Source organism: Sorex fumeus, unplaced genomic scaffold, assembly GCF_029834395.1.
Source record: "Sorex fumeus unplaced genomic scaffold, SorFum_2.1 ptg000042l, whole genome shotgun sequence".
NCBI classification, from domain to species: Eukaryota; Metazoa; Chordata; class Mammalia; order Eulipotyphla; family Soricidae; genus Sorex; species Sorex fumeus.
Window position 1 is genome coordinate 4,252,900 of NW_026606099.1, and position 70,540 is coordinate 4,323,439.

General features: G+C 49.5%; 2 protein-coding genes across 3 annotated transcripts; one reads left to right on the forward strand and one right to left on the reverse strand.

Annotated features, from left to right (window-relative positions):
* The first annotated feature begins 4,605 nt into the window (after positions 1–4,605).
* On the forward strand, positions 4,606–33,589 carry SPMIP11 (sperm microtubule inner protein 11). The gene is made up of 4 exons (XM_056120144.1): positions 4,606–4,684; positions 30,166–30,288; positions 33,002–33,146; positions 33,465–33,589. The coding sequence occupies exons 1-4, from the start codon at positions 4,606–4,608 to the stop codon at positions 33,511–33,513; spliced, it is 396 nt and encodes a 131-aa protein (XP_055976119.1). The 3' UTR covers positions 33,514–33,589.
* Positions 33,590–33,979: 390 nt separating this feature from the next.
* ADCY6 (adenylate cyclase 6) lies at positions 33,980–53,009 on the reverse strand. Of its 2 annotated transcripts, none has more exons than XM_056120123.1 (22): positions 52,915–53,009; positions 47,878–48,721; positions 44,365–44,514; positions 43,931–44,052; positions 43,736–43,847; positions 43,527–43,654; positions 42,972–43,130; positions 42,752–42,893; positions 42,542–42,670; positions 42,306–42,331; positions 41,968–42,115; positions 41,733–41,830; positions 41,499–41,586; positions 41,289–41,405; positions 41,026–41,184; positions 40,637–40,815; positions 39,367–39,402; positions 39,150–39,279; positions 38,653–38,841; positions 37,796–38,000; positions 36,444–36,568; positions 33,980–36,274 (listed from the first exon to the last, which is right to left on the reverse strand). In XM_056120123.1, the coding sequence occupies exons 2-22, from the start codon at positions 48,718–48,720 to the stop codon at positions 36,146–36,148; spliced, it is 3,414 nt and encodes a 1,137-aa protein (XP_055976098.1). In that variant the 5' UTR covers position 48,721; positions 52,915–53,009; the 3' UTR covers positions 33,980–36,145. The 2 variants fall into 2 exon arrangements, with proteins under 2 accessions (XP_055976098.1, XP_055976097.1); XM_056120122.1 differs by having other exon boundaries at positions 38,653–38,916.
* Positions 53,010–70,540: the final 17,531 nt, after the last annotated feature.

Here is a 70,540-nt window from a genome sequence, read left to right on the forward strand (position 1 = left end):
CTTTGACCTAAGGATGGAAGGGGGCGGGGGGGAAGCCAAGCAGCATTTGTGAAAGTGGTAGTCCAAGGATATGGCCTCACTAAAAAATTCAGACGTTAACAAAAAATTGAGACCCTAACAGGGCTTCCCTAACAGTTCCCCCATCATCTGACCTATATTATCAGTAGGACTTCTATATAGCACAGGGTTACAACTGAAAACAAGCTCAGATACTATTTTAGAACTCTCTATAGAAACCTATAAGGTGAGAAAAGAAACCTACTAACACTCACTAAACTTAGCTTTACTCCTACCCAAATAAACAAAACCTCTGTTCAATCTATCAAGTACATTATGTCTGACTTTCAATAACCATAAAACAAATTATAAAATATACTAGGGGCTGGAGCAATAGCACAGCGGGTAGGGCATTTGCTTTGCATGTGGCTGACCCGGGTTCAATTCCCAGCATCCCATATGGTCCCCTGAGCACCACCAGGAGTAATTCCTGAGTGCATGAGCCAGGAGTAACCCCTGTGCATCGCTGGGTGTGACCCAAAAAGCAAAAAAACATACTAAAAGGTGAAAAACATAATCTGAAGAGACAAACCAAGCACCAAAAATAGACTCATGAGAGAAATTCTGAATTATCAAATGGATTTTTAAATACTAGTTGCTTTATTAAAAAAGGTGGACAGCGTGCAAGAAAGGATGACTAATGTAAGCAGAGACAAAAAGGAAATTCCATAAATGAAAAGACTAAATGAATGGCTTTGATGGACTTAGCATTACCCTGAACATAAGAAAAGAATTAATGAACTTGAACTGAAAGTGGAAAAGAACAACATAACCTTATAAGCGTAGATAATAGTAAAAATTGAATTTAAAAATTAAATTTTAATACTTGCTGTCTTCTTTTTTTTGTAGGAGTACTGCTATTTATTCAGCCACTGATTAGCTGATTGAATTGGGCATGAACGCCACCTTAATTTTTTAAAAATTTTATTTATTTTTTTCCTTTTTATATTTATTTATTGAATCACTGTGGGAAAAGTTACTAAGCTTTCAGGTTTAAGTCTCGGTCATACTATGATCAAACACCTTTCCCTTCACCAGTACTCATTTTTCACCACCAAGAGCCCCAATATACCCCCCCTCCCACCCCTCTAAATGTCTGTGAGGCAGATGATTTCTATTTAACTCTTCTCTACATTGATTACATTCATTATTTCAACAAAAGATACACTATTATTGTTTAGAATTTCCCCCCAAACAATCAGAATTGCTGGAAAGGCATTGTGAAATATTTTGTTTTCTATAGCTGGTTATGAGAATCATATAATGTCACGCGGCCACGATTTTGGATTTTTGCAAAGAGCCAGATAATTATGAGATTGGTTTCTGTGTGTCTGGTGTTATGGCCGTGCCAGAGAGCCGCTCGTGGGGGGTAACTATAAGCTCTGAGGCAGCGGCCACCTTGCTGCGGGGGCGGGGGGGGGGGGGAGGCGGAAGGGAGCAACACCCTTTCTCTCCTGGGGAGGCATGGCGCTGTAGTTTAACGCATGGTCCATTCACTTTTCTTCTGCAAGCTGCTGGGCTCTAGACTAAGTACTTTTGCCTCTGGAGCCATGGCCGTGTCAGAGAGCCGCTTGTGGGGTGCAACTCATGACCTCGGTAGGGCGTGAAGGATGAGCCGGTACTGCCCCCCTTCCCATGAGACTGCAGTTACCCCGTCGCCGCTGGCTCATACCTGGCTTTCCAATAAGCTCTGAGGTGGCGGCTACCTTGCTGCCAGGGGGGAAAAAGGTGGAAGGGAGCAACACCCTTTCCCTCCCAGGGAGGCATGGCGCCGTAGTTTAACACATGGTCCATTCACTTTTCTGCTGCAAGTTTCCAGGCTCTGGTTTAAGTCCTTTTGCCTCTGGAGCCATGTCCATGCCAGAGGCCGCTTGTGGGGGGCAACTCGTGACCTCGGTAGGGCATGAAGGATGAGCCGGTACCACCCCCCTTCCCATGAGACTGCAGTTACCCCGTCACCGCCGGCTCATGCCTGGCTTTCCAATAAGCTCTGAGCCGGCGGCCACCTTGTATGCAGTCCAGATGCATTTTTGCCAAAAGCCGCTGGGTTTCAAGATGTGTTTCTGAGTCTCTGGTATCATGGCTATTAATCATCTTGATCAGGAGCCAGAGAGGCCATTTGTAGGCGGCGACTCAGGGTCTCGTTGGGATGGGAAGAAAGAGTTGGCTCCACCCCCATGTGGTGAGGTCTCATCACTGCAGGCCCAAACCTGACTGTCCAGTGGCCTCTGGAGGATGGTGGTCACCAGGCCGCCAGGGGGAACAGACCAAGGCACAAAACCTATTCCCACCTGGAGTGGCTCAGCGCCAGTAACTTACTGCAGGAACAGGACGCATTTCTGCCAAAAGCCTTTGGGTTCCAAGATTCGTTTCTGAGTCTCTGGGATCATGGCCATTAAGCAGTTCCATCAGGAACCAGAGAGGCCATGCCTCCAATTATATAGCTGAGCCGGAGGTGGTTTGTGGGTGTGTCTCCCACATACCTAACTTTTGGCCATTTACTTTCTTGGTAAACTTTGCCCCAAGTTTTGGGGGTCTGGCCAAAGGCACAGCAGCAATTTTAGGGTATCTGAAAGTCTGACGTTGCCATCAGGCTGCTGATGCACTCACCTCACAGGTACAGATTGGCCTGCTGGCGGCACCATACCCCCAATACTTGCTACCTTTAAGTACAACAGCCAATTGTAAGTTTAAATAACTTTTTGTTTTTTGTGTCATACCCAGTGGTGGGGCTGGAGCGATAGCACAGCGGGTAGGGCGTTCGCCTTACAAGCGGCCAACATGGCCGACCGGAGTTCGATTCCTCCGCCCCTCTCAGAGAGCCCGGCAAGCTACCGAGAGTATTCGATATGCCAGACACAGTAACAACAAAGTCTCCAATGGAGACGTTACTGGGCCCGCTCGAGCAAATCGACGATCAACGGGAGGGCCTTTACCTTTTACCTTTACCTTACCCAGTGGTGCTCAGGCTACTCTAGGCTCTGTGCTCAGGGAACCATGTGCCAAGGATCAAACCTGAGCCTTCTGCATGCAAAACAGCCCATTGAACTATCTCTCCATTGCCATAGATAATTTACTATTTATGGGGGAAGAAGGCAACCTGGGGCTACACCTGGCAATGTTCAATTCCCAGCTTTGGTTCCGGGATTGGCCCTGGCAATGCTCAGGAGACCATGGGATGCTGGGAATGGAACCAACATCAGCCACATGCAAAGGAAGCACCTTAGCCCCTGCACTATCTCTCTGGCCTGGTAATTTAATTTTTAATGGTGTTCTAACAACCAGCTCACAAAATTCCTGAAAAATGTAAATAAGCAGCTCTTGAAAATATATACTGACTCAACAAACTACCTCTTGAAGACTCATTTGTTTCTGAAATACCATCTTCTAAAGTATCATTCAAATTAAAATACTGCTTGTTAAATTTGTTACAGGCTGGAGTGATAGCACAGCGGGTTGGGCATTTGCCTTGCATGCAGCCAACACGGCTGACCCGAGTTCGATTCCTCTACCCCTCCCGGAGAGCCTGGCAAGCTACCAAGAGTATCTCGCCCGCGCGGCAAAGCCTGGCAAGCTACCCATGATGTATTTGATATGCCAAACATAGTAACAACAAAGTCTCACAATGGAGATGTTACTGGGCCCACTCGAGAAAATTGATGAACAACGGGAGGACAGTGACAGTGAAATTTGTTACTGATCACCATGCCAAAGAAATTTTCATACATCTTAATTATTATAACTCATGAAATATATCTCACCATTTTTTAAAGTGCTTGGGCCGAAGAGACAGTACAGGTGTTGGCCTTGCTTACAATTGACCCAGGTTCCATCCCTGGCTCTCCACATGGCCCTCTCATACCACCAGACGTGATCCCTGAGCACAGAGCCAGGAGTAAGCCCTGAGCACATCGGATGTGGCGCAAAACCCCCAAAATTAAAATTTGACAAAGAGATAAATTGGTTCAGAGTCAAATAACTATCATATGGCAAAACTAAGATTGAGCTTAGTCCCATGCTTTTTTCTAGTCACTGCCATCTGAAGCATATTGTATAACTACAATAGAGGTAAAAAAAAAGTGTACTTAGTTCCTCCATCTTCCTGAGGTTATTTGGCATTCCCCTCCCACTCCAGGTTCTCCATGAACCATACATTCCATTGTAGACAAAACAAACAAACAAACACTGTCCTCCCCGTTGTTCATCGATTTTGCTCGAGCGGGCCCAGTAACATCTCCATTTTTTTTTTGAGACTTGTTGTTACTGTGTTTGGCATATTGAATACTTCACGAGTAGCTTGCCAGGCTTTGCCGTGCGGGCGAGATACTCTCGGTAGCTTGCCGGGCTCTCCGAGAGGGGCGGAGGAATCGAACTTGGGTCAGCGCTGCCAGCTGCACGCAAGGCAAACGTCCTACCTGCTGTGCTATCGCTCCAGCCCCTTTGTAGACAAAGGAAGTGTCATTATGGTCATCCTTTAGGAATTACCATGGTTACCAGAGTCCACTGCTCCAGCATGAACATTCCAGAAGAGGACACGGAGAAGTTTAGATGGACTTTTTCCACATCTATCTGTTGGGATACCAAAATTCCTTTCGAAACAAAAAAAGGGTCACAATCGAAGAAACAAGTAAGGAGAATGTAGGATAGAGGGTTAGAAAGTCACTTTCTATCCATTTATTTTTCTACTTTGGATTAGGGATTCCTTTCACACACACACACACACACACACACACACACCAGATTAACAATTAAATACTAATTGAATTATCAAGTAGGGAAAGGAGTTGTTCAGTTTTTTTTTGTTCTATAATTTAAATTCTTACTAATTGATATCCAAGGCTTGGGAGGGAGGTTAATTTCTTTATCCACTAATCTATTTTTGGACATTTGAGTTGTTTTCAGATCTTGGCTATTCTAAATAGTTCTGCAATGAACACAGGTATATATATCTAGATGGATGTAGAGATAAATAGATATCTTTTCTAATTTACATTGTGCTCGCCGGTAAATGCCAAAGAATGGAATATATGGGTCATTTGATTGTTTTATTGTTGGGCCACACCTGTGGCGTGCAAAGGCTAGAATCAGCTCTGTTACTCCCAACAGTGCTTGGAGGACCATGCAATGGCAAGTAGTTAAACCCACACCTCTTGAATGCAAAGCATGTGCTCCAGCCCATTGAGATCTCTGACATATTCTTTTTGTAATTTTCAGTCTTCATATTGTTTTTCCATAGAGACTGAACCAGATGCTAGCCTCACCAACAGGGAACAAGGATTCTCTTTGACCATCTCTCTATAGCATTGGTTGTGTTTGTTTTTTTTGATATAGGTCATTTTTGTTAGTGTGATATCCCATGGTGGTTTTGTTCTGAATATCCCTTTACCCCTTTGTAAATGATGTGAGAAAGGGATCCAGGTTTTTTTTTTTAATGTGGCTAATCAGATTTCCTAGCAGCGTTTGAAGAGTCTTGTCTTGTTCTGCCCTCTGCACTTGTCTGCTGCTTTTTGGTTTTTGGGTCACATTTGGCGATGCTCAGGGATTACTCCTGGCTCTGCACTCAGGAATTACTCCTGGCAGTGTTCAGGGGACCATATGAGATGCTGGGGATTGAACCCAGGTTGGCTGCATGCAAGGCAAGTGCCCTGCCTGCTGTATTATCACTCCGACTCCCTTTTGTTGATATGATATATTATATTAATTGATTTGCATATATTTAACCATCATTCTTTAGCCCCTGTAACAAATACCACTTGATGTTATTGCATACTTTCGATGTATTGTTGAGTTATTTGCTAAAATATTATTGATGATTTATGAATCTGTGTATTACAGATACTGGTCTGTAATTTCACTTTTTAGTATTATCTCAGTCTGTTTGGGGGATAGTGTAATGCTGGCCAAATAAAGTTGTAAGGAAGGATTTATATTTTCTCCTTCTGATTCAATCTTAGCAGGTTGTATAATTCCAAAACTTCATCAACACCTTCTTTCTTCACTTTCTTCCTTTTTAAAATTTAAACGCTATGATTTACAAAGTTGTTTGTAATAGTTATTTCAAATATTCGGTGTTCAAATACCAAACCCACCATTAGTGTGGCCTTCCTTCTACCAATGTCCCTGGTTTCCCACCCAATACCCCAAGCCTATCCCCTTAGCAGATACAAATTAAATTCATATAACTTAGTTAAACAGAATGGCAAATGAAACTACCAATAAATAGATCAATTTAAGTGAATTTGTGATAATGGTCATATCTCATAATGGTATTACTAAAGTCATTGATTTACTAAGCTAGTTGGTGCTAGTTAAAGGTAAAAAGGCCCTCCCGTTGATCGTCGATTTGCTCGAGCGGGCCCAGTAACGTCTCCATTGGAGACTTTGTTGTTACTGTGTCTGGCATATCGAATACTCTCGGCAGCTTGCCGGGCTCTCCGAGAGGGGCGGAGGAATCGAACTCGGGTCGGCCACGTTGGCCGCTTGGAAGGCGAACACCCTACCCGCTGTGCTATCGCTCCATCTCTATATTATTGTATTGACCCATTGAGCTTGGTGGACTTTTACACAGCTTTCCAATCGAATTTGCTTGCTCCTACTGGGTTGTCAGTACTGTGACATTTGGAGGTGCTGCGCAGCCAATATGCAGCCATACACTGCAGGAGCTGTGGATCTGGGACAGTGCGGTGGCTTGATAAGGTTCGTGTGGAGCTGAGGATGTTGGATGAGAGTGGAGGCTGTGGGGCCTTCCAGCAGGGAGAAGAATCTGCCATTCTGGAAAGGCCACAGTGTTCTAGGCCCAGATTGTCTGGGACATTTCAACGTTTCCTCCTTCTTTTTTTTCTTTTGTTGGGAGAGGGTCACACCTGGCAGTGCTCAGGGCATAATTTTGCCTCTGCACTCAGGGATCACTCCTGGTGGGGTTCAGGAACATATGGAGTGCCAGAGACGGAACCTGGGTCAGCCGCATGCTAGGCAAGCATCCTACCCATTGTACGATCACTCCAGCCTCCTTCCTTCCTTCCTTCCTTCCTTCCTTCCTTCCTTCCTTCCTTCTTTCCTTCTTCCTTCCTTCCCTCTCCCTTCCTTTCTCCCTTCCTTCCTTCCTCCTCCCTCCCTCCCTCTTTCCCTTTTGTCCCTCCCTCCCACCTTTCTTTCTTTCTTTCTTTCTTTCTTTCTTTCTTTCTTTCTAAACTTTTCCATTTTCATTTTTATCTGTTTCATTCATTTGAAACTAAATCAAAATAAATTTTTTAATTATTATTATTATTTCTATTTATTTATTTTTTGTTTCTTTCTTTTTTTTTTTACAGTTGTAGATTTACAATTTTTTGTGCTTGGGTTTCGATTATACAATGATCAGATACCCATCCCTCCACCAGTGCCCATTTTCCACCACCATGGATAATATCCCCCCACCCCCATCCCCCCACCCCCCCCCTGTCTCTGTGGCAGGGCAATCCCCTGTGTTCTCTCTCTCCTTTTGGGTGTTGTGGTCTGCAAAAGAGGCATTGAGTGGCAAACATGTTCAGTCCATAGTCTACTTTCGACATGCATCTCCCCTCCTGGGAGGATCCTCCAAACACCCTTTATTTGGTGCTCCCTTCTCTATCTGAACTGCCCTTTACTCTAGGATACCCGGCTGGCCTCTAAGTTATGGAGTAATCCTCCTGGTGCTGATCTCAGCTATTCTTGATTATTAATCTCATACTTTGTTACTTTATATCCCCCAGATGAATGCAATCTTTCTATGTCTATCCCTCTCTTTCTGACTCATTTCGCTTAGCATGATACTTTCCATATTGTACCACTTGTATGTAAATTTCATGACTTCATCTTTTCTAACAGCTACATAGTACTCCATTGTGTAGATGTACCAAAGTTTCTTTAACCAGTCATCTGTTCGTGGGCATTCAGGTTTCTTCCAGTTTCTGGCTATTGTAAAGAGTGCTGCAATGAACAAACAAGTGCAGATGTCACTTCGACTATACATTTTTGCCTCTCTGGGATATATTCCCAGGAGTGGTATTGCTGGGTCAAATGGGAGCTCAATTTCTAATTTTTTGAGAATCGTCCATACTGTTTTCCAGAAGGGCTGAACCAGTCGACATTCCCACCAACAGTGAAGGAGTGTCCCTTTCTCGCCACATCCGCGCCAGCATCGGTTGCTTTTGTTCTTTTGAATGTGGGCCAGTCTCTGAGGTGTGAGATGGTATCTCATTGTGGTTTTGATCTGCATCTCCCTGATGATTAATGATGTAGAGCAATTTCTCATGTGCTTTTTTGCCATTCGGATTTCTTCTTTGAGAAAGTTTCTGTTCATTTCATTGCCCCATTTTTGGATGGGGTTGGATGTTTTCTTCTTGTGGAGTTTAACCAGTATTTTGTATATCCTGGATATCAACCCCTTGTCAGATGTGTATTCGGTGAATATCCTTTCCCATTCTGTAGACTGTCTTTGTATTTTGGTCACTGTTTCTTTGGAGGTGCAGAAGCTTCTTAGTTTAAGAAAGTCCCATTTATCTATCTCTGTTTTCACTTGCTCGGCCAGTGGCGTGGCATCCAAAATAAATTTTTTTAAATTATCAAGATTTTAAAAACCTTTAGCAAGTCTCATGAAGAAAAAAAGATAAAACTAATGAAATAGATAAAAATTAAAATGGAGGGGCTGGAGCAATAGCACAGTGGGTAGGGCATTTGCCTTGCATGCGGCCAACCCGGGTTCGATTCCCAGCATCCCTGAGCACTACCAGGGGTAATTCCTGAGTGCAGAGCCAGGAGTAACCCCTGTGTATCACCGGGTGTGACCCAAAAAGCAAAAAAAAAAAAAAACTAAAATGGAAAAGCAGATAGATAGTACAATAGGTGGGGTACTTGCCTTGCATTTGGTCAAACCTAATTCCTTCGGCCATACTGCACATAAGCTCCTAAACCCTAAATATCAAAGAAAGAACAAGTTCTTGGTTTTATTGACACTTAGAACTTGATTTCTGTAACTTTTTTTGTTTTTGTGCCATATTTTGTGGTGATAATGGGCTACTCTCGCTCAGTGCTCAGGGGGTTACTATGCGGAATCAAGGATGGAACCCAGAGCATGCACCCCAGCCCTTTGAGTTATCTTCAACCTTTCTATATCATTTATTTATACTTGAAGTTTATTATTTCCTTTTACTTCCTTTTAGTTTCATTTGTTCTTTTTTTAGTTTCTTGAGATGTGAGGTTATTAATTGGATCCTTTTCTATTTCTTCATGTAAGCTTCTATTGTTATAAACTTCCCTCTTAAAACATTTTGTTTTATTTTGTTTTTTTGGGGGGGTCACACCTGGCAATGCTTAGGGGTTACTCCTGCTCTGCACTCAGAAATTACTCATGGTGGAGCTCAGGGGATCATATGGGATGCCAGGGATCAAACCTGAGTTGATCCAAACCAGGGTAACGTCCTACCCGCTGTATTACTGCACCCACCCCCTGCACTTTCCTCTTAACACTGCTTTCGATGTGTTCATACATTCTGATAGTTTGTGTCTTTATTCTCCTCAATTTACAAAAAATATTTTTAATTTCTTCTTTTATTTTCCTCTTTGACCCAATGTTTGTTCAATAGTATGTTTTTATCCTCCCAATGTTTGTATTTTTCCAACTTTGTTTGTAGAGTTAATTTACATATTCATTGTTTAATAATAGACTTGACATGATTTCTATTTTTCTGACTTTATGGACACTCAGTTTATGTTCCAGCACGCGATCTATCCTGGAGAATCTTCAATGTGCGTTGGAGAAGGTGTATTCATCTTTTGAGAGGTGGAAATCCTGTACATGTCTATTACTCCAAGTACTTAAAATTTCTTATTTAGGATTGTTGTTTCCTTATTGATTTTCTGTCTGGTTGATTTGTTCAGTGACGATAGTAGGGTTCTAAACTTTCCTACTGTGATCATGATGTGTGTAATATCTCCTCAGTTCTATCAGCAGTTGCTTTATAAGTTTTGCTGCCTCTTTATTTGGTGTTCATCTGTTAAGAAGAATTAAGATCTCCGGGTGTATTATTCCTTTAATCAATACATAATCTCCATCTCTATCTCTTACTATCTTCATTTGTTTGAACTCTATTTTTCTCTGAAACAAGTTTGTCAGTCCTTGCATTTTTTTTAGGGAACCACTTTCCAATATGACTCTGTCAGCCCTTTTATCAGGGCCTGTATCATGAAAGTTCAAGTATGTCTGGTGAGCCGCAGATTTTTGGTCTTGATCCATCTAGTCACATTGTATCTTTTGGCTGAAATCTATTGTTAGAGAAATTAATGGCAAAGAAGGAATTTGTTGGGATTTTTTTGAGGACTTCAGGTTTTTGTATTTTTGCAGTTTGACGGTTTCTTTCTTTGGCCTTTCCTTATTATCTTTGCTTGCACATGATAGGGACCCTATTTTTTTGTGGGAGGGCCTCCCAAGTGGTGGTATACTTGGGAGGTAATTCCCAGTTATTCTAAGTCATTTAGACCAGATGGTTGAATGCTTGGGACCAGGATGTGGTACCTCTTGGTACAATGACAGGACCACAAGGGCCACGGTGCTCAGGGGCCACCAGGACTGTACTTGGTGGTAATGAGGGGGCCATGTAGTGCTGAGGCTCAAATAAGGGTCCCACTCAAGCAATGCATGTGTCACCTAGCCCGTGTATCTCCCAAGACTTTTAATATAGTGATCCATTTCTTTTTGCCTCTTCGTACTTCTTGTAAACATTTTTGCTTTGAGCGTACCATGTATATCTGAAGTTTCCCTTTTGACATTTAAAGCAGATAAATTTCAGTTCATTTCCAGAGCCTCTCCTTTCCCTTGGTTTACGTGTTTTATGTATCTTTCTTATTCTGAATGGGGTTTGCCTTTTAAATTTGATTTTTATAAAGTTGTTCACAATAGTTCATTACAGATAACATTCAAACGCCAATCCCACCACCGTGCACTTCCCACCACGATAAGAGGAAAGTGTGTAAAGATTGTTATATTTCATCCTGGAACCACTGAAGCCCTTATATAAGAGATTACAAGCATGTGTGTTAAAACCAGACAAGTGTGTGCTACTTATGGTACATATATGGGCTAGAGTATAAGAGGTCGCGCACTCCAGCACGTTTTGTGTCGCTCTCTTCCGGGAGCTTTATTTCATAGTCTCTGGATCTTGGCTGTTGTTCTTTGCCTTTTATAGACTGTTATTTAGTATTTATTGAAGAGATGGTTTAGAAACCATGCATGCATTTAGCAGTTTGTCTGGAATGATTTTACCACTCTTTCAGATCTCTGTGACAACTGGAAAAACTGTCAGTTCTTGGTTGAAGATTGCTTTCATTCACAACTCTGGGTATATCATACCATTCCCTTCTTCCTTGTAGAGTTCCATGTGAGAAATTAAATGTGAGTTATGGGGGCTTCTTTATATATGGGTCTTTGCTTTTCTCCTGATGCTTATACAAATCTCTCTTTGATTCTTGCCATTTTGATTACAATATGTCTTGGTGTTCTTCTCTTTAGGTTTATATATATTTTTGAAACTATTAGGACTTCCTGGATAAGGGTACATGTCTTCTTCAGATTGGGACAGTTTTTGGCTATTATTTTATTATATATTTATTATTTTATTATATATATTATTTGAAAAATGCTAGTGGTAGCATTTTTTCCTTTCTTTTTTCCTCTTTTCTGGAATTCCTGTGATATTCCTCTCTAAGGCTATCCCACATATGACTTGTTTTATTCACTTAAAAATGTTTGTTCTTCTTCTTTGGGGGGCACACTAGCGATGCTCAGGGCTTATTCCTGACTCTACACTCAAGGATCTCTCCTCAAGGGGTTCAGGGGGAACATATGGGATGCTTGGGATCAAACCTGGGTTGATTCCATGCAAAACAAATACCGAACCCACTGTACTATTGCTCTGCCCACACCACCCCCAACCCCACTTAATTTTTTCTTGTTTATTGACCTCTTCCTCAGAGTTCATGATTTGTGTTCTGGCTTCTCCCATTCTGCTCCTGAGTCCTGCTAGTGTATTTTTCAAATGGACTATTCTGATGGGAAAGAAGACCACTAAAATCAATGAGAATAAGACAAAAGACTCAACTAGAACTAATCAAATCAGTAAACCCTCAGACAATGACTTTAGTAAGCACCATTTTGAGACATAACAATGATCACAACCAGGATTGTAACCCCTGGTAATCAAAATAACAATTTAGGGAAGGCAAGATGAGGGGAAAATATCTTGCTTGTACTATTAAAAAATCTTGGGGCTGGGGCTGGAGAGATAGCACAGCGGGTAGGGCGTTTGCCTTGCACGTGGCCGACCCGGGTTCAATTCCCAGCATCCCATATGGTCCCCTGAGCACCGCCAGGAGTAATTCCTGAGTGCAGAGCCAGGAGTAACCCCTGTGCATCGCCAGGTGTGACCCAAAAAGCCAAAAATAATCTTGGGGCTGGAGCAATAACAGCTGGTTGGCGCTTGCTTTGCAACCGACCCAGATTCAATATGATTCTCCAAGCCTACCAGAGTGATCCGTGAGGGTATAGCCAGGAGTAAGCCTTCAGCACCACTGGATGTGGCCCCAAAATAATGTTGTCATGTGAATGAAAGCAGAAAAATTGTTCTGCATTAAAGGAGACTAAAGAAGCATTCTCTCTAATGGCAATGCTTGATTCTTATTTGAATCAGAAGATAAAATGTTGCAAGGACCAAGAAAACCACAAAGAGAATAAGTTGAGCTTCATGCCAGGATACTCCTCTTGGGCCACAAATGTCTTACTCTTGATTTCAAACAAATTCTCTCTTTTTTTGAATTTTTATTAGTGAAACACCATGAGGTACAGTTGTAGACTTACAAATTTTTGTGCCTGGGTTTTGCTGAGACAACTCCCATACTTCTTTTTTTGCTTTTTTGGGTCACACCCAGTGATGCACAGGGGTTCCTCCTGGCTCTGCGCTCAGGAATCATCCCTGGCAGTGCTCAGGGGACCATATGGGATGCTGGAAATCAAACCTGGGTTGGCCGTCTGCAAGGCAAACGCCCTACCCGCTGTGCTATTGCTCCAGCCCCTCCCACACTTTTTTATATGAAAAGTCTTTCGAGCTAGACCTTCCCTTGACACAAAGCCACACTCAAGACATTGTCCATTGACAGGAGTCTCAAAAAAAATAGAAAGGGAGAGATTATGTTTATTCTGTCTTGAGCCTTTGAGACAAATGACCCCTTCACAAAATCATGACTCTCAAGCTCTATTCATTTCTTCAAAGAGCTAAAGTTCAAATCTTTGGTAAAAGCAAAGCAAACATCACATGTGTTCTCATTTTCTGGATCCTAATAGAGGATACATTGTTGGTTTTCCCTGCCCTGACCAGAACGTCCTCTCCATCTCCTAGGTCTCCAGGCATTTCTGGGTCTGTGTGTTTGGTGGTCCACTTGTTAGAAGCCAGCCAAGGATTGACATCTTCGACTCCAGCAGAGGGCACTACAACTCTTTTTTTTTTTTCACAGAGTAGTATGCATGGGACAAGTGAGCTAAAAGTGAACTGACCCAAAGCTCTAAGTCCCTGATTTTCCAAATGGATAGAACTGCTGACGTTATAACTGTATCGGGAAACAACCTACACAATATGGTAGCAGATAATTTTCTCCTGTGCGTTGAAAGTAAAGGGGGCATGTGTTCAAGCTACTCCGTTAAGATCTGCCAAAACCTCCCGAAGTGGGGCCAACTTCCATGACGGGTGACTGTACTGGTGCGGAGTAGCCACTTCTCTGCAGGGTCCAGGCTTTCCCCACTGTTCTTCCCAGCAGGACCAGTGGCAGAGCAAACCTCACCTCCACCACAGGTCCTAGATCTGACCGCTGACCATCGGGCATGACGCAACATTTTAGTGAAGCTTATGGACGCAGGGTACTACCTCTGGATCCAGATAATTATATCGTGTTCCCCGCCCGTGTCTCCAGTTCAAGGACTCCAGAGTGACAGACTCCCTTGATAAGAACCCATGAACTGTATGCATGGGGGCCTCTTTGGTTTTTCCTGGAAGCCCAGTTTAGATGATTTCAAGAACCATTTTAGTGTAATGTGAAGAGCATGGACTCTGGAGCCAAATTGCTTGGACTAAACTCCTGTCTCAGCCATAGTTAAGTGAACTTGAGCAAATTACTAAAGTCTGAGCTGTTTTTTCACTTGCAGAGTAATAGTGACTACCTTTTATAGGTGTGCCATGTGCATTCCACGAATCTGTTCTTTTTATTGTTGTTATCACGAAAAGATCAATGAGCTCCATTTTACATGAGAAATCTACAACCAGCACTAAACCTATTATCTCACTCCTGTCTTACTTCCTCTTTGTTCAGAATCTTGAGCATTGCATGCACCATTCTGAGGAAAATATTTTTGTTTCTGTTTTTGTTTTGTTTTGGGGGGGTCACATTTGGCGATGCACAGGGGTTACTCCTGGCTCTGCACTCAGGAATTATCCCTGGCGGTGCTCAGCGGACCATATGGGATGCTGGGAATTGAACCCGGGTTGGCTGCGTGCAAGGCAAACACCCTACCTGCTGTGCTATTGCTCCAGCCTCATCTGAGAAAAATATATTTGGATATAGAAATAAAGGAGGATCAGGGGCTGGAGAACAGCACAGCGGGTAGGGCGTTTGCCTTGCATGCAGCCGACCCGGGTTCGATTCTCAGCATTCCATATGGTCCCCTGAGCACCGCCAGGGGTAATTCCTGAGTGCAGAGCCAGGAGTAACCCCTGTGCATCGCCGGGTGTGACCCAAAAAAGCAATAAATCAATCAATAAATAATTAAAATAAAGGAGGACCAAAACAACAGTACAACAGGTAGGGCATTTGCCTTGCACATGGCTGACCTGGATTGATCCCTGGCACCACATATGGTCCTCTGAATCCTGACAGGAGTGATCCCTGAGCACAGAGCCAAGAGTAAATCTTAACCCCTAACCCCCCAAAAAATTAAAAAGAGAAATGAGGGAATTGCTACTATCTGCAAAATGTGTCCTCAGCAGTAGCTTAGTTCCCTGGGTTCATGCTCCTGTCTATTTTTTTTTCTTCAGAATAGTTTGCCTGTACCTGCAAAGACAAGTACAAGTTAGATTTCCAAACATATTTCAGCCAATTTCAGTTCATCTTAGTGCTCCAGTCAACTTCAAAGCATTAATGCCCAGCAACAGATGTGACCGCAAGCAATGATGTGTGTTAGACATTATCATCACTAAGCATCTGACAAATACCTTAATTTGAAAGCCAGAATTTTAGAAACTACTCTGGTAAATCTATTCTAAAAAGTCTTCATCCTTACTTGCTCGTCATGCCCGTGTTCTCCCTTGAACATGTATCTCACTTGCATGTCTCCATGTTTCTTTGCTTACTTCCACTCTGGAGAAGCCCATGTTCTTCCTCAAATGTGTACCTCTCCCTTTCTCTCCCCTTACATCTTTCTAAATAAGTTTCAATTAAAATTCTTGCTTCACACACACACAAAACCAACCTTCATCCTGAAGACAGTGTAGCCAATCAATTCCAACAAACAGGGATAATGAGCAAAATAGTAGATAATTAAGATTTTTTTTTTATCACACAGTGGCTCTTGGAAGTCTATAATTCTGAGAAATCTGCATCATTAAATTGGATAAGTGGAAGATCCACCCAACTACTTTTGGACCACACTAGTGGTTATTTCAAAGCATATAATGTGTTCTTGTGACAACTCCCAGTTTATGACCTAGTTTAAAATAAAGCTTTAAAACAGGGTATTTCTTATTTGTTTATCACTAAAACATATCTATCTGTTTATATATATGGATGTATATATAAAGCATGTATATATAAAGTATGGTTTCAATGGATTTAATTATAAACCTCTTTTCTGCTACCAACCAATAAAATTATGGATTTACCTAACTTGTCACAGTGTCACAGTAGTTTTCTTATAAAAAGTTCATTGTCATCTTTGAAGATACCATTAGCTTCAATGTCGTGGAGGGTTTTGCCAACCTTATCTTCAATGTACCTTATGGATTCCGGTCTGATGTTGAGGTCTTTAATCCATTTTGATCTTACTTTTGTACATGGTGTTAGGTAGAGATCTGAGCCCATTTTTTTTGCATGTAGCTGTTCAGTTTTGCCAGCACAATTTGTTAAAGAGGCTTTCCTTGCTCCACTTCATATTTCTTGCTCCCTTATCAAAGATTAGATGATCATATGTTTGGGGGGAGATGTCAGTATATGGACCCTGTTCCACTGGTCCGCGGCTCTGCCTGTGTTCCAGTACCATGCTGTTTTAATTATTACTGCTTTGTAGTAGAGTTTGAGGTTGAGGAGGTTGATTTCTCCCGTTTTCTTTTTCCGAAGAATTGCTTTAGCTATTCGTGGTTGCTTATTGTTCCATATAAATTTCAGGAGTGTTTTTTCCATTTCTTTGAAGAATGTCATGGGTATCGTTATAGGGATTGCAATGAATTTGTACAATGCTTTGGGGAGTATTGCCACTTTGACAATGTTAATTCTCCCAATTCATGAGCAGGGAATATATTTCCATTTCCTCATGTCCTCTTTTATTTCCTGAAGTAGTGTTTTGTAGTTTCCTTTGTACAGGTCTTTTACGTCCTTAGTTAAGCTGATTCCTAGGTACTCGATTTTCTGGGGCACAATTATGAACAGGATTGTTTTTTTTATGTCACTTTCTTCTCTCTCATTTTTTGCATATAGGAAAGCCATGGACTTTGGGGTATTGATTTTATAGCCTGCTTCTTTACTATATAAGTCTATTGTTCCTAGAAGTTTCTTGGTAGAGGTTTTAGGGTTTTCTAAGTATAGTATCATATCATAGTATCAGCAAACAGTGAGAACTTGATTTCTTCCTTTCCTACAAAAGCAACTGGTGTCCACAGCGGGTAGGGCGTTTGCCTTGCACGCATCCGACCCGGGGTTCGATTCCCAGCATCCCCAAGCATCGCCCAAGCACCGCCAGGAGTAATTCCTGAGTGCAGAGCCAGGAGTAACCCCTGAACGTTGCTGGGTGTGACCCAAAAAGAAAAAAAAAGCAACCAGTGTTGGCGTGGATGTGGTGAGAAAGGGACTTCCCTTCACTGCTGGTGGGAATGCCAACTGGTTTAGCCCTTTTGGAAAATCAGTTTAGACGACTCTCAAAAAATTAGAAATCGAGCTCCCATTTGACCTAGCAATCCCACTCCTGGGGATATATCCTGGAGAGGCAAAAAAGTACTGTCAAAATGACACCTGCGGGGCTGGAGTGATAGCACAGCGGGTAGGGCGTTTGCCTTGCACGCAGCCAACATGACCAACACAGGTTCGATTCCCAGCACCCCATATGGTCCCCTGAGCACCGCCAGGAGCAATTCCTGAGTGCATGAGCCAGGAGTAACCCCTGAGCATCGCCGGGTGTGACCCAAAAAGCAAAAAAAAAAAAAATGACACCTGCACTTCTGTCGCACTTCATTGCTACACTGTTCACAATAGCCAAAATTTGGGGGGAAAAACCCGAATGCTCAAGAACAGATGACTGGTTAAAGAAACTCTGGTACATCTACACAATGGAATACTATGCAGCTGTTAGAAAGGATGAAGTCATGAAATTTACACACAAGTGGTTCTACATGGAAAGTATCATACTAAATGAAATGAGCCAGAAAAAGAGGGACAGACATAGAAAGACTGCACTCATCTGGGGAATATAAAGTAACAGAATGGGAGTCAAACACCCAAGAATAGTTGAGATAAGTACCAGGAGGTCTGCTCCAGGTCTTGGAAGCCAGCAGTACATCCTGGGGGAAAAGGTAGCTCAGATAGAGAAGGGACCACCAAGTAAAGGGAGCTAGAAGGGCCCCGTGGGATGGGAGATGCATGCTGAAAGTAGACTATAGACTGAACATGATGGCCACTCAATACGTCTATTGCAAACTACAAGACCCTGAAGGAAAGAGAGAGCAAAAGGGAATGCCCTGCCACAGAGGCGGGGAGGGGGGATAGGGCATGGGGGTGGGAGGGCTACTGTGATCGTTGGTGGTGGAGAATGGGTACTGGTGGAGGGATGGGTACTTGATCATTGTATAACTGAAACCCAAGCACGAAAGTTTGTAAGTCTACAACTGTACCTCATGGTGTTTCATTAATTAAAAAAAAAGATGTAAACAAGCTTGTGCAAACTCATCTGTTATTTGCAATTATAACAACATTTCTGTAACTTGTCTCTGAATAAAATTACCTTTCTGAAGTAAAAAAAAAAGTTCATTGTCTCCCTCTCCCCAGAACATTCCCTTTCACAGTAATAACTGTGGCATGAATCCCACCTACTCCTCACCAACTTTCACTCTATGTGACTTCGAAAACTTAGCAGCTTGAGGAAGCCATGGAATACCAAGAAGATCTTCTAGTTTGCCAAAAACTGAAGTGAAGAATATGCCAAGTGGTTCTTGATTCAGGAGGAGGCAACCTAAAGGATGATAAAGTTCAGCATAGGTCCAAGCATGTGGTAAGCACTCTTACGGGAAGCCAGGGCCTACTACTGGGAAACTGAGATAATATTAAAAAAATGATCCTGAAGAGCAGCCTAAGGCGAACAAAGCTCCCACTGTTATCTGGGTCTAAATCAATAATTACTTCCAGTCCAGGCCCTGTTGCCCACTGGAATAAGTCTTGCCTTTTTCTTAGCCTACATCTACTTGGCCATTAATATTAAGCCATCCCATCACCCAAAGTCAAATGAGAAAACTCAAATAACTCGTGCTTCCAAGAACTTGCTCCTCATTGCTTTAACCTGTGAGGAGGTATTAATCAGCACCCAGATTAATTCCAAGCTACCAGAACTTGACACTGTCACCACTCCAAGTCAGGTAAGCAGAGTAACCAAGTGTTCAAGCTCTGCAACCAAGTATGGAACTCCTGCTGGTCACAAAGGAAAGGGGAGATAATGAATGAATGTGACCGAGCAGAAACCAGAGAGGATCTCCAAACAGAATATATACATATATTTTTTCTGTACATAATGATATATATCCTATATGTATTTACATATATCTCAGTGGTAGTGCACCATATTTTAAGAAAAGTTTCCCCACCCTCCTACAAAAACTTGATTCTGACACCATCTGGCCCCCAGAGCATCACCAGGAATAGCCCTGAAGGCTCTCAAGAACCACCAAGATGACTCTGGTAATTCCTGGCACTGACTCTTCATGCCTTCACATTGAACTGATGGTCTGATTAACCAGGTATTGGCCTCACTCCCTGAGCACTGCCTGGGAGGCCCCCAAAATTAAAAAGAACAAGAGCATGGGAAGTGCCTGCCCTTGCCAACATGAGCCCTTCACTTCAATCCCAGGCATCATCCCTGTGCACAGAGCATAATCCTCACAGCTCTGCCCTTGAAAGGGCTGAGAAAGTGTCTCAGAAATAGAGCATTTGCTTTGCATGTTTAAGGCCCAGGATCCAATTCCTATAGCTACCAAAAAAAAATTTCATTCTCCAAGGTAGACCACATGCTGAGTCACAAAACATACCTCCATAAAATTAAGAAGATAGAGATTGTATCAACAATCTTCTCAGACCACAATGCGCTGAAATTAGAAGTAAATCACACACACAAACAGAAAACTAAATCAAACACCTGGAAATTAAACAGCTCACTATTGGACAACAAGTGACTTAGAAAGGAAATCAAAGAGGAAACCAAAAGATTCCTGGAAAGAAACAAAAAACGAGGATGCGAGTTACCAAAACTTACGGGACAGAACAAAAGCTGTGTTAAGAGGAAAGTTTATAGCTCTACAAGCATACCTCAGGAAGGAAGAGCGAGCCCACATAAGTAACCTAACCTCACAGCTTAAGAGCTTGGAGAATGACCAACAAAAGGAGCCCAATCCAATCAGGAGGAAGGAAATAATAAAACTCAGAGCAGAGATTAACGAGATGGAAACCCAAAAAACAATCTGAAAGATCAATGAAACCAAGAGCTGGTTCTTCAAGAAAATAAACAAGATCGATAAGCCTTTAGCAAGACTCTCAAAGAAAGGGAGAGAGAATACCCTAATAAACCAAATCAGAAATGAAAAGAGGGCCATTACAGCAGAAACTATAGAAATTCAAAGGATCCTCCGGGAATACTTTGAGAAGCTTTATGCCACGGAACACGAAAACCTCGAGAAAATGGACAAATTCCTAGATTCCTGTAGCCTCCCAAGGCTGAACCACGAAGACCTGGAATACCTGAACAGACCTATCACCATCAAGGAAATTGAAACGGTAATAAAAAGTCTCCCCAAGCACAAGAGTCCTGGCCCAGATGCTCATTAGTGAATTCTTCTAAATCTTTAAAGAGGACTCACTTCCAATCCTCTTTAAGCTTTTCCATGAAATTGAAGTACCAAAAACACTCCAAACAGTTTCTATGAAGCAAATATCACCCTGATACCAAAAGCAGAAAGAGATACCACAAAGAAAGAGAATTACAGGCTGATATCCCTGATAACACAGATGCAAAGATCCTCAACAAACTATTAGCAAATAGAACCCAACAATTCATCAAAAAGATCATACACTATGACCAAGTAGGATTCATCCCAGGGGTTGCAAGGATGGTTTAACATTTGAAAATAGATCAACATAATCCATCATATCAACAAAAGAAAAGATAAAAACCATATGATCATATCATTAGATGTAGAGAAACCATTTGACAAGATCCAGTACCCGTTTATGATGAAAACTCTCAGCAAAATAGGCATTGAAGGAACTTTCCTCAATATAGTCAAAGCCCTTCTGGAAGATGTGACAGATCCATCAGGACGTTGGAGGGCAGTCATCTTGGTCTTGTAGTTGGGAAAGGACAGGCGGGCGTTACAAATGCTTTCCCAGGCTTCTGCCGCATCTACCAGCACTTCTGCTCTTCTCTCTTTGAGGTCTTCCTTTATCACATCTTTTTCTTAATGATCCCTTCTCTATTCCAGCTGCCTTCTCCCCTTTGCTCATGAGTTCAGGCTTCCAGCTATGGAGCAATCTATCTGTCCTGTGTATCTACTATCCTTAGGTGTCAGCCTCATGTTATGTTGTTTTATACTCCACAAATGAGTGCAATCCTTCTATGTCTGTCCCTCTCTTTTCACTTAGCATGATGCTCTCCATGTCTATCCATTTATAAGCAAAGTTCATGACTTCATCTCTCCTGACAGCTGCATAGTATTCCATTGTGTAGATGTACCAAAGTTTCTTTAAACAGTCATCAGTTCTAGGGCACTAGGGTTGTTTCCAGATTTTGGCTATTGTGAACAGTGCTGTAATGGACATACAGGTACAGATGTCATTTCTACTGTGCTTTTTTGCATCCTTGGGATATATTCCCAGAAGTGGTATTGCGGGGTCATATGGAAGCTCAGTTTCCAGTTTTTGAAGGACTGTCCATATTGTTTTCCAGAAAGGCTGGACTAGTGGGCATTCCCACCAACAGTGAAAGAGTGTCCCGTTTTCCCCCACATCCACGCCAGCACTGGTTGCTTTTGTTCTTTTGAATGTGTGCCAGTCTCTGTGGTGTGAGATGATATCTCATTGTTGTTTTGATTTGCATCTCCTTGATGGTTAGCGACGTGGAGCATTTTTTCATGTGCCTTTTGGCCATTTGTATTTCTTTTTTGAGGAAACTTCTGTTCATTTCTTCTCCCCATTTTTTGATGACCGCTGGACTAGAGCCATTATTGACTGGATTCCACGGGACGTCAAAAGACCGCGTGGCCACCCACCTCCAAGATGGTCAGACTTCTTCGTCAAGACCCTGAATGACCAGTTTGAGGCTCTTCATGTTCCTAGAACAAACAGACACCACTGGGCTACACTAGCACGCAACAGGGACAAATGGAGACATTACTGGCGCCCACTCGAGCAAATCAATGATTAACGGGAAGTCAAGTGATCAAGTGATAGTCAAAGCCATTTACCACAAGCCCATGGCAAGTATCATTCTCAATGGGGAAAAACTAAAAGCCTTCCCTCTAAGATTGGGCACAAGACCAGGTTGCCCACTTTCGCCACTCCTATTCAATATAGTACTGGAAGTCCTGGCCATTGCAGTTAGGCAAGAGAAATTTATCAAGGGAATACAGATAGGAAAGGAAGAAGTCAAACTATCACTATTTGCAGATGATATGATACAATACTTAGAAAACCCTAAAGATTCTACAGAAAAGATCTTTAAAACAATAGGTCGGTTTAGTAAAGTGGTGGGCTATAAAATCAACACCTAAAAGTCCATGGCTTTCTTATATACAAATAACAAAAGAGAAGAAATAGACATTTAAAAAACAATCCTGTTCACAATAGTACCTCAGGAAATAAAATACCTCGAAATCAGCTCAACCAAAGAGGTGAAGGACCTATACAAGGAAAATTACAAAACACTACTTCAAGAAATAAAAGAGGATACTAGGAAATGTAGACACATCCGCTACTCATGGATAAGGAGGATTAACATTATCAATATTGCAAGACTGCCCAAAGCATTATACAAATTCAATGCGGTCCCTATCAGGATACCCATGACATTTTTCAAAGAAATAGACAAAACACTCCTGAAATTCATATGGAACAATAAACCCCCACGAATAGCTAAAACAATCCTTGGGAAAAAGAAGATGGGTGGCATCACCCTCCCCAACTTCAAACTGTACTACAGAGCAGTAGTAATTAAGACAGCATGGTACTGGGCTGGAAACAGACCTGCAGACCAATGGAACAGAGTTGAATATTCTGCCACAGACCCCCAAATATATGACTACTTAATCTTTGTCAAAGGAGCAAGAAATGTGAAGTGGAACAAGGAAAGCCTCTTCAACAAGTGGTGCTGGGGAAACTGGATAGCTACCTGCAAAAAAAATGAACTCTGACCTCTGTCTAATGCCGGGCACAAAAGTCAGATCAAAGTGAATTAAAGACCTCAATATCAGACATGAATCCATAAGGTACATAGAGGAAAATTTAGACAGAATTCTCCATGACATTGAAGCTAAAAACATCTTTAAGGATGAAATAGCACTAACCATGCAAGTGGAAGCAAACATAATCAAATGTGACTACATCAAACTAAGAAGCTTCTGCACTTGAAAAGAAACAGTGACCAAAATACAGAAAGAGCCCACAGAATGGGAAAGAATATTTACCCAATACCCATCTGATAAGGGATTAATATCCAGGATATACAAGACACTAGTAGAATTGTACAAGGAAAAAACTTCCAATCCCATCAAAAAATGGGGAGAAGAAATGAACAGAAGTTTCCTTAAAAAAGAAATACAAATGGCCAAAAGGCACATGAAAAAATGCTCCACATCGCTAGCCATCAGGGAGATGCAAATCAAAACAACAATGAGATATCATCTCACACCACAGAGACTGGCACACATTCAAAAGAACAAAAGCAACCAGTGCTATCGTGGATGTGGAGAAAAAGGGACACTCTTTCACTTCTGGTGGGAATGCCCACTAGACCAACCTTTCTGTAAAACAATATGGAGAGTACTTCAAAAATTAGAAATTGAGCTTCCATATAACCCCACAATACCACTTCTGGGATGCAAGGATGCAAGGATCCAAGGATGCAAAAAAGCACAGTAGAAATGACATCTGTACCTGTATGTCCATTACAGCACTGTTCACAATAGCCAAAATCTGGAAACAACCCAAGTGCCCTAGCACTGATGACTGTTTAAAGAAACTTTGGTACATCTACACAATGGAATACTATGCAGCTGTCAGGAGAGATGAAGTCATGAACTTTGCTTATAAATGGATAGACATGGAGAGCATCATGCTAAGTGAAAAGAGAGGGACAGACATAAAAGGACTGCACTCATTTGTGGAGTATAAAACAACATAACATGAGGCTGACACCTAAGGATAGTAGATACACAGGACAGATAGATTGCTCCATAGCTGGAAGCCTGACTCATGAGCAAAGGGGAGAAGGCAGCTGGAATAGAGACAGAATCACTAAGAAAAAGATGGCTGGAGGAATTTGTCGGGATGGGAGATGTGTGCAGAAAGTAGATAAAGGACCAAACATGATAACCTTTCAGGGTCTGTATTGCAAACCATAATGCCCAAAAGTAGAGAGAGATTATGGGGAATTATGTCTGCCATGGAGGCAGGGGGAGGGTGGGAAAGGGGGGTATACCGGGGATATTGGTGGTGGGGAATGTGCACTGGTGGAGAGATGGGTGTTTGATCATTGTGTGATTGTAACCCAAACATGAAAGCTTATAACTATCTCATGGTGATTCAATAAAATTTTTTTAAAAAGTTTCAAAATGTTTGAAAACTCAAAATGTATGTTGTTTCTAATAAGTGTTTTTCTTTGCTTATTAGGGAGTTATAGATCAGTTTCAAAATGCAAATGCCCTACCCACTGTATTATTGCTCCAGCCCCAAGGAGTACTGCTATTTATTCAGCTGTTGATTAAGCTGATCGAATTGGGCATGAACACCTCATTACTTTTTTAAAAAATGTTTTTCGTTGGATATCCGTGAGATAGACCATTACAAAGCTGTTCATAATTGGGTTTCAGTCATACAATGATCCAGCACCCATTCCTCCACCAGTGTACATTTCCCACTATTTCTCATTTCCCCCTCACAATCCCCCAACCCTCCATCCCCTATCCCATGCATCCATCTATGGGAGGTACTTTCTTTCTTGCTCTCTCTCTCTCTCTCTTCCTCTCTCTCTTTCTCTTTTCCCTTTTGTGCATTGTGGTTTGCAGTACAGGTGTTAAAAGATCATGGTGTTTGTTCAGAGCATTCGGTATTTTTATTGGAACAGTAAGGCTGGAGTAGCTTTTCAATTGGGTAGAAGCTTTGAGGTGTGGATGTGACTGCTGAGGTTTCTGGAAGTACAGGGAAGTGGGGGGAGGTAGCCCATTCTGACCCCAAAGAAAGCCTAGCGCTTTCAGTCACAAAACATGCCTACCAAAATTTTCAGCAGATTATATCTTGGTGAGGTCCATCCTGAGACGGGATGGTGGCAATTTTGGATTGCAGAAGCAAGTGGCTGCCAGGACTCTGCTTGGGTGGGCACAGGCCAACCTGTCCCCCTCCGATTTACCTCAGTCTGTTCAGCCATGTGAGGGTCTGAGATTAACTGCAGGTTTTGAGCTCTTTCAGGATTTATTTATGAGCGTATGAAGTAAGGCCAGTAGTAAAGCTTACAGGGTGGCACTGGAGTTGGTTCATGGGGGAAACTGCCAGTACTTCCATGAGTATGGGAAGTGGGGGAAGGTAGTCCATCCCAACTCTGAGAAAGCCTAGAGATTTCAGTCACAAAACCCACATACCAGAATTTTCAACAAATTATATCTTGATGAGGTCTGTTCTGAGACGTTGGAGTCAGGCTTGGGGTATGGCGGCAATTTTGGATTGTGGAAGCAAGTGGCTGCCGTGGGCTCTGCTTTGGTGGGCCACCAGACCAACCTGTCCCTTTTCGATTTACCCCAGTCTGTTCAGCCATGCGCGGGTCTGAGATTGTGGCTTTTGCCTTGGACGAAGCCAATCCAGGTTCAATCCCTGGCACCCCATATCAGCACCACCCCACTCCTGATCCACCAGGAATGATTCCTGATCACAGAGCCAGGAGTAAGCCCTGAGCACTGCCACTGCCACAAAAGTGTCTTACCCACTGTTTATACTGTTATAATCATTATTAACCAAAGCATTCTTCACAGTAGGGCCACAGTGGTAGGACAGTGGGTAAGGTGATTTCGCGGCAGTGGCAGTGCTCAGGGCTTACTCCTGGCTCTGTGATCAGGAATCACTCCTGGTGGATCAGGAGTGGGGTGGTGCTGATATGGGGTGCCAGGGATTGAACCTGGGTTGGCTTCGTCCAAGGCAAATGCCCTACCTACTGCACTATCATTCTAGACCCCTAAACATATTTTTAAATGGAAAAATAAAACAATCTCATGGAAACAGTATAAAAGCAGTTGCCAGAGGCTAGGGAAGGAGGAAATGGTAGATAGTAATTATACAAGATGACTCAGTCCTAGAAAGCTGTACAACATAGTCTATTGTTAACCAAATTACATACTTTCAAACTTACCTAGGAACAGGAAAAATAGTACAGGAGTTAAGGCACTTGCCTTGCACATAGCTGACCCAGGTTTGATTCCCAGCACTCCTGTGGTTCCCTAAACCCTGCCAGGAGTGATTCCTGAGTGGAAGCCAGGAGGTGCGGCACCCCCTCTCCCCAAACAAAAGATTTATCTTTTTTAAGGCTACAAAGTATTTCATTATGGCACAGCAGGTAGAGCATTTGCCTTGCACGCAGCCAACACGGCCGACCCGAGTTCGATTCCTCCGCCCCTCTCGGAGAGCCCGGCAAGCTACCGAGAGTATTCGATATGCCAAACACAGTAACAACAAAGTCTCCAATGGAGACGTTACTGGGCCCGCTCGAGCAAATATACCACAATTTCTTTTATTTATTTTATCTCTTTATTCTTTTTTTGGGGGGGGGGCGGTGAAAAGGGATTGGACCACTCAGCAATGCTCAGGGTTGTTAAGCATTGTATTGCTGGAATTTAAATTGGGGTCACATCCACTGCAGCTTCATGCAATGCAATTGTGGTATTGGGGCCACACCTAGAATGTGGTCAGGTGTGGTCCCTATACCACAACTTTATCCATTCATCTGTTGTTAGACATTCAGGTTGTTTCCATATGCTAGTTATTAGTGCATATTATCTTTTTCACTGGATGTTTTTGGTGTCTGGGGACTCTGCGCTTAGAATTGGAATCTTTAGATCATATGGGAGCTCTATTCTTCTTTTGTGTGTTTGCTGATGTTTTGTTTTCAGAGCCACATCTGGCAATACACTGTTACTCCATGCTTTGCATTTAGGAATTAATCCTGGTTGTGCTCCAGGGAACCATATGGGAGGCAGGGAATTGAACGCAGGTTGGCCACATGCAAGGCAAGTGCCCTACCCACTATGCTATCTCTCCAGCCTGAGTTTATTAATTTGGAGACACACCGTTTATGCTCAGGGCTTACTCCTAATCTGTGCTCACAATCACTCCTGGTGAGTTTGGGGGATCTTGTGGAGTGCATAGGATGGAGCCCAGGTGGGCCGCATGCAAGTCAAACTCCTAATCTGCTGTACTATCGCTTTGGCTGCTATTCTTGATTTTTTGAGAAATCTCCTGATTTTCAGAGGCTGAAGTAGGTGATATTCCCATCAACTGTGAACGAGAGTTACTTACTCTCCACATCTGCACCAAAACTGATTGTTTAGTCTATTTTGATGTATGTATTCTCACTGGTGTGAGATATCATTGTCGCTTTGATTTCCATTGGTAGCACTCACTGAACCAATTTGGACCTAGGCTTTTAACTTGTAGAATTTCTTAACTGCAGTTTTAATTTCTTTCTCATCATTGGCCTCTTCAGTTTTTCCAATTCTTCCTGTTCAGTCAGGAGTTTGAGTCCATGAATTCATCAATTTCTTCTAAATTTTCCAGCTTAATGACACAGAAACCTCTTAGGATCTTTTGTATTTCTGACCATTGTAATTTCTCCCTTTCCATCTCGTTTGATTTATTTGGGCTTTCTCCCCACCCTCACCTTTGTGAGTAGCTAAGTGTTTGTCAGACTTGTTTATTCATTCGAATAGACCAGCTCCTGGTTTCATTTACCTTTTGTATAGTTTTTCTTGGTTTACATACCATTGATTTCCGGTTTTGTTTTGGTGGGGAGCGGTCTTTTTTTTGGTTACACTAAGCTGTGCTTGGGGCTCACTCCTGGCTCTACATTCAGGGATCACTACTGGTGGGCTCAGGGGATCATATGGAACCGAGGTCACCCTATATGCTGTACTATTTCTCCAGCCCTGATTTATTAAACTTTATTTTGGGGGTGTTATTTGTTGTTACTGTGTCTGGCATATCGAATACTCTTGGTAGCTTGCCAGGCTCTCCGAGAGAGCCACACCCAGCAGTGCACAGGGACTATTCCTAGTCTGTGCCGCAGACTTACTCCCAGCAATACCAGTGAACACACCAGAAGAGGCCACATGCAACACAAGCATCTTAACCTCTGTACTGTAGCTCTGGCCCTGTTCTCATTTATTTTCTCCCTTCTATTTACTTTGGGATTAATTTGTTGTTATTTTTCCAGTTTCTCATGTTCCGGTTTGTTTTTTTTTCTCCCCTCTATTTACTTCGGGATTAATTTGTTCTTATTTTTCCAGTTTCTCAGTCTATGACGTTAGGCTATTGATTTGAGCTTTTATGTTTGTCTGATGTACCCTGTATTGCTGTGGAGTTCCCCTTAATACTGCTTTTTCTGTGCTTCATAGATTCTGATGTTTGTGTATTCATCCTCATTTATTTTGAGGATTTTTATTATTTTATTTGCGGGGGGGGGGACATGCCCAGCTGTGCTTAGGATTCACTCCTAATGGGACTCAAAGGACCATATGGGGTGCAGGTATTGCATCCAGGTCAACTGAGCAAAAGACAAGTGCCCAGCCTGCTGTACTATCTCTCCAGCCTCAAGGCTAAGCATCTTCATGATCAGGTTTCCATGACAAAATACCAGAGACTGGATAGTGCATAAACAGTAGAGTGCTTCTCACAGTTGTGGAAGTCCAAAAGCATGTTGGCAGCATGTCATGTGAGGGCCTCTTCTATGTCAAAAACTATTTTTCACTGCAGCCTCACATGCCTCTTTCATAAGGACATAATGTCTCCCGTTATTTTTTGTTTGTCTGCTTTGGGGCCACATCTGGTGGTGCTCAGGGGTGCTCAGGGGTTGCTCCTGTCTCTGCACTCAGGACTCACTCCTGGCAGGCTTAGGAGGCCATATGGAATGCTGTAGATGGAACCCGGGTTAAACATGTGCAAGGCAAACACCTTACCCGCTGTACTATCACTCTGGCCCTGTAACTTCTTCCATTCTTAAGAAATTAGTCATCTCCCCAAAGCCACACTTCAAATATCCCTTTGGCATTCGTTTTTCAACATAAATCTTGGGTCTTTGGGTCATACCCAGCAGTGCTCAGGGACTTTGCCTGGCTCTGTGCTCAAATGACACCTGACAGCTCAGGGGTGCATAAATTGACCAGAAATTGAACCAGGATGGCTGCACATAAGGCAAGCACCGTTCCTGCTATATTAACTCTTCAGGCTCAACATAAAAATCTTGGAGGAACGAACACAAACCATTTATAGCATAGCCAAAATAAGAAAGATCCAGTCTCTACAAAGAGTTTTGGCCTTTACAAAGAGAAGCGTTGTGGGCTGGAGAGATAGAACAGTGGTTAGGGTGCCTGCCTTGCACAAGGCTGGCTCAGGTTCTATCCCGGCATCCCTGGGCACTATCGGGAGTGATTCCTCAGTGCAGAGTCAGGAGTTACCCATTAGAATGAAGTCTGAAATGAAGTCTGGCCAGGGATGTAGTTCAGTGGTAGAGCACTTGCCTTGCATCTCTGAGGGCTTGGGTTCCATTCCTAATGAACCTAAAAAACACTAAGTCTGTACTACCCTACTTACCTTTCCAGCCATGCCCCTATGTCCCTCTCTACTTCACTGAGCACTAATCAGGCTCCAAATCAATTGCCAGCTTCTTGAGAACCCTCTTGCTGCCTGACATGCTCTTCCTGATACCACTGGGTCCCATGAACTCCTTATCTTCAGTAACTTAGCTCAAACATAACTTCCTCTTTGAGAGCCAATGAACCCTTGCAAATATGTCAATCCCAGGAAAGGTGTGTCCATCTAGATAAGAGGTTTTTTTCACTGGCATGAAGTAGGGCTCAGTATCTGTCAATATCCTCCTCATAACAGAAGACAATAAAAAAAAATCCAGGAATCTGGGAGGAGCAAAAGCAATGAGGGAGACCAAGTGGTGTTCCTTCACAGGTCCCTGGGATTTAAACTCCTAAAATCCTGAGATTGGGCTCCTGAGACCCTGATAATTGGGTGCAAGATAGGAGGAATGGTCTCTGTCAGACCAGAGAGTAAGGGCATTCCAGAGCTCTATTTGCTGCACTCAGAACAAGTCTGCTCTCATTTCAGACCAGGAAGAAAAAGTACCCACCAGGCTTCCCCCTATTTTCTCAGAAGATGGGAACTATCCTGTGCACCAAAATAGCCATGAAAAGTACCAGGAAGCAGTCCGGAAGGTTTTGTTAAAAACACGTAAGTCTCAAACACATACTCAACAAAACTGAAAACATGAAACCTCAGCTGAAAGCACTGGATTGTGCCTGTCAAGTTGACAGGCTGGGACAGTGTGGAGGTTGGGGTGGAGAGGGAATATGAGAACACTGATGGAAGGAAGTTGACACCGGTGTGGGATTAGTGTTGAAATATTATCTGCAAAAAAACAACTATCAATCACTTTGTAAATTACAGCTCTTTAATGAAAAATAAAAAACCATGTAAGTCTATGGACCAGACATCTGGTAGGCTCAATGGGTGTACCTGAGTCCTCAGGAATGGCTGGGCCAGGAATATAACTTAGTGGGAGGGCACAGTCCTTGCATGTGTGAGGCCCGTTCAGTCCACAGCACTGCATCACCCCCTGAGCACCACTGGGTGTGGCTCCCATAACTATAAAAAATCAGAAATGAGATGTGGTATGGTAGGGCATGACGATAGGGCAGGAAAGGAAAAAAGCCACAGCGAGAGACTGAGAAGAGCAAGGAGAACATAAACTTGAATTATGGCGTGACATGACAAAATAAAAATTGAATCAGACTTGGAAGATTTGAGTCTTGGTTTTGCCTTTTTTCTAATTGTCTCCCTAAGAGGCAGTCATATCCTTTATTAACCTTGTTCATTTGTTGAAAAACAAAACAAAGGCACCAACAATGCCAAGCGTGGGGCCAGAGAGATACTATAGCAGATTAGGCATTTACGCGGTCTACCTGGGTTTAATCTCTAGCATCTTGGAGCACTGTCAGGAGTGATTCCTGAGTGCAGCCAGGAGTAACTCCTGAGCATCAGCAGGAATTACCCAAAATCTTAAAAAAAAAATAAAAGGCCAAGTCTCAATCTTAATTGTTGTAAGGATCAAACTGAAAATAGACCATTAGGAAAGGATTTTGTGGATTGTGAGGAGGGAGAACAAGCATTAGGGCTGAAATCCATTTTGAACAGCAGCAGGTTGTGTGATTCTGAGCAAGTTTCTGTAATTAGCTTCACTGAACCACAGGAAAGCAAGAAGCACTCTAGCACTGCGAACATCAGATAAAATGAGCTTTAGAAAAAGCATCGAAGATGAACTATGGACAGGTATAGTAGGCAGAATCACCAAGGGATTTATCTCAAAAAGATCACATCGTGCATGATACTTTTATATAACATTCTTAATGAAAAGAATCAAGGAAATGAAGAACAGATGCTTGGTTACCCAACGGGGTAGATCACAGTCACGGTCCTCCCGTTGCTCATTGATTTGCTCGAGCGGGCCCGGTAACGTCTCCTTCGTGAGACTTGTTGTTACTGTGTTTTGGCATATGGAAAACATCACGGGGAGCTTGCCAGGCTCTGCCGTGCGGGCGAGATACTCTTGGTAGCTTGCCAGGCTCTCCGAGAGGGGCGGAGGAATCGAACTCGGGTCGGCCATGTTGGCTGTGTGCAAGGCAAACGCCCTACCGCTGTGCTATCGCTCCAGCCCGGCAGGGTAGATAAAGAAAGGCAATTCCAGCACCACTAATACACAGGCCAATTACTGTAGAACACCAGGTAGACACCCTGGCTGGAATCCGGTCTCCTCTCCCACATAATGTACTACTACAGGGAAGTAGGCAAGTGTGAATCATTCCTCACAACTGTTTGTGAATTTGTAATTATCTTACAATTACATTTTAATTTGAAAAACTACTTTCAGGCATTTTTTTTGAATGTTCATGAATAAATTCTCTAAATAGTTATCTCTTAAGTATAAAATATTTTAAGGTTATTAGGACTAGAGCGATAGCACAGCAGGTGGGGCGTTTGCCTTGCGCACAGCTGACACCGCCGACCTGAGTTTGATTCCTCCGCCCCTCTTGGAGAGCTCGGCAAGCCACCGAGAGTATCTCGCCCGTACGGCAAAACCTGGCAAGCTACGTATTCGATATGCCAAACACAGTAACAACAAGTCTCACAATGGAGATATCACTGGACCTGCTTGAGCAAACTGATGAACAACGGGGGGACAGTGACAGTGAGAGGGCAGGAAAGAGTACAGCGAATAGGGCCTTGCTGTGCATGTGGCTGACCTGTGGCTCCATGCTGGGCTCCACGTCCTGTGGTCCCCTGGGCCCACCAGGAGAGATCACCGAGTGCAGAGCCAGGTGTTAGCCCTAAGCACCACTGGGTGTGGCCGAGAAAACAAACAAAAAGGGTGGGGGCTGAGAACCTTCTCAAGATATTGGATGACTGGCTAGGGATGTGGCTCAGTAGCAGGGCACTTGTTTTGCATGAGTGAGACCCTGGGTTCAATCATCACAAAAATAGAAATGAAAAGCAACTGTGAGGCGGAGGAGGGATAGTACAGCAGAAAGGCACTTGCCCTGCACGTGGCTGACTGGTTTCAATCCCCAGCATCCAATATGGTCCCCCAAGCTCCGCCAGGAGTCATCCCTAAGCATCGCTGGTTGTGCCTCCCAAACCAAAATAACTCACTAAATATAAATAAAAAAGCAGGGCTGGAGCGATAGTACAGCTGGTAGGGTGTTTGCCTTGCACGTGGCTGACCCAGGTTCAATTCCCAGCATCCCATATTGCCCCCTGAGCACTGCCGGAGTAATTCCTGAGTGCAGAGTCAGGAGTAACCCCTGTGCATCGCCAGGTGTCACCCCAAAAAAGCAATAAATAAATAAATAAAGCAATAGCATAACCTGCCCTTTCTGCAACCATTTAGTCCCTAATCAGGTCTTCAGAGTGCCCTTGACTGACGCTCAGAACTTCAGCTTCTGGCGCAGTGCAGCTCCAGGAGTGCGCCCCGAGGAGACCATGCCATGGATGCGGAGCCCCCGCTATTGCCTCAGCAAAAGTCCGATGACCAGGTCAGGCTTTGAGGGGTTCAGGGGAACCAAAGGAAGGGCTCCCCCTTCCATCCCAGAGGCTGTTTCAATCAATTCAAAGATAGGAACAAGTAAGAGGGTTGGATTTTACCAGTGAAAGCTGGTGAACTCTTAGCCAGAATCTGGGCAGTGGTGGCATTCAAAGTGGTTAATGATTTGAAGGATGACTTCTGAACAGGCACAGCCAAGCATGTAGGAGTTCAGAAACATGATTCCCTGTGTGTATCTCCCAATCTCTTCTGTCCCCACCTCCCACTCCCCAAATCTGTCTGAACCTGAGACTTTGTCTCTCTTTTCCAGATTCATGGATCACTCTCTTCTCAATGACAGAACCTTCAGTCTATATTGAGAAGGATACAGTTTGCACAAAGACGAGATGGAGTCTGGAAGGAGGCAATGAGGGGGTGTCCGGGTTCCCAGGACTGACTGGGGGCAGGGACCATAAGACACAGTAAAGAGGTTGCACTGAAGCCAGCTGTGTGCACTGGGGTGGGGCCGGGGGAGAGGAAATGATTCCAGCACATACCTGCGAGATCAGATATGGGAGAGATACTCCACGGAGCCACACCAGGAGTCTGGCTGGGCAAGGCCCCCGAGCACTTGAAAGGCCACCACAGAAGGGCTTGGCCTCGTGCACAGCAGGGCTCCGTGGGCGCTGAAGGGCTCTGTGTGGTCAAGCCCCAGAGGCCCTGCAGCAACCCCAGGCAGAGAGAAGCCAGGAGAGCCTCCAGCCGTAGGAGCTGACACCAAGTACAGACACTACACAACCAGCCCAGAACCTGGACCCAGAACACTGGGGAGAACAGGGAATTTTACAAAGAGTTTGATTTTATTGATATTTAAATATATTAAATATTTCACTGAAATACATGGTACCCCCCACAGTGGTTACATTAGAAAACCCCAATCCACTGGCTCCCCATGCACTGATTCCCTCCCCCACTGCGAGAAGGGGACCCGGGAGCCCGCGGGGGGCTGCTGGCACTGTGGTGTGGGGAGCCGGGGCGAGACAGATGCTTCCCGAATCAGACAAGTCAACCAGGCCGGGGTCCTTCCATTCTGGTCTCTACCAAGATCCTTCCTCACCTTCCTGTTCCCCAACCCCCTCTCCACAGATTCAAGGGGTGGTTTCCTATCTGGGGATATGGCTGTTGAGGGGGAGCTGATTTTCCATTGGGACCCACTGGTCTTCTCCCCCTTTTCCTGCATTGGCTAATGAAGACCTGCTGGGCCTTTGGGGTGGTACAAGCAGATTCCCTAGAGTGGGAAGCGCCAGCCAGAAACCGGCTTCTGTAAAGCCGGCGACAGAAAAGGGCAGGCGTGCCATCTGCCCCTCACTCCCCAACCTGGCAACTCGGGGACCTTCGCACCTCTGCCTCTCTGATCACAGCCAAAGCCCTTTCCAAACAGATCACAGGCTAATACCTTGGCGGGACAAAGCACACACAGAGAAACCAAGGCACCATCTGATTTAGACCAGAGGGAAAAGGTGCAGGCAAAGGGGTGAGAACAGGCCGGGAGGAAGGCAGTCTGTAGCCCGGCCTCGTAGCCCTCCTGGCCAGCCTAGGGCTTCGGGGGGCAGCAGATCCAGGAGCAGGGCCAGCCGAGCACGGTCACGGCGCTGGAGAGCCAAGCTCCCACTGCCTCTCTCGTACCTGAGTCCTCAGAGGATCGCGGGCTACCCCAGTCCCAGGGCATAGCACATCCCGGCACAGACGCTGGGAAACCCGGGACCTTGCTGAGCTCTGCCCGCTACACCCCGGGCAGCTCCTTGCAAGAACACTGGGGCTTAGCGGGCGCAGGGGCCCCTGTCTGAGTGGGCAGGGGGACAGTCAGGCTGCACCTGGGGCCCTGAACGGCACTTAGGGATTTGGCACAAAAAGGACTCCCCTCCCCAGGACCCACCCCTCTCTTGCTGCTACCCCCCTTTCCACTCTTGTGCAAGCCGGGCATCTCGCCATCCCTTGAAACAGGGAGGTCTGCCTTTTCCTAGAAGGTGGGCCATCCAAGCGGAGAGCAGAGGAGCAGATGCACATGGAGACGGCGCTACTGAAGGGGCTGCCATGCACACACAGACAGCCCCCCCACAAGCGCCTGAGGACGGGGCTGGGATCGGGATGGCCTTCCTCCGGGCCTGACCCTTTTCTATTTGGCAACAGAAGGGGTGGAGAGGCTCCGTGGCCCCTTGCCAGAAACAGCAAGAGAGCGGGGGCGGGGGGGGGGGGGAGGCTGCCACCAGCGCCTGGCACCACGCCCTCCCGGGCCAGTCTGCTCTTTGGCACTTGCAGTGAGTGTGCAGCTCCTGACCACCTCACGTCATCCACACCCTCTCCAGCCGGGCATTTTCACAGTACTGATGAAGCCAGGCGTCAAAGTCCCTGGAGCTTGCAGGAACCTGGGCTGTCAGAAGTCCCTGGATTCCCCTTTGGGGACAGATCACGGGACTCGGATTTGGCAAATGGAAACATTCCCCTGAAATATGGGCAGAATTAGGTCCCCCATGCACCTCCCTCTGCCCTGTGTAAAGAAGGGAGTGTCGGCCGGGAGAGGGCGAGTCCCAGGACGGGGGCCCGGGCAGGGTGAAGGCAAGCATGGAACGGACATTCCCGTGCCTGCCCCGGTCTCGGGACAGGAGTCCCAGGAGAAAGAGAAAAGAAGGCCCAGCCCTGAGCCTGATGCACGGACAGGCAGGGAAAGGATAGACAAGGCAAGCTGCCAGTGACCCCTCGGCAGGGGGCTCCCCTGAAGCACTGCCACCCCTTCTCCGGCTCCCAAAAGCTAGCAGAGGAGAGGGAACAGTTCTAGCCCGTTCAGACAAAGTCACCTACATGTCCTTTTGGTCGCCCCTTATCCACCAGCCGAGGGCAGCCGAGCACTGGCCCGGGCCAGAGCAGCCTGTACGGTCCGGAGGCTCCACCCAGCAAGCAGAGGCCACTCAAAATGCCCACCTCAGTCCTTCCAGCGGAACTGGCAGCAGGGCCTCATGAGCTGCTGGGGCCTCCATTGAGGAAGTAAGTGGTCATCTCGCCCTTGCCTTTCACCTTGACCACCCCTCGGCACTCCAGCTGGTAGCCCTTGGCAGCGAGAACCTGGTACAGGTCTGTGGTCACCTGGCAGGGAAGGGAACCTGCTTAGCCTGAGAACCTTCCTGTTGCATTTGCAGGGACCCGGGGGCCCTCCAACCACACCAGCTCCCCTCCCCGCCAACCACACAGCACTGCCACCCTGTCCCAGCAGAGAGCAGAGAGCGACCCCCCAACCTCTGCCAGCACCCCTCACCTGGATTCGGTCAGGGACTCCCGTGCTGTCCATACGACTAGACACATTCACTGTGTTTCCCCAGATGTCATACTGCGGCTTCCGGGCCCCGATGACACCTGCCACCACGGGGCCCATGTTCAGCCCTGTGTGGGGAGAGCAGTCGGGCTGAGATTCGGGGCTGCCCCACCTCCTGTCACCCCATCTCCGCCTCCTCCAAGTCCCAGCAGTGCACTGACACTCGCTAACCTACTGATTACCCACTCTGTGCCAAACATTTCCCATTAGTTCACCCTCTCAGTGGCCCATTAGATCATGCACGTAGGCATGATCACGCCCATTTTACAGCGAAGGGAACAGAAGCTGAGAGAAGTCAAATAATGAGCTGCAAGTCAGTAAGTGGAACTGCCAGAATTCAAAGCAGCTGGTCTGGCTTGGGAACCATTACAGGCACCAATCCGCGGAGAGAAAGTGTCTTCGATCAGACTGGCCAGAGATCAGGGTGCTGTGATGGGAGCCGTGAGAGATCTGTTCTGAAACTCCAGTTCAGCCATTCAGCTTGACATTGGCGGATTTTGTTGTTGTTGTTGTTTTGTTTGGGGGTCACACCCAGCAGCGATCCGAATTTACTCCTGGCTCTGAGCTCAGGGATCACTCCTGGTGTCAAGGAACGATACGTGGTGCCAGAAATCAAACCTGGGTCAGCCGCATGCAAGGAAAGTGCCCTCCCTGCTGTACTCCAGCCCAACTGGCTGATTTTTTCTCTTTGTAAAAGGTATGACAATATTGGGTATTAAAATGTGCTTAAAAATTCCTAGCACACTTGGGGCTGGAGAGATAGCACAGCGGGTAGGGCGTTTGCCCTGCATGCGGCTGACCCGAGTTCGATTCCCAGCATCCCATAGGGTCCCCTGAGCACCGCCAGGAGTAATTCCTGAGTGCAGAACCACGAGTAACCACTGTGCATTGCCAGATGTGACACAAAAAGCAAAAAAAAAAAAAAAATCCCAAGCACACTAGGGCTGGAGAGATAGCACAGCGGGTAGGGCGTTTGCCCTGCATGCAGCTGACCCGAGTGCGATTCCCAGCATCCCATATGGTCCCTTGAGCACCGCCAGGAGTAATTCCTGAGTGCAGAGCCAGGAGTAACACCTGTGCATTGCCAGGTGTGACACAAAAAGAAAAAAAAAATTCCTAGCACATAACAGACCTCTCCTACGTGATCTCTGTTCCTAATATTGGACATTACAGGAGGTGAAAGAAAACAAAACCCCTTAAGAGGGGCTGTGTTGCGTCTCAGATCCCCAGCAACCCCCGTGAGTCGCCCCCGGAAGCCGTCCTGGGGAAACCTGCGGGGCGCCAGGCCCTCTCACCAATCTTCATCTGGAAGTTGTTGAAGGAGTGCTCGTTGATGTACTTCATCTGCTCCATGAGCCGCATGGCGTAGTCGGCCAGGGCCGTGACGTGCGAGCGGCCCACCTGGTCGTAGGTGCTGGCGTTCAGCCCTGAGGCGGCCATGTAAGTGCTCCCGATTGTCTTAATCTTCTCCAGCTGCCGAAACCGCTCCTCGCTGATAATCTGGACAGCACCGGAGAGTCAACCGTCCAGCCAGGGAGGCCAAACGCGGCCCGGTCCCAGGGCTCAGGCCTTGCCACGCCGTGTCCTGCCCCCTGCCCACGGCCCCATCTCGGCAGTTCCCCAGACTACAGAGGTGTGGCAGGACTGACGGCAGAGAAACAGGCTCCGCACTCAGCGGCCATCAGCTGGGGGTGGGAGGGCGGCAAAGACAAAGGAGCAAACAGAACCCCAGGACTGGGCCTGGTAGACAGCTTTGCCATGGAACCCAGAACCTAAGAGGGTATGGGGCCTCAAGCCCTACTTTTGAGAAACTGAGTCCCAGAGAGGGAAGTAACTTTCTTCCAACACAGAGATTATGCAGTGGCCAGGCCCCTCCCCCAGAGCGCTTCTGTCTTCTCTGTTCAGGGACCTTCTTGCTTCCCTGACCTACGTCTGCTGTCTGCTTAGGCGAGAGTGCCCAGATGCCTGCCCTACCGCCTTCCTCCTTGGCTCCCCACGGTGACGCTCGGCCCCATGAGGGCTGACCCTGGCGCCTCTCTGGCACCTCTGGGCCTCAACCAATTTCCCTTTCTCCTCATGCCACCCTGTCCCCTCCATCCTCGCCTTCCCATTCCCCCGGCTCCCAATGGCCCCCAGCCCTCCAGACAGGCACCTCATCAAAGTCAGCGATGATCTCATTGAGCAGCCGCAGACACTCCACGCCCTCATTGTTGGCCTCCAGCTCCACGTAGAACTCGGAGAAGTTGGCGATGGAGGCGAACATGACGGCCACGCACTCGCAGGACTGGTAGTAGAGCTCGTCATTCCTGCGCTCCCGGGCCAGGAAGTGTGCAGCCACGTCCTTGGGCAAAATGTTATGCAGCAGCCTCCGGTTATACGCCTGCAGCTCCTCCATCTCCTCCTTCTCACCTGTAGCCTGCGGACACACCTGTCACCCGCTGCCCACTCTCCCATTCTCCAGGAAAGCGGTGTCAGAGGAACTCACACAGAAGCAGCGGGCCAGTCGGTGAGAACAGCAGAGAGAAGACCTGGACCCGGGTGGGCTCAGGGCAGTGTGACCCTGAACTGAGGGGCTGTCCAGGCCTTCCCGGTGTGTTGAGCCCACCCCGCTCCAGACTCCTCCCATCCCCTGGGGACCCCATCAGTCACCTGCAGTTTCCAGAGGAAGTCCAGGCGGGCGGTAGATTCCACCTGCTGGGCATGCAGGTACAGTGCCAAGGCAAACACCAGCAGAATCACAGGGGTCATATATTTGAGTGCCACCCTCCCTGTCATGGGGCTGAGGGAAAGCAGGACCCGGCTCAGCAGCTGATGGAGCTGAGCTGTCTGCCGCCCGACCCTCCGCTGCCCCGGAGTCCTCACTCACCAGTCTGGCCCACTGAAGGTCTCGTTGGAAGCAGCCCTGGAAGGAGGAGACAAAGTCATCAGCCGTTCCCCAGCTTCTGGGCAGGAGCAGGAAGGGGAAACAGCTTTCACGGGACACGTACATGAGTGAGGCCCTGGACAAGGCTTCTGCTTCGACAAACTTATTCAGGGCTTTGGCTACACAGAAAGATTTCACTCATGCGGGACACAAAGAAACACCATCAGGGAATAACTGGTGCCCAGAGGCAAGAGAAAGGAAGAGCAGGGGAACTTCCCTAGTAGGAAGTTTGCCTCAGGGAAGAGGCCACCGGACAACACTGCTAGACGGAAGTGGCCCTTTCGCACCAGGACTGGATGCTGAAAGGAGGGAAAGTGACATGCACGACACTTGTCAGGAACGGAACTGTGAACCACAGTACCCAAAGGGAAACAAGGAAACCAGAAAAAAGTGCCTGCCTCTGTGGCAGGCAGGGGGGCGGGAGGGAACCTGGGGGCAACTGGGGAAGGGACAGGAGCAGGGACGATGTACCAACATCGTACACCTGAAACACAATCAGGATAATTTTTAAACTCTGATTCATGTGACTCAATTTTATAAAAGGTGGGGGGAGGGTCATTGAGACTGACAGAAGGTTCTTCTTCTTACCTTGTGATCTGGAAAAAGTTAACTAAATCAATTTCCTCATCCACAAAAGAGAGCTCAGATATAAATAATGCAGGTAAAAGATTTAGCGGACACTTGGCATACAGTCAGCCTTGAACCAAAGTTAGTAACTGTAACCTTTACCGTGGCCCCATCAGACCACCAGCTTTGTCATTCTGACAATGCCGAAAGAGAGGCTCAGAGGTGTTAGCTCACTTGTTCAAGGTTACACAGCTAATAAGCAGCAAAGCAGGATTCGAACCCTGTGGATTTAGGAGGTTTTTTTCTACCATGCCACATTGTAGCCACCAGTCACAAGGGGTGGGCTTTGTAAAGAGAAAGCCTGACAGTGTCCCTGCAAAGCCCCCAGAGGCAGAGGGTGTAGTTCTACCACGGCTCTCTGCTTCCCAACAACTGTGTCAACACAGATGTCAGGAGGGCTGCTCAGAAAGGGACCTGCCAGTGATCCCAGGAAGGTCTGGGGCTTCCCCCGGGGCACTGACCCCCCCCCCCACTGCGGAGGGGAAGGTATACCGAGAGCACCAGGGGCCTGGGCAAAAGGGAGGCTCCCAGTGACTCAGCAGGGCCCTGGGCTTCCGGGGGACCCGGGAGCTGAGGATCCACTCACAAGCCATGGACGCCGAGCAGCAGGTCATAGTTGTCAAAGATGGTAGCTGGGGGGCCCAGCAGAAGCAGCACCAAATAGATGAGCCCCAGGACAAAGGTCATGGCCAGTTTCCCGATGCTGCTGATGTGCAGGAAAACAGAACTGGCCAAGAGACTCAGCAGCACGTTCCCAACAAAGTACTGGGGGCGGGGGGAGGCGGAGACCATGGTGAGCCGTGCAGGAGAAGCCCGCACCCCTCACCCGACAGCAGCTCTCCCCTCACTCCACCCTCCAGGGCCAGCCCTGGACCATGCCGGGACAGGGGCTCCCCAGGGCCCACCCAGGCCAGGCACAAAGGGACCCTATCTGGCACTGATGGCAACCCGGATGCCTGCGCACTGCTCGGGCACCTCGGGAAAGCTGCAGGTGGGCCCGGGGCCCTCGCACAGGGGCGCCTCCTGGCCCAGAGAGTAATTGAGCCGCTGCAGGTGGCAGGCGGTGACGGCTTCGGGGGTCACGTTCAGGAGCTGGGCCGCGCACGTCCGGATGGGGGTGTGGTCACAGGTGAACTGCGGGAACAGGCAGGGGGGACGGTCAGGGGGCCGGGTGGCGCCAGGAGGGGCAGCTCCGCAGCCAGCCAAGTGCCCTCCCGCGCGCCTTCCTCCCTCCGTACCATGCTGGCGACCGTGGAGGTGAACACGAGCAGCACTGAGAAGATGCCCACGGCCGTGCTGTGCGCCCGGGAGCGGACGATGCTGCGGGACAGGCGCCGCAGGGCCGCGGGGAAGAGCTGCCGGCCGGGAGGGGCGGGGTCAAGGCCAGGCGGGGGAGTGGAGGGGGCTCCCCGCCCCCTCCCGCCCGCCCCTCTCGGGACCCCACGTACAGAGCCGCAGGAGTAGAGGGCACAGGCCAGCACGGTGAGCAGCAGCAGGACGAAGATGGCCGCGTAGAGCCCGAGCATCAGGGCGGAGCTGGGGCAGATGGGGGAGGGATGCTGTCACCCAGGGAGCACCCGGGCGGGGGTCCTGGTCCCACCCCACCCCCGGGCAGCAGGGTGCACAGGCCAGAGACCGGGGCCTGGGTGGGTGCTGAGGAAGCGCCGAGGGGCAGGGCTCACTGTGGGAAGACGAGGAGCTGGATGCAGGCGATGAAGCAGAACACCAGCAAGGCGCAGGCCACGTAGGCGCCGAAGCGCGGGTCCACCTTGCGCGAGTACTGCGGGGGAGGCCAGTGTGGGGGCGAGGCAGGCCGAGGACCTCCTCCTGCCCCCAGACCTCTCCGGCTCCCCTGCCTGGGACCCTGGCCCCCGCCCTCAGCCCTCATCCTCCCCCTCGCCCCGGCAGCCCCCAAACCTTCTTCTCCAGATCCTCTCTCTGGAAGGTGAGCAGGAAGCGGCGCACGTGGTCCTTCCGCAGCTGGTCGATGCTGCGGGCGTCGATGGCCCGGCCCAGGAACTCATCAACCTCATCCTCAGGGTTCAGGGGATCTTGGGCACCCCGGCTGAGGGCAGGGGAGTGGCTCACCGCGGGCAGTTGGAGTGAGGGGCCCGGTGGATGGCACCAGCCCCCACACGACACATGCATGAAGGTCCGGGAAGGGGGGGTGGCCTCAGCTCCCCACAGCCCCGTCCCAAGGTCCCGAGGTGCAATGCCTTCTCCCTCTTCCTCCCCCCCTCCGTAACCTGACTTACTTGTCTTTGCTGGAATCATCTATGCCCTGGAGAAAGGGACAGAGTGTACGAGTGAGGTGTGGGCCTGACCCAGGCCAGCTGAACAGTCCCTCCCCACTGCCAACTCTGTGCCGGGCTCCCCTCCTGGTACATCAGGGCACAATGACCCCTGGAAAGGAACCAGCCCTCTGACCCCCAGTGCCAGAAGCCATGCGCAGAGACAGCAGAAGAGGAGGGGGCGAGGCGGCAGCCCTCACCATCTGGCGGAAAGCCTTGGAGTCCTTGGTGCGGGCGAAGGTGCGGTCGGGCACCCAGCGCGGCCCCAGCCCCTCCACGGAGTTGGCCCGCGTCCGCTGCAACTTGCTCAGCATGGCCTTCTCCTCCTTCTGCAGGAGCAGATGAGCACAGGCTCAGCAGGGGCTCTTTTCCGGCCCCCACACCGCCCCACGCTCGGGCTCGGCCCTGACCCGCTTCTGGCTGGCCCCCAGGATGAGGAAGGTCTCGATGTGCTGCTCCTTGAGGTAGGCATTGCGCTCGCCCCCGCGGCCTGGCTCCACTTCGTAGTCCCCGTTCAGGTACTGCAGCGTGGCCCGAGTGATGTGGATCCGGCTGGGTGGGGAGACCAGGGTGAGACCTGAGCGCCCCCCGCCAAACTCGCCCCCGCCCTCACCCCGGCCACACGCTCACCCAGCGCGGCCACCCGCCTCCATGTGGTTGGCCAGCGTCACGTCGTTGGACCACACGTCAAACTGCCACTTCCGCAGGCCCAGGACCCCGCAGTGCACACGGCCGCTGTGGATGCCTACGCGCATGTTGACATTCACGCCTGTCACCTCACGCACCAGGCTGGGGAGAGGCAGCAGCACTCAGCTCCTGGCACGGGCCCCGCAGTCCCCACCCAGAACCCTCGCACGGGAATCAGCAGGCCCAGACGCAGGGCCCAGGAGCACAGCCCGAAATGGACACGGACACGACAAATCCTGGAGAACTGTGCTCGCAGCAAGGGAACTGTGTCTCGAGCGGAGCTAAACTCGGGGGAGGAGGACCACTCTCTGCCTGCACGTGCTCGGCCTGGAGCCCCTCCCCAGCCCAGGTCTCCACATGTGGGAGACAGAGCCACGAATACCAAGACAGCATCAGCTGGGATGAAGGGCACTCCTGAGGACTTGACAACGGGGCCGGGCAGTAGGGAGCACTCTCGGGCCCAAGAAGCGGGGCTTGGGGGTGGGGGGCGCCGCTTACGAGATGGCCTCGATCATGTCCACCCCCATCTCCACGCAGCAGTGGGCGTGGTCCGTGCGCGCCTCAGGCAGCCCCGACACACAGTAGTAACAGTCCCCCAGGATCTTGATCCTCAGGCAGTGATTCTCCTAAGGGGAGGGAGAGACAAGCGAAGCCGTGACCCCCTGCCGGCGCCCTCCGGGCCTCCAGCCCAGGCCCCGCACCCTCACCGCGGCCAGCTTGTCAAACCGGGCGAAGAGCTCGTTGAGGGTCATGACCAGCTCCTGCGCGGTGCACTGGGACGCCAGGCTGGTGAAGCCCTCGATGTCCGCAAACAGGATGCTGTGGACAAGGCAGAAGATGGAGGGAACGGGGGCCCTCCGGGACCCCCAGCCCCGCCCGCTGCGGGCCTCCTGCCCACCCACCTGACATTGTCGTGCTTCTGGATGTAGATCTTGTGGAACATCATGTCCTCTTTCTTCGTGTTGATGTCTTCTTTCATTTCCATGGCAACGTGCTGGGGTAACACGGACAGCAGCAGCCGCTCCTAGGTCAGTGGTTTCCACAGAGCAGCCCGTTGGCCTCACGCTTTGGTCCTTCTCAGGCCCCCCACGTCCTCAGAACCCTCTGACCCCTGCGGGACCCTGAGCCCTTCTGGTCCTCAGCCCGGTCCTCTCTGATGGGAGCCCTCACAGATATACGTCCCAGCCCACCCGCTTCCGACCCCTCTGCTGTGCTCACATGAATGCCCTCCCGACCCCCGGGGCAGCGCAAGAGCCAGGGTCCAGTGGCCCTCGGGAGGTGCAGTCGGGGAGGACCATTCCCCGGAGCTGGCCTGCGAAGGGGGAAGCGACCCCACCTGCTGCCGGTTCTCATGCTGCAGGTGGAGCCGGGCCTGGATGTAGCCGCGGGTCTCCTGGAAGGCCTGGCGCTGAGACACCTCGGCCGGGTAGTGTGTGCAGATGCCGATGACGTTGGTGCAGAGGAACAGCAGCACGTTGGCCCCAAGCTGCAGGGGCAGAGGCGGACAGGTGAGTACCCCCCACGCGCCGCACAGGCCCTGAGCTCTCTGCGGACGCCCTCCCTTGGGGAGAATGCCGGGCTCCTGGCTCCTAGCCCACGACACATGGCCTGCTCCCCACACGACTCCAGCCCCAACCAGAGACGAGATCTTTTCAAGCACGACACTTGGAGCAGAAACGCAGACCAAGAGCCAGGTGGGTGACAGGGCACGGCCCCGGACACTACCACTTCCTGCTCCACAAACGCCCCGGGCAGAAGACAAATGCCAGTCCTGCGTGGGGGTCTCTCCACACGGTTGCAGGGGGCCTGAGAGCTGCCACTTCCTGCAGGCGACCCAGGACAAATCACCTCATCTTTCTGGGCCTATGTGCTCCTGAGAACCTGGAGAAGGAGGCTCAGTCTCCAAGGTGCTCCTGCCTGCCTCTTGCTCACTGGCCTGCCGACATCACGGCACATCTCTTAGCAGCCCGCAGTGCGCTCGGACCCCAGAGCAGCCGTCGTCTGTAGGGCAACTCACATAAGACTCACAACTCCAGGCAATAAGTAACAATGATCGTTTTTGTTTGTTTTTAGGCTTCTGTGTTTTGAGGCCACATCTGGAAGCGCTCAGGGGCTACTCACAGCTCAGTGCTCAGGGGACCGTGCAGTGCTGGGGATAAGGGTCAAGCAAGTACCAGCCCTCTGCGCTGTCTCCCACGTGAAGGCTCAGAGAAGCTAAGGAACGAGTCTAGCGTGAGAGCTGAGTTCAGAAGAGTCCGACTCCATAGACGGGTCCTAACCCTACAGAACATCTTCTGGGTCCCCCACTGCCCTCCGCACTCCACCCTCACCAGCCTTCGGAGGCCAGTCTCGGGCCGAGTCTGGGAGGCATCGAGTCCACTGACGCAAGAACTTTCCTAATGGGGTGGGTATTGCCCTCCTGGGCTCTCCCACCCACACTCGGCCCAGCCAGCGCTGTGCCCCAGGACCACCCTCACCCTCAGGACTGCTCAGCACGCCCCCACCACCTGCAGCGTGGGGCCGTCCAGGGAACGCTGCCTCACTGCCTGCGGGAATGCAGGGGTTAAGCTGCCAGTTGGGGCTCCACCCAGTGTTGGCTGGGGCTGGGCTCTGGTTTGGGGAGAAGGAGGAAAGAGCAACCACTGGAAGCCTGGGCTGGGCCTGGAGCTAGAACGAGTCTGACATGGGCTCCTGCGGCCTCGGAGGGTATGTCCCATCCCCCTCGTCCCCAACCACCTCCAGGACCGGCCTCCTGGCTTCCCTTCCCAGTCCAGCTCACTAGTCCCCCTCTTCTAGCAGCGTGGGGGGGGGGGTACATTATCTCCCTTGGGGGTTTCTAAGAATAGCCCCCAGTGGGGGAGAAGGAAGGGGGGCAAACCAGGCAACTTCCCTTCCTGGCCCCAGGAGCCCAAGAGGAAAATGTGAGTCATGGTGGAGGGAAGAAGGGGGCCCAGAGCCTGAAATAGCTCTGTCCACAGACCCCTATCTGCTGGGCAGTCAAGCGGATGGGGCGGAGGCCCCGCGCACGGCTCCTCCTCACTGATACGGCTCGGTCCACGACCCCTATCTGCCGGGCAGTGGCATGGATGCGGGCGGAGGCAAGGCCGGGTCTCGGGTTTGATGGGTCTCGGGGAGGGCAGCCTCCTTGCCTTGAGCACGAGGGCAGCTGCTTCAGGAGGGCTACAGTGGAGACCAGCTGCCCCCACAGAAACCCAGGCACCCCCGGGAGCGCAGAGAATGGCGGGCGTTCGGCTCAGAAGGGGTGTGGGCAATGCTGGCCCCACGGCTGGCACCGGGCTGAAGGAGACTTCTCCACCTGCACGAATGTGCCTGCCAAGACTCTGGTCGGGCTGCAGCCAGGTGGCCCTGGGGAGACGGAAGGCTGGCACGGCAGTGACCTCTATGGGGTTGGCCCTGCCTCTGGGCACCACGCCAGCGGAGCACAGAGACAAGAAACCCACCCGTCCCGGGCACGGGGCTGCAGGGAGGGAACCAACTCCGATTCCTCCTCCCCAGGAAGGCAATCCAGCTCCCCGGTCTAGCAGAGGGGCCACTCAGAGGTGGGGACTAGTCCGGCAGAAGGCCCTGGCCCTTTAAGCGCTGACAGTACCCCCTGGGCACATGCTCCACAAACAAACAGCTATAAAGTTACTTTTAAAAAGGTACATTCTGTTCCAAAGCTAAGGCTGGGCGGCAAGGCAGGACGCCAGAGCACCCCGCTTCTCACCCTGGGAGCCCCAGGCAACTTCCTCCTCATGGGTGGGGCCAGGGTGGGCTGCGGGCCACGGCCCTGGGCAAGGCAGACCTGACTCCCTCGGCGTCCAGCAGCACAGAGCAGAGACCCTCTAAATCAGAGTGCCTGCCGAGGGTCTTAAGCTGTCTTAGCTGAGGGGCTAGGCCCACAGCAGCCCCCGAAAGATCGATTCAGCAAGAGCCCCCCCCATCTCTGCCCCAAGTCAGCAGGGGGCGTGGGGTAGCAGCCGGCCCACTGCACGCTCCACTCTCCAAGGCTCCGGGCGCCTCTTCTTCTCGGTACCGCCTCTTGGGGCACTCTCCCCAGGGGAAGCTGCACCATACTCGAGAAGGCGGGGTCCCAAGAGGACAAGTTTAGAAGATGGGGACACGGACACGGGGTGGAGAGTGGCGAGGGCACGGCTCACTGGACAGGCCTCCATCCCCGGGAGTTCTGCCTCACACACCACTGGAACGGAGCCCAGAGGCAGAAAGCCTGGTGCCCAGTGGGAGGAAGAGGAGCAGGAGGATGGCAGACACCCACACCCCTCTTCTCCACATCAGCCCTGCTCACTGTCCCTGTCCTTTTGGTCCAGGGGTCACCACCTCTTCCTGGGCTAAGTCAGTCCCTCCAGATCACCCTGAGAGCTGGCCTCTGCGGCCTTAGCTGCTGTGTTCACATTGGGGCAAAGAAACCAAGATCCGGGGCTGGAGAGTTAGCACAGCGGGGAAGGCGTTTGCTTTGCACACGGCCGACCCAGGGTTCGATTCCCAGCATCCCATATGGCCCCCTGAGCACCTCCAGGAGTATCTCCTGAGTGCAGAGCCAGGAGTAACCCCTGTGCATCGCCAGGTGTGACCCAAAAAGAAAAAAAAAATAAAAGAAACCAAGATCCCTCAGTCCTGCTCTCCCTGGCCTCACCTCGCACCCCACCAGCAACCATCCCTGTGAGCTCAGGCTTGGGTGACAGGCTGGGGTGCCCTCCACCCCAGGCCCCAAGCAGAGGCTGTCCCTGACGCTCAGCCTCCAGATTCACTCCGACCTCCCTGCACCACGCGTCTCCCACCCCCGGTGACCAGACTCCCGACACCCGGCCCGGCGGCGCGGCCCTCTCACCTGCTTCCAGAGGAAGGCATCGCCGCGGTTCAGTTGCCAGGCCAGGATCAGGTGCAGGGCGGAGAGGCCCAAGCCGCTGAAGACGGCCGCCCGCATGCGGATGGGCAGGAGCGTGTAGGTGATGTAGACGAAGAACACGGGCCCCCAGAGGCCAGCAGAAGGACTGCGGGGGTCAGCTGCCAAGGCGCCCCCCACCTGCACCAGCGCCAGGATGCCCAGCACCACGTAGCTCACCACCCACATGGAGTCCTGGCGGAAGCTATGCCGGTTGCACACCACCATGAGCGCCACGAAGAGGGCCGCGGCACAGGCCAGCAGGGCCACGTAGGCCGGCTGGGGACGGGCCGGTGCGGCGTGGAAGGCCAGCAGCACGGCCATGAGCAGCACCAGCACCGCCATGAGCAGGGTCAGGCTGCTCTGGTTCATCTGGAAGAAGTAGCGCTGGTACAGGCGCTCCAGCTTGGCTGAGCGGAACTGCTTCGACTGGAAGACCTGCGCCAGCCGGCGCCAGCATGAACGCCCGCTCCTGGTGGCCACCTCGGGCACCACCTCGGCTGCCCCGACCGACGTGGCCTCCGTATCTTCGAAGCCCAGGGCCACGGCCCGCAGGCCCAGCTCTGTGCCTTTGCTGGGGCCACCCCTCCGGATGAAGGCGTCCCCCTGCCAGGGGCATCGAGGGGCCGCGGCAGGGGTAGGGCTTGGCGGCTGTGCATCCTGGAGGCAGCTCATACGAGGCGTGCAAAAGCCGCCAGTCCGAGTTCCACGCTTCTGCCCATTGCGTTCCCCCCAGGCCGTTTTCCGCTCGTCCACTTTGGGGACCAGGAGACCACTAAACCATGACATGCTGCCGGGAGGAAAGGGAGGAGATAGTATTAATCCTGCCGCTGCAGAGGCCACCCCCACCGGCACTGTCATTAACGGGGTACTTCCCTTGCCAAACAAGCACTTTACACACATCAGTCTCATAAAGTTATTGAAGACAAAGGTGCCCACATAAAACAACTGACATAGGAGCCCAAGAGATAATACAAGGCGTACGGTGCTTGTCTTGCACACAGATGACCCTGCTTCCATCCACCATACCACATACGGTCCCCCAAGCACCATGAGGTGTGATCTCTGAGCACAGTGCCAGGAGTACACCCTGAGCAGAGCCAAGTTTGCCCCCACCGCCACCAAAAAAAGAAAAACCGAGACATGGGGAAGTAGCACAATTTGCCCAAGATCAGCAGCCACAGAACCGTGAGAACCAAGATTCTAACCCAGATATGCCTAATTCCAAAACAGTATACCGAGGCGGTGTACTGGAGCAATAGCCCAGTGGGTAGGGCGTTTGCCTTGCACACGACCAACCCGGGTTCGATTCCCAGCATCCCATATGGTCCCCCGAACACCGCCCGGAGTAATTCCTGAGTGCAGGAGCCAGAAGTAACCCCTGTGCATCGCCGGTTGTGACCCAAAAAGAAAAGAAAAAAAAAAGTCCACCGAAAATTCACCTCTTGCCTAAAAGACACAGAATTCTTGGTGGTTTCAAAGTGTCTGTAACTGCTGGGGATGTGGCTCAGTTGCTGAACCACATGTTGTGGCCCCAGCAGAGGTTCAGGAGTTGTGGGGTGAACCAAAGCACACCCCCTCAGGCTCCTGGAGGTGCCAAAATTATCCCCCCACCAGAACCTTTAATGTAACATCATCGCTTGATATGACAGTTCTAAACGTTAACAAGTCTGTCACATTTATTAGCGCAGCACTGAATAAATGATTGTGGGATAAATTCCGCCCATGAGCTGCCATTCAGTGACTGCTGTGTGACAGGGAACTTGTCCACCCGTATGCCACTAGACACACACACACCTCACACTGAAGTCAACTTCCTCTTCAGATCACAGTTCCAAAGTCACCTCCTCGGGGAAGGGCCCTCAGTTCCCTAGCCGAGAACAGACTGAACACATCCCTGTCCTACCCTCACACGCTTCTTCCAGTGGATTTAGCGTCGCTGCTCGTTTAATGTGTCTCCTTTCCTTTGGCTACAAACTCTGTGACAGTAAGAATGACAGCTCTTCCACTCAGCATCCCAGGGCCAAGTATGGAGCCTGGCTCAGGAGAGATTCAAACAACATGCTTCAGAAGATGGAAGGGAAGGATGCTGCGGGCAGCTCTGCCCTTCCTCTGTTGCACAGCCTCTCAAGCCTCCGCTGCTGGGCACAGCCCAGCCTTGCCACTCCTCCCGGGCATAGTTCCAGGGTCCCCCTTATCAGTGTGCTCTCCCTAAGCACTCTTGGAAAATAGCAACCCCCTTTCCTGGAGCTATCTCTCCGTATCTGTCTTCCCAGCTTTAGGTTTTATTTTTCTGCACTCTTACCAACGATGCTGTACTATGTATTTTTTAAAATTTTTTGTTCATTCTCTGGTTCTTCTAACGGGAATGTCAACTTTATGCAGATAAGCACTCAGGCCCCTTCTCCTCAATGGACCCCTGTACCACCTGTAGGATCGAAAATGTCCATGTGTGAGAGGTCAGGTAGATGTTGGGGAACTGATGTTCCCAAACACTCTCTGGGCTTTAAACTGTTCAAGGTCTTCTCATTTGCCTGCTTCAACCCGATCTGCACCAAAATCCCATCGAATTGTTTTGCCTCGAAGGGAGAAAAGGAAAAGAACCAAGCCCACGGGAGAGAAAAGAAAGGAAAAGAAAAAACCCAGTTTATATGACTGGCCTAAGTTACAGAAATCCTGAATAGCCCAATCGGTCAAGAAGCCGAGCCTTGGGAGGAGGGCGATACGGAGCTTGGGGACGGGCGGGGGCTGGGGGTGGCGTATGCTCTGTGACAAACACTCAGCATCTCCTCAACTGCGCCAGCTGAAGAGAAAGATGAGAGCAGGTCATGGTGAGTGCCTGTGTCTCCACCAGTGCCATATCCCGGGCTCCCAGGAGAACTCCTGGTCCTTGAACCTGCAGCACTGGCAGAAGTGACATTTGTACTCACTAGAGGACAAAAGAGAGCAACCCCGGGCTGTGGCCACAGGACCAGCTGCTCACGCGGACATCAGGGGTCTGCCAAGTGGAAGGAAAACAAGTGGAAATCCCCCTGGATGGCTCAGCCAAGCCCTCTCGGTGCCCCTACCCTGTTATTCCCCAGAACACCACCAACAGCACCATCTGGAGGGGCCGATCAGAAATCCAAGACTTTTTGTGGTGCTGGCATTTGGAAAAGGTCACTCAACAATGCCTGGCTCTTCAAAATACTTCATAAGGAGCATGATCTCTGGAGTGAGACCAGGTTTCAAACCTTAATGTGATTACTTGCTAGCTGCAAGGCCTTGGACAAGTTACTGAGCCGTGTCAGTTTCTTTATCAAAGTGGGACCCGTAAGGGTTGTTGTGAGGAAGGAACAGAACAGTGCCCGTCACAAAATTCATAACGAGTTCTCCTTTGAACCCAAAACTCTACCAGTGTCCCAGAGATGAAGAAATGAAAGCCAGTGCACAAGAGCACACATCTCACAGCCAGTCAAGCAGACGCCAGGGCCTATCAGGGCCAGGCCCTGGGCTGTCAAGGCCCAGAGCTGCTGGAGACAGAGGCCAGGGCAAGCAGGTTCCCCCCCACCCCCATGGCATTTGCTGCCTCCTTCTCCCACTTGCCAGTCCCCTGCCCTCCTCCTACAACCTGCCCCACCCCAGGAAGCCAGACCTCTACTCCCAAAGGGCCTATCTGGGTCACGTTCCCAGTCCCACAGAAAGCAGATGTGAACATCTGGCTCAAACCCCACGGAGAAGGGGCAGGCACAGTCCCAGGGAATGGACGCGCCTCCCAAGAACACACTGACCCCACGGGGAAGCTTCAGAACCAGCTGCAGCCTGGACACCCCAACTCATGCACTTCCGGCCCTTCTCCAAGAACGTCCCCTCATGGCAGCTGGCACTGCAAGTCCCAGGAAGGGCCCTGCTCAAACCTAGAAAACCTCCCCTATGGGTTTCGCCAATCCGCCTCGGTCAGGAAGCCCCGGGGAATACACACCACCTCCTCCTCCCAGACTGGCTCCGGGCTGCCTTCACTCTTCTTCCCAGGTGCCTCTGGCTCTCAGCTTCTCCGCTGCCGCCTCGAGGCCCCTGCCGGTCCCTTCAGCGGCACAGACTCCGAGCCGAGCCGGTGCCTTCCAAACCTCAAGTCCCTCCCCAACTCCAACCCTCCAGGCCAGGCCCAGCCCAGAGACTCTGCTGCCGCAGCTCCCAAACCCTCACCCTGGCGGGCTGCCTCGCCACCATCCCGTCCCCTGGGCCCCTCTCGGCCCCTGCCCTCCTTGGCAGGGAGGAGGCTCCCTGCCAGTTTCAGGACTTCAGAACGCTCACGGCAGCAGCGCTGCCACCCATGGGCGCCAGCACCGCCACCGGGCTGGGCCCAGGGCCTCAAGTCGGGCCTTTGCCGATGCAGGGGAGTCTCCGCGGGGGCCCGCAGCTGGAGGTGCGGCCCCGCCCTCTCCTGCTCCCCACCCGGGGCTCCGAAAGTCTGCAGCGGGCTCCCACCCCAGGCCACCACCTGACCCCCACCAGGTTCCTCCAACCCGCTGGCACACTCTGGGCAAGGGGCCCCCGCGCCCCGCTCCACCTCCGAGGCTGAGAGCCGGTCTGGAATATCCAGCTGCGCCCCCTGCACCCCGGCCCCCCAGCCCTGGCTCCGCCCCACCTTTCCAGCCCTTCTGGAAACCTGGAGGGAGAAGGCGGCGGGGGCCCTCCTGCAGGCCGAGGGGCTCCCTCCCGGGGCCCCGGCTGCCCGACCCGCGCGCTGCCCCCCGAAGCTCGACCACGCTCGACCTCGGACCCCGCGGCCCCGGTCCCGGGCAGCGCCGCCCGCAGGCCGTGCCCGCCGGCGGGCGCGCCGACAGCGGGCGGGACGCGGGGGCCCCCGACGCCCCGCACCCCCGCCCGGCGCTCCCGGGGTCCCCCTCCACCGACCCCGGACCCATCCCTCCCCGCCCCTACTCCTTCGGGCCCCCCGGCCCCCGCCAGACTCTCGGCCGCCCGCCGCGGGCTGGGTCTCACCTGCCGCGGCCCGGCGCCCCCGGCCGCCCCGAGCCCGCGGGCCCCGGCCCGCCCGCGGCCGCCGCCTGCTCCGGTGCCCGCGCCCCGCGCCCCGCGCCCCGCGCCTCGCCCCCTCGCGGTGTCCAGCGCGGCCGCCCTCTACCCCGGATCCAGAAGTCCCCTCCCCGCCGCCCGGCTCCCCGCCTTAAAGGCACACGCGCCTTTTGTCCGCGCCCCCCCACCCCGCCGCCGCCCCCCTCCGGGCCCCGCCGGGCCCGAGCGCCGCCTCCGGGCCGCGGCCCCCCACCCTCCCGCGCGCCCCCGCGCGCCGCCGAGGCCCCCGGCGCCCGGGTCCCGGCGCGCGACCCCGGGGGGGCGCGGGGGGCCGGCCGGGGGTCCCCGATCGCACCCGCACACCCACCCGCGGGCCGCCGTCGGGCCCCCCGCGGCCGCAGGGGTCGGCTTCCTTCCGGCCCGGGTCCCACGCCCCAGCCCCCACCCGGCCGTTCCCGCGCGGCCCGGCCGCGGCCCGGCGCCCTCCCGCGGGAACCCGCTTAATCATTAATTAAGCTTCATTCCACGAGGCGCCAGGTGCGGGCGGGCGCCCGCGCCCCGAGCCCGGAGGGACACCGAGGAAGGGCCCCTCCCCCTCCCGGGCCGCCTGGCCGGTTACCCAAACGGTGCCCACCACCCCGTGCGGGCGAGGGGTCCACCGGGGGTGCATGGCCCGGGCACCTTCCGAGAAATCCTTTGGAACGCAGAGCTTGGCCGGTCCGACGAGCCGCAGCAGCCCGGTTACCTGGACGTGGGGAGTCAGGTGGAAGCTGCTTACTTAACCCTTGGAGGCTTAGGAGGGGTCGGAGGGAGACCGCTCGGAGGGCTGGAACCGCAGCTTCGGGTGGGTCCTTCTCCACTGGGAGTGGCCCTTGTGCCCCCACCCCACGGTTCTGGAGACAGAGACAGAGACCCTTGGGGAGGGAAGCGTTCTCTTGTTCTGCTCGCAGACCTGTAGTAGCCTCTCCCTTCCCCACCTAACTTTATCAAGTTACTCCCTCCTCAAACCTAACTTTTGGGGTTTTTTGAAAAAATTGAATCGCCATGAGACACACAGATACAAGGTTGTTCCTGATCGGGTTTCAGTCATACAATGTTCCAACACCCTTCCCTTCACCAGAGTACGTTTCCCACCACCAATGTCCCCAGTTTCCCTCCCGCCAGCGTCCCCCCTCACACACACACACACACAAACACACCCCAGCCTGCCTCTGTGACACTTTGTTTCTCGCTTTTTCCTTTTAGTCACTGTGGTTCTCAATACAGGTGCTGAAAGGTTATCCCTTTACCTCCTCTCAGCACTCAGTTCTTGTTCACAGTTACCATTGTCATCGTGGGCTCTTCGCGGTCCTAACTGCGCTCTCCCTTGCCTCTCTGTGGCAAGCTTCCTACCAAGGACTAGTCCTGGCCCTCATTTCTACTCTCTTTGGCTATTATTCTCAGACTATTCAGACCCAGCATTCTTATCCTTCAAGGCCCCGTTCTTGCCCACAGTGGGATTCGTAAGCCCAGGACTGAGCTTAAGGAGGAGAGGAGCGTTGGAGAAGTCCTTTTCCAACACTTAACTAACTGACCTCTTAGAGTTGCAAGCTATATACCCTATAAATCTCCAGACCTCATCTACAAATGTGGTTGAAACTTCCTGCCTGGTCTTTCTTACGTGATTTTTGAGAGTCAGACAGAAAACTTCTGGTTAAAGGATTTGAAAATGGGAAACTCAAAACAAGAAAGGGCTATCTGTTCCGTCATGCGCGGTGTGGTGAGTGCTGTGGCCTCATGAAGTCTGACCTTTGGGAATTCCTGCCTGCCTTCCCGGTGCAGAGGGCCAGTGCTCTCACCACTGTCAGAATTTCCATGCCAACCTGAGTCCAATAGCTGACATTTACCTCTTCGAATAATGTGTTTATGGGCCATATGGGGAAAATGCAAAAGACAATAGAGGGAAAAAAAAAATATATATATATATATACATTATACAATGTATGAGATTTTAGATTTTGAAATGGAAGCCTTTGTTCCCTGTTTTCTTTTGAAATGAAAATTCTTAAATGGACGGGAGGGTCAGAGAGGTGTCTCAGAGCACTAGAGCACATGCTTTGTGGGCAGGAGGCCCAGGTTCCTGCATGGTTCCCCAGCACCAGAGGGAGAAACATCACCCCCCAGTGCCAAGCTGAGCACTCAGCTGGTATGGCCAGTGACAAAGGGAGGAAAAGGCTGAAGAAACGGAATAGGGTTCAAACTCTGGCTCTTTAAGGCATGGAGTGGCCTGTGACCCTGATGTGTGACTGGATGTCAGTCTAGCCTCTGGACTTCCTTTTCCATTTTCTGCTGCCAGCACCTTTCTCTGATGTCCACCATCACATCTTATACAAATTTCCAGTACTAGAAACTATTCAGATCTTAAAAATAGTTCCAGGGGCTGGAGCGATAGCACAGTGGGTAGGGTGTTTGCCTTGCACGCAGCCAACATAGCCAACACGGGTTCGATTCCCAGCACCCCATATGGTTCCCCCGAGCACCGCCAGGAGCAATTCCTGAGTGCATGAGCCAGGAGTAACCCCTGAGCATCGCCGCGTGTGACCCAAAAAGCAAAAAAAAAAAAAAAAAATCCAGATGGCGCCATCTAAGCTCATTAAAGCCATGATACAGAGACGCACAAATAAAGCTCTTGGAAGAGAGCAACACAGAATGCCACAGAAATGCCTTCAGACCCCGCCTCAGGCTGTTTCCTCGGGTACAACCCGGAGGGGGGCGGGGGAGTTCCTGTTCCCTCCCCAACTGAGCCCTGGTAGCCAAAACCTCCAGAACTCAAGCGTAGCCATGCTCAGGGCTGCTCTCCACAGGCTCGCACAGCCTCATCCATGAGCGCATCTGCTGAAAACTGGGGTCACCGGCATGTTTGAAAAAAAAGAAATTAAATTAACCTCAGCTGGGTAACTGTATTTAAAATTTTAGAATTCTTGCAGCACGTGGCCGTGTGACGTGTTATATGTTGGTAATTTTTTATACAAGGGCTTACTGGCTCCAGGGGGAGATGATACAACAATCTCCACTCACTTTCCTCTAAGGAAATCTTTTTGGATCATTTTTAGCGGGTTATTCATAACATTAGCAGCACTGTAGCACTGTCCTCCCGTTGTTCATCGATTTGCTCCAGCAGGCACCAGTAATGTCCCTATCGTGACACTTGTTACTGTTTTTGGCATATCGAATATGCCATGGGGAGCTTGCCAGGCTCTGCCATGCGGGCGGGATACTCTCGGTAGCTTGCCGGGCTCTCCAAGAGGGATGGAGGAATCGTGTGCAAGGCAAATGCCCTACCTGCTGTGCTATCGCTCCAGCCCAACATTAGTAAAAACTGTCACTGTCCTCCCATTGTTCATCTATTTGCTCGAGGAGGCCCAGTAACGTCTCCATTGTGAGACTTGTTGTTACTGTGTTTGGCATATTGAATACGTCATGGGTAGCTTGCCAGGCTTTGCCGTGCGGGCAAGATACTCTCGGTAGCTTGCTGGGCTTTCCGAGAGGAGAGGAGGAATCAAACCCGGCTCAGCCGGGCTGACTGTGCGCAAGGCAAACGCCTTACCACTGTGCTATTGCTCCACCCCTAAGTAATACAAAATAAATTATTTAGGTCATGCTTTGGGGGCAGGGCTTGGGGGTCGAGGTGGAAACATTCGAAATATGTGGTGGGTAGATATAATGGGGTGGGATTGGTGTTGGAATATTGAATGTAAATTATTCTGAGCGACTTTGCAAAAATAAAATAAATCGTTCCAGAGGCTGGAGCCCTAGTACAGAGGATATGGTTCTTGCTTTGCACGTGGCCAACCCAGGTTTCATTCCCGGCACCGCATATGGTCCCTGAGCTTGCCAGGAGTGAGCTCTGAGTGTAGAACCAGAGTAAGCCCTGAGCATCATTACTTGTGCCAAAAAAAAGAAAAGAAAATTCCATGGCCAGATCCTGAGAGACAGACAGGGGTTAAGGCACTTTTTTTTTTTTGGAGTGGGGGAAGTTAGCGCCCTGTAGTGCTCAGGGGTTACTCCTGGCTCTGCACTCAGGAGTTACTCCTGGTAGTGCTCAGGGGACCATATCAGATGTTGGGAATCAAAGTCAGGTTGGCGCTGTGCAAGGCTGTGTGCAACCCTTCCCACTGTGCTCTCACTCTGGCCTCAAGGCACTTTCCTTGCCTTAGTCAATCCTGGTCCAATTCCAGCACCACATATGGTACCCAAGACTTGCCAGGAGCGATCCCTAAGAGCACAGAGTCAGGAGTAATCCCTGAGCCCCAGCAGATGTGGCCTAGAAGTTTCTATCCCCCAAATATCAACTCCAGTCCACTGCATAGCAGGAACTACAGATTAGGACTAGGCACATGGGAAGTACCCAGCCACTGAAATTTTTTTCTTTATTGAAAATTACACAGTTTCTGTTTGGAGATTTTGAAGGGAGAAGGAAGAGAAGGTGGGAGAGAGTGGAGAGTCACGTGCTCAAGAGAGAACTCGGGCTTCTCCAAGGGCAGAGAGAGCCCCTACACACAACCCAGCATGTAGACAAGAAAGCAGAAAGTCCATATCTCAAGAGGGGAGATGCGGGCGACACATGTGCCCACGCACCACATGTGCTCTGCCACATGGGCTTGGGCAGTATATGCGCCCAATTACTGAATTTTTTGCTTTACAGGCTATCAGAACAGGAAGGGTCCCAGAGAATATCTAGTTCTGTATACCTTCAGTGTTCGTAGCAGCAAGCACTTACGCAGCATTTACTGTGTGCTGAGTGCTCTCCCAAGTCCCACTCACTTTTTATTGTTGTGTTTTGTTTTTGGGGCCACACCCAGCCATGCTCAGTGGTTACTTCTGGCTCTTTACTCAGGGAACTATATGGGATGCTGGGGATTGAACCCCGATCGGCCGCATGCAAGCCAAACGGTTTACCCAATGTACTATTTCTCCAGTCTCCCAAGCCCCACTCACTTAATCCTCAGAGCAACTTAACTAAGGACCTCACACTGGAGATTAGAAGAAACGGAAGGCCCAGAAGCCCAGAACTTTCTCCAAGACTGGAGGGTAAATGATAGACCCAAACTCTGCAAGCTTGCTTCTGGCTTCCAAGTCCCTCGCTGTAGCCACTGTGCTCGCTGATTATGGAAAGTCAGCCGCTGAGAGGTGAAGTGACCCACAGTGACAAATGGTCTTAGAACTCTCCCTGCTGACTGGCTTCGCTGCTCCCCTGCACCTTTCAGGATGGCCCAGAGGCCTTGATGGCTCAGTCCTTCCCTGACATTTCTGCAGAAGCACATTCTGTGAGCAGATGTTCCTGCAGTGCCAGGAACCAAAGGGTCAGTGGGCTTTTTTTTTTTTTTGCTTTTTTTGGGGGGTCACACCTGGCGATGCACAGAGGATACTCCTGGCTCTGTACTCAGGAATTACTCCTGGCGGTGCTCAGGGGACCATATGGGATGCTGAGAATTGAACCCAGGTTGGCCGCAGCTGTGTGCAAGGCAGACACCCTCCCCGCTGTGCTATTGCTCCAGCCCCAGTAGGCTTTTTTCTAAATACCCCAGAAATTCCTCTTTCAATAACCATCAACTGGTATGGGGAACTCAAGAAAAACTAAAGCACTACTCAGGAATGCAGATTATTTTAAGAGCAGTAAGATGTTCTTGTTCTTTTTCCCCTTTGAAAAAGCAATCATCACCCAGCCTGGCCCTCTGAAGGGACTGACCAGAAGAGTGTCCTTTGGGAGTACCACCCTCCTAGGAGTATATTTATCAGTGACTATGTCCTCTCTAGCTGAGAAACTCGTCTCAGTACTCCTGAAAATAAACATGAGACAGAGGATGTGGAGGGTTGGGGAGATCTGGGGCCAGTGGAAGGAGGGATCCTGGATGCTGGTGGTGGCTGTGATCTGGCAGCACTGCAGGTATGAAACAATGACAGCAGTGGGTACAATCAGCTTGCTTCCAGGACGGGGTAATCCCCACCTTGCTCCAGTCTGCTCTCTCTCACTCATGCCCCATCTCTCAACAGGGCCAAGATGGCCACGGTTTTCTGTAGATTGGTATTTGTATGAATTCTCCATTGACATACATTGACATTGGTAGACAGATCTTAGTCCGATCAGCTCTCTGAAGTGCATCTAGCCTATTTAAAGGTGCTTGCTGGCGAGTAGCTTGGTAGTTAACATGGAGTCTTTAAGAAGATGGTTCTCATCTGAGCCCCTAGAAGAAATGTGCTCTTAACAGAAATAATGAGATATTTTAATCACCAAGTTCTTAATTGTATGCTAAGTCAGACTAATAGGGTCTAGATTTGCAGGCACCAAAGTTATATATGTGTGTGTGTGTGTGTGTGTGTGTGCGCGCGCGCGCACGCGCGCACACATAAATACACACACACACACACACACACGAAAGGCCCAAGGGATGGAACTCGGCAGTAAAGTTCTTACCAGACCTCTTGGGAGACCCTAAATCTAGGCCCCAGCACTGCAAAAGAAAAAGAAAAGACAAAAACAAGGTGAGAGAATTGGGGAAAAAAAATTTGGGAAATTATCTGTTTTTCCTTCCATCTGAACAGTTCCCAGGAAAAGATATAGCACAGCAGCCATCAGAGTCTAGTTTGAGAGTCACTACAATGAGTAAAGTATTCAGAAGCGACCTCTTTACTGGGGGAGAGGGAGGTGCTATTTGAAGGATGGGTAAACATCGAGGCAGGAATTAATTGGAAGAATCTTTTGTTTGTTTTGGCTTTGTTTGTTTTCTGGGCCACACCTGGCGTCTATCAGGGGTTACTCCTGACTGCACTCAGGAATCTCTGGTAGTGCTTAGGGTACCACACAGGTCTGAGGATCGAACCTGGGCTGGCCACATACAAGACAAGCACCCTACCCACTCTATTATCACCCCAGCCCTGATTAGAAGGTTTTAATCCTGACAAAGACAAGAAAAAAGAAAGAGGCAAATGGCTTGATTTGTTGCTTAGTCTAAGTGACTGTGATTATTCCAATATCCATCACAGTTTGTGTCAGTCTCTCAACCTCTCATTTAAAAATGAGGGAAGGGAAAATCCTTACAAAGAGAATATAACATATGTAAATGCGATACATAAATACATACATAACTAGGCATTCATGTATCTGGACAACTCTAGAAATAACCAACGTTGAAAACGCCCAGCAGCATAACTAGTGGATTGCCCTGGGTTCTGAGGTGAGCAGTCTAGTGATCCTCTCCATCCTTCCTTTCATAAATTAAGAACTTATTTTATTATTTTTTAATTTATTTTAGGTTTTGGGCCACATCTGGTGATGCTTAGGGTTAATTCCTGGCTCTGAACTTAAGAATTACTCCTGGTGGTATTCAGGAGTAATGGGATGCCAAGGATTGAACCACAAGCAAGGCAAACACCTCACCTGCTGTACTATTGCTCTGGTCCTGGCAAGTACTCCTTTCAGTGCAAGTTATTGCTCCCTAACTTTTCTGTCTTAAAGATCTGAATTCTGCACATTATGTTTTCTGAAAGCTGAAAGATGGGTGAAGATGCTCCATATCTGTTCAGTCCAGCAAGTAGGCTCTGTCCTCTTTGCCACCTGAACATATGTGCTACCATGACCACTCCAAGAGACTCTTGGCTCCCTCGAATTTCCAGGGTGGGATTAGGCTTTAGCCACTTCCATCCCACAACCACTGTCACTCGCAATGGAATGCCAGGCCGTGAGCTCCAGAGGGATGCATGTGTCCTTCCCCCGTTCCTTAGCTCCCCACCACACGTGCATTTCCTTATTTTTCCTCCAAATATTTATCGACAGCATATTTTGGCCGCTGCTCTTTTTTTTTATTTCACAATCACGATCACGATCATCCTGCTGTTCGTCAGTTGCCTTGAGCAGGCCCCAGTAACGTCTCCTTCGTCCTAGCCCTGAAATTTTAAAAAGTGCCACATTCGAGGCTCTTTCAGGGTCAGGAGAATGAGACCCATCATTTTTACTGGTTTTTGGCATATTGGGTACGCCACAGGGAGTTTGCCAGACTCTGCCGTGTGGCAGGTAACATTCGGTAACCTGCCAGGTTGTCTAAAGTAAGAATGAGATAATAACATGTCACGCGGCCACTAATGCAGCCGCACGCTTCCGGGAGCTGGGTTTTATAGTCTCTGGGTTTTATAGTCTCTCTTTTTTTTAAAAAAAAATCAGGTTAAAGGAATACAGTAACTGGATTCAGCAGATTGTGACAAGGAATAAATGAACAGATGAAAAAAGGTAGTTAGTGGTGATAGTGCAATGATGACCATGAACAGCAAGAATGGAGAGAGCGCAGGGTGGCCATTCCACATATACACAGTGGAATACTATACTGCCATTAGGAAAAACGAAATCGGGAAATTTGCTTATAGGTGGATGGTCACGGAGAGTATCATGCTGAGGGAAATGAATCAGAGGGAGAGGGACTTACAGAATGATCACGCTTATTTAAAAGATATAAAAAACGGAGTATGGGGGCTGGAGAGATAGCACAGCAGGTAGGGCATTTGCCTTGCATGCGGCCGACCCGGGTTTGATTCCCAGCGTCCCATATGGTCCCCTGAGCACCGCCAGGAGTAACTCCTGAGTGCAGAGCCAGGAGGAACCCCTGTGCATCGCCAGGTGTGACCCAAAAAGCAAAAAGAAAAAAAAAGAGAGAGAGATACAAGTGAAAATACTCAGAAAGCTTTTATAGGCTTAGGTAGAAAGAACAGCAACTCGGACCCGGATTATTGATAATAATAATGGTATTGAGAAGTAGACGGACTCAGGAAGTATCTGGCGTACTAGAACCAAGTAATCTTGCCTGAGTTCCTGCTGCATAGTTGATCCATATCAGATAGTCTATAACTATCTATAACAACTAACAAATATATATCATTTATCTACTCTCCTCCAGGGACTGTGAGTTACAGTAAACCCCACCTCCTCCTTCCTTGATGCCATGAGAAACTATCCCAAGCTTGACCCATGTCCAGCGACAAAGGCACACCCTCACCCCACCCCCACACTCCACTCCAACGCAGAGCTGGGTTGATGATAGTGGGGACGTGGGGTGGGGGTGGGGGGAGTAATGTTTACAGTTAGAATTGATGCCATAAAAAAAAAGAAGTCCAAAGTTCTCAGTTCTCCCACGGCCTCAGAGCAAAAAGATCTGGAGAGCTCCGAAGCTGTCAGTGGGATGAGGGTGCAGACAGGACAGTGAGAACAGAGAAACCTGTTGGGGGTCCACCCAATCACTCAGCTGTGGGACTGGAGAGATAGCACAGCGGGCAGGGCATTTGCCTAGCACACAGCTGACCCGGTTTGATTCCCAGCATCCCATATGGTCCCCTGAGCACCGCCAAGGATAATTCCTGAGTGCAGAGCCAGGAGTAACCCCTGTGCATCACCGGGTGTGACCCAAAAAGCAAAAAAAGCAAAAACAAAAAAACAACCACTCTCCGAGGCCTCAGAGTCCGGTCGCTTCTCTTAATTTGACCGCTCCGCCACTAACTCCATCCTCCCGACTCCCTTTGTCGATTTCTTCCATTTCTGAGTCTCTTGTGCCCTCTGGTGGCAGATTCCTGACACTGTGGTCCAGAGTTAGAATCCAGCGTTTCATTTACTCCATCTCCGTCCTCTTTCCTAGCTTCACGGTCCCAGGATCAGCATGAGAAATTCCAGGAATCCTGGGGAGGGCTGAGGATATCATTGCATTATCGTAAAGGGCCACAACGGTTTCTGAGCTTTTCAAGCACGCACCATCTGTTCTGCACACTATACCAGAATATTTTCTTTATGAGTTGAATGAGCCATTCAACTAGGTGGGTGGGAACGTTGGGAGAGGACGAACACAAAACGGTGCTCAGGAGCTCCACTCGGCTCTGTGCTCAGGGACCACACTTGACAGTGCTTAGGGGCCATATGCAGTACACTGGGATTCCCATCTTTGTCGCAGCTGCTTGCAAAACAAGTCCAATACCTTAACCTTTGTTCGATCCTTCTGGCCCGTTCTTGGCACCTAGTGTGAACTGATTCCAGGTGGCACATGTCAAACGCTGATCCAAGCATTGAGTGAGGAGCTGATGTGGTGAAGAAGCTGAGTAATTCGGGATCCCTCTTGCAGCCTATTTACCTGATCCAGGCTTCTGTGGTTCCTGATGCCAACTTCCCCATTGTTTCTGCCTACTTTTAAGTCTGCTACCCTGGCCTTTTGTAAGTACTCACTATCTGTCTTTTCTGCTGTCACTAGTTGGAACCTATTTTCTTTTGCAACCAAGAATATGGCTGGCATAATGGCATTGAACAGTTGATCAAGCCCCTCTGAGCCTTATTATCCCTCCCTACTGAAGAAGGATCATAACGATGACTTCCATAAACAAGGCAGTTTAAGTAATTGAAGATATGAGTTAGCTGTGATGTATAACAAGTCTCTCCACCCTTAGCAGTCTTAAACAAAACACCATGATTATCTCAGCATTTCTGTTGATCAACATTTGGGGCATGGCATTGCCAGGTGCCCTCTTTCAAAAGCTCACAAGGCTGCAATCATGTGTCAGCCAGAGCTGTAGGCAGCCAAGACTCCATCAATCTACATCCTCTTCTCTAACTTTATGCTCCCAGGAGCAGTAGGAGACCGATCCAACTTGAAACTTACACATGGATGGACAGAACTCAGTTCCTGCAGCTGGTTGGACTGAGAGCTTTGGCGTACTGCCACATAGGTGTGTCCAATAGGCTGCGAGCCCATCCCAGACCAAAAGGGGAAGAAGGCTACTGAGATGAAGTCGTGAACTCCAGTAGCCAGTCTCATTGCAGGAGTGTGAGGTCCCTGCTATTTTTCTATGTTCTCTGCACTAGGAGCAAGTGGCCAGGCCAGCTTACACACAGACAGAGGGGGATTACCCAAGGGCTTAGTGAGAGGAGATGGGAATCACTGAGGGCCCCTGGAGAAGTTCTGCCTTGATGAGGGAACTGTTAGTCATCTTTCAAGGCCTTGTTCGAAATCCCACTTCCTTCCTGGGGGTTTTTCAAGTTCCTCCTTCACTCAAGCCCATCAAAATGAACACTTCTTACAAATGGGGAACTATGAAGACTGAGGATTCGATGGAATTTGAGGGGGGACACACCCAGCAATGCTCAGGACTCATTCCTGGGTCTGTGCTCAAGGATCACTCATGGTAGGGCTCAGGCAACCATATGGTGCCAGGAATTAAACCCCGGATGACTTTGTGCAAAGCAAGTGTCCTACCATTGGTACTACCTTCCTGTGGAATTTTTAAGGGGATTAGGGGCTCCCTTGCAGTGCTCAGGAGGCTGCAGTCCCTTCTCTGGGGTTCTCCACCAGGGCTTCTCGTGGATATGGTGCTGCTTAGGCCCTGCAGTACCAGAAATTACCAACCACAAGGGATTACCAACCACTGATGCTGTGCTCAGGTTCTCCAGGCTATGCCCGGCACCATTTGTGATGCCTGGGATCAAACCAGCATTGGCCACATTCAAGGTACGTGCTTTAACCCCTGCACTACTTTTCTGGTCCCTTGATAGAATTTGTTTTGTTTTGGGGCCACACCTGATGGTACTCAGGGGTTGGTCCTGGTTCTGCACTCAGGGATCACTCCTGGTGGACTCGGGGGACCATATGGGGTGCTAAACGTGGGTCAGTCACACGCAAAGCAAGCGCCCTACGTGCTGTACTATCTCTCCAACCTTGATGTGATTATTTTTCACTGTGTTTCATTATGTGGTTTTGGTACTACAAGAAAATGTCCATTTCAAGATATAGTGCCTGCAGTATTTGGTAGCAGAACATGATACCCACGCCTTTTTATTTCTGATTACCATTTCAGTCAAAATGTGTGCACACAGATTCACATACTTCAGATGTCACTGAAACACATTTTGTAAGATTCAGAAATAAACACTTTGGGGTTGGAGACAGCGTGTAACGGGTTGGCACTTGCTTTGCATAAAGTCGACCAGAGTTTGATTACCAGCACCACATATGGTCCTTGAGCCATGCCAGGAGTGATTCCTGAGCCCAGGAGTATGCCTTGAGCACAGCTGAGTATGTCCCCAAATAAATAAATAGATAAATAAAGGTATGAACACTCAGTGAAACCAGAGTAAGCATTTCAGAGGCTTCAACAACTTCACTCTAAGTTTTCTTTTATTTTTCTTTCCAGGAAAAATCCTCTGGGTATGATTTTAGGTAGGAAAATATAACATGGTCCCTCACAGCATACATATGGTCTTGCTGTCGCCTTTTCTCTTGCCCAAAATATTCTAGAAAACCAACCTTATATGTATGTAAGAAGTGAGAAGAACTAGAAAAAAAAAAAGCAAGGGGCCAGAGTAATAGCACAGCAGGTAGGGCGTTTGTCTTGCATGCAGCTGACCTGGGTTCGATCCCCGGAATCCCATATGGTCCCCTGAGCACCTCCAGGAGTAATTCCTGAGTGCAGAACCAGGAATAACCCCTGAGCATCTCCGGGTGTGACCCTCCCCCCAAAAAAAGAAGTGAGAAGAACTAAAGAAGAAAGAAGAAGAACATGCCCCATCTCTAACCCTCAATGGGCCCCATCTTAGGGATGGGCTCAGGGTGTAAACTTGTTCACAAGCATTCTTCAATATACCCTGGGGATGGCTGCTCTTGACTTGGAGGTCAGTGTCGGTTTAAAAGAAAATGTGATACTCAGCCTATGGCATTGCCCCTTCTGTGTTGTGTTTGTCCTTCAATCAGGACATGAGAAGAGCTTGAGAAAACCCAGGGTGGAGAACTAGCTGTCAGAAATCAGTTCTCAAGGCCAGAGAGTACAGTAGGTAGGGCGATTGCTTTGCACACGGCAACCCAGGTTCAATCTCTGGCACCCCTTAGGGTCCCCCCAGCCCCACCAGGAGTGATCCCTGAGTATAGAGTTAGGAATAAGCTGGGTGTGACCCCAAAACAACAAACAAACAAAAAATCACAAAAATCAACATTTCTCATAGCTGAAGTAAATAAGAGAACTGGGAAACATTCATAATTTTATTTTATTTTATTTTAAATTATTATTAGTGAAACACTATGAGGTACAGTTTTAGACTTACAAATTTTGGTGCTTGTGTTTCAGTTATACAATGATTGAGTACCCATCCCTCCACCAGTGCCCATTCTCCACCGCCACTAGTCCCAGTATCCTCCCACCTCCCACCCCCCATCCCACCCTGCCTCCGTGACAGGGCATTCTCTCCTGTTCTCTCTCTCCTTTTGGGTGCTGTGGTTTGCAAAAGAGGCATTGAGTGGCAATCATGTTTGGTCTATAGTCTGCTTTCAGCATGCATCTCCCATCCTGGGAGGATCCTCCCAACACCTTTTATTTGGTGCTCCCTTCTCTACCTGAGCTGCCATTTCCCCTAGCATGTGCGGCTGGCCTTTAAGCCATGGAGTAAACCTCCTGGTACTTATCTCGGCTATTCTTGGGTGTCTGTATCCTATTTTGTTACTTTATGTTCCCCAGATGAATGCAATCTTTCTATGCATGTCCCTCTCTTTCTGACTCATTTCGCTTAGTATGACACTTTCCATGTAGTACCACTTGTATGTAAATTTCATGACTTCATCTTTTCTAACAGCTACATAGTACTCCATTGTGTAGCTGTACCAAAGGAAACATTTATAATTTTAAGGAAACAAAGAGAGACATTGTGAATAGTAATTCCCAATACCTGAATGAATTCCAGAAAGTTACTGTGTTTAGTGTGGCCCATACATGGTAGCTTGAGGCCACACTGTCTCGGTGCTCTGAGGTTGCTCTTGGCAGTGCCAAGTGTGCGTGAAAAGCAGGTACTTCCGCCCTTGGAGCTATCACTCCCATTCACCTACCCACCCACCCCCATTCTGTTTTGGGCCTCAGCGGTGCTCAGGGCCTAATCCTGACTCTGTGCTCAGAGATCACTCCTGGCAGGACTTAGAAGAAAATGTAGGGTGCTAGGGATTGGACTGGGATCAACTGTGTGCAAGACAAGTGCTTTTCTATTTCTCTGGCCCCACATAGTCTTCAGGTCAGGACCTTAATGGGACAGTTGCGGAAGTTTGACATTAATAGCTGTTAGATGATATTGAGTCAATGCTAAACTTCCTGAATGTAGTCATGTGTGTATTTATGCACAAACGTCTCTGCTCCTGGCAAGTACACGACAAAGTATTTAGGACTAAAGTTGATAAGATAAAGCAAACATGGGAAGATGTTAGCAACCAAGAGATCTAGGTGAAAGGTGCATGCACTCATGCTAGTTTTGCAGCTTAAAACCTGCAGAAAGGTTTAAAGATGTTCAAACCCTGAGCACCACCAGGTGTGGCCCCAAAATCCAAGAAAAGACGGAGGGTGGAGAGAGAGGGGAAAGAGAGAGAGGTATCTATCTAAAGACAGTTATTTTATGGTTCAAAATAATAAAAATATCAAGGGGCTGGAGCGATAGCACAGCGGGTAGGGCGTTCGCCTTACACGCGGCCAATATGGCCAACCCGAGTTCGATTCCTCCGCCCCTCTCGGAGAGCCCGGCAAGCTACCGAGAGTATTCGATATGCCAGACACAGTAACAACAAAGTCTCCAATGGAGACGTTACTGGGCCCGCTCGAGCAAATCGACGATCAACGGGAGGGCCTTTACCTTTACCTTTACCTTAATACTAAACAAAACTAAGCATAGAGGGACTGGAGTGATAGTACAGCAGGTAGGGCATTTGCCTTGCACGCGGCTGACCCAGATTCGATCCCTGGCATCCCATATGGTCCCCCAAGCACTGTCAGGAGTAATTACTGAGTGCATAAGCCAGGAGTAACTCCTGAGCATTGCTGGGGGTGACCCAAAAAAGCAAAAAAAAAAAAAAACTAAGCATAGAGCGTACAAATCATCCAGCAATTCCATCTCTTGGCATCTACCCCAAGAACACACACAAAAAAAACTCAAAAAGACACACACACCTTGTGTTCATTGCAGTGCTAAGTACAACAGCCAAGAATTGGAAAAAAATCAAATATCCAAGAACAGATGAACAGACAATGAAGTAGTGGCACATACACACAATGGACTATTATTCAGTTATAAAAAAAGATGAAATCTTGCAGTTAAACATGACTTGGAGGGAACTGGAGGGCATTGTGTTAAGTGGAATAAGTCAGAGGAAAGAGGGAAAATGTCAGGTGTTCTCACTCGTCTGTGGCATATAGAGCAACAAAGCAAGGGTGTAGTGTGGACCCAGGATAGATCCTCACTTTCCAATTACCAAGTGGGAAAAGGAAGGAAGTTGGAAGGAAGAGGAGGACCAGAAGTGACATTAGGACTGGTGGAGGGCCTTCACTGCATCACTGTATCACTGTCATCCTGTTGTTCATAGATTTACTCTAGTGGGCACCAATGATGTCTCCATTCGTCCCAGCCCTGAGATTTTAGCAGCCTCTCCTTACTCATCTTTCCCAACGCTGCTGTATTGAAGGCTCCTTCAGGGTCAGGGGAATGAGACCCATTATTTTTACTGCTTTTGGCATATCAAATAAGCCACGGGCAGCTTGCCAGGCTCTGCCCACGCGGGCAGGATACTCTCAGTAACTTGCTGGGCTCTCTGAAAGGCATATATCATAGAGGAAAAAATATATATAAATATATATATTCATATATATATTTCCCTCTATGATTTGTTGCCTACTGTCTGAACGCCATCAAAATGAACCATCAAATATCGTGTGGTGATTATGGAAAATGGGTAGGGAGTGTCTTATGATGTGTAATGCTTTTCTTGTGATGATGCTTTGGCAGCTGTGTGGTCCAGAAATATGTTCACTCATATGTGAGGCTCGGCCCGAGTGTGTGGAGAGTGGCCTGGAGCGTGGCAGCGGTTAGGTAGTGGAGGTAGGCTGCCGGAGCTGGGTCCCTTGGGGCAGGGAGGGCTCTCACCTGCCCCCCTCTGGGGCACCCCGAGTAAAAACAGCCTGCTGTGGAGTCTGGTGGCATGGCTATGGGGACCTCATTTTATGGTCCCTCTCGGAGAAGCAGCCATAAGTTCTGGAGGGTGGCTGATGAGGAAATTATCTGGCGCCCGCAGGAGGTGGCGTATGGAAGTGACCCCTGGGTCGCCGGAGACTGGGGGAAGCAGGCAGACGATCTCTGCTCCCTGGTCCCGTTGAGACCAGAGAAGGACTAGAAGTGACATTAGGACTGCTAGAGGGCCTTATGCATTTTAATGGTGGTGAGGGGTAGTAACTTTGTGCATAAACATCAACACTATGGTAAGTCACACTATTGTAACCTACAATTCAAATTTTAAAAGAACCTGCGTGGAATCTGTGCCGACTTTTCCTTTTCACAGGCTTGAAAAGCAAACCCATACCTAAAATTTTAATTCGTGTGATTTTGCCCAAGTTGTCCCAGTCTGCAATGGGAGGCTGGTGTGGGATTCTAAATAGCTTAGGACAGCGAAGCGCTTAAGCTCACAGCCTGAGGACCGCTCCGCAGTGCAGATAGAGCTGGGGTCAGTCACTACACACTCACAGGTCACCACCAGACTTTCAGGGCGGCCTGGCTCCCCCTTCCCACCCGCCCTTCCAGGGCAGCTTTCAGGGCGACCTGCAGGGTGACCTTCCAGCTACTTCAATCCCAAAAGGCTCATTGTTTTCCAGGCCTTCGAGTCTGGGGTTTAAGGCCTCTTCACTGGCTCCCTTCTTTCCCCACCCTCACTCCACTATTTCCACTGGGGCTGTGACTGGTGCCCCCATAGCGCAGACGCAGACCCGGCTGTGTCACATCCGGGCTCTCAGCCCTCCACTGAGGCCAGCAAGTTCCAACATGCTTATCCTTTCAGAATAACTCGACGGGCATCAGCAATTGCTACCTTTACTTGAGAGAGAGAAAACGGAGGCTCCAGGGCCTTTCTAAAGTCCCACAGCGCCCAGCTGCCCTCGGTTCAGCCTTTCTCCCTGGGGTTCCCACCTCTGAGCAGGAGCTGGGTTCTAAGGTTCTTTGTCTCTGAGGCACTGGGCCAGGCAGGGGATGGAGCCAACTGGTAAAGCTCTGACCTTGCTTGTGTGACGCCCTGAGTTCCATTCCTGGAAAAAAGCTAAGACCCAAACATTGGGACAACTTTCACACCCTTTTTTTTTTTTTGGCAGGGAGGCCATACCCAGCAGTGCTCAGGGCTTACTCCTGGCTCTGTACTCAGGGATCACTCCTAACGGTGCGCAGGGGACCACATCCGAGTCAGCCACATGCAAGGCAAGCGCACTACCCTCTGTACTATCTCTCCGGCCCCTACAATTTTTTTTTGAAGCAAGAGTTTTTATTGAAGTGAGGGGAGAGAGAGAGAGAGAAAGTACTAGGTCAGGAGAGAACATGGGCTTCTCAGAGGGGAAAAAGCAAAGAAGCATGAGCCTTACTTGAGTAAGCAAGAAAAGTGTTCAAGGGAGGACACAGGCTTGAAGAGCAAACCTATGCCTATAATTTAAATTCATGTGAGTTGGCCCCACTTGTCCGAATCTGAAATGATCACTTATAAGACACAGTGGGTTCCAGTACATCAGGCCTGGACTCACAAGCCCTGCTTTTGTAGCC

What these genes read in the sequence shown, in the direction of transcription:
- SPMIP11 (XM_056120144.1), top strand. Translation starts at nt 4,606, where the DNA reads ATGGACTTTTTCCACATCTATCTGTTGGGATACCAAAATTCCTTTCGA. An exon ending in GAAGGTTTTGTTAAAAACAC is followed by an intron (nt 30,289 to 33,001) that starts GTAAGTCTCAAA and finishes GCAACCATTTAG; the next exon opens with TCCCTAATCAGGTCTTCAGA. An exon ending in AGCAAAAGTCCGATGACCAG is followed by an intron (nt 33,147 to 33,464) that starts GTCAGGCTTTGA and finishes TCTCTTTTCCAG; the next exon opens with ATTCATGGATCACTCTCTTC.
- ADCY6 (XM_056120122.1), bottom strand. Translation starts at nt 48,720, where the DNA reads ATGTCATGGTTTAGTGGTCTCCTGGTCCCCAAAGTGGACGAGCGGAAA. An exon ending in GGTTTGACAAGCTGGCCGCG is followed by an intron (nt 43,655 to 43,735) that starts GTGAGGGTGCGG and finishes CCCTCCCCTTAG; the next exon opens with GAGAATCACTGCCTGAGGAT. An exon ending in TCATCGCTGACTTTGATGAG is followed by an intron (nt 38,001 to 38,652) that starts GTGCCTGTCTGG and finishes GGTGCTGTCCAG; the next exon opens with ATTATCAGCGAGGAGCGGTT.